Source organism: Anabrus simplex, chromosome 5 (assembly GCF_040414725.1).
Source record: "Anabrus simplex isolate iqAnaSimp1 chromosome 5, ASM4041472v1, whole genome shotgun sequence".
Lineage (NCBI taxonomy): Eukaryota > Metazoa > Arthropoda > Insecta > Orthoptera > Tettigoniidae > Anabrus > Anabrus simplex.
The window spans coordinates 375,542,687-375,614,775 of record NC_090269.1 but is presented as its reverse complement, the minus strand read 5'-3'; positions in this window follow the sequence as shown (position 1 = coordinate 375,614,775).

Below are 72,089 nucleotides of genomic sequence, written 5' to 3'. Positions count from 1 at the left end.
AACTCCAAGCAACATGAGCTGGCCAGCAGGCTTAAAATCATGCAGCAAATAAAGCACTGCACTAGATCGCCAAACCACACAAGACCTCAGTAGACAATGCCATGGCATTAGACAAGCTTAAAATTGCTCCAGTTGCTACGTACAGTATACAGCAAATATGGTACAAGTTAACTGTTACAAATCTAAAAAGAATTGAAAGAGTAAAGGCCACATACCTAAAGTGAATTCTCAGCTCTCAAAATATGCAGAGAACCGACTAGCGCACACTTTAGGGAATGACCAGATATTTAAAGTGAATTCTCAGCTCTCAAAATATGCAGAGAACCGACTAGCACACTTCTTAGGAAATAAATCTTCCTTCCTTATAGAAATAAAATTGGGCTTCCTGACACTGTCACATCGATAGTTGTCCTGGAAGGAAGATAGCAGAAAATCTAGCTGACCTATGAAGGCTTCTGTATAGTAGGAGTAATGAGAAGCAACGAATGGAGAGGACCAGACTATAAGTTAAGCCACGTTCTCAAAAGATTTAATGTCCAAAAATTCCATGGAAGGATATGTGTAAACTCCGGATTCCATGTCACCTCTGTGGCATGACCTACCGGTACTCGTTTAGCTTTACACTCTGCCATTGTCATCTGCTTCTCAGTATCTTTCATTTTAATCGTTACTTTCTTGAACAATTTCTTGTCTTTGTTGTAAATCTCTTTATCCATTAAAACCTGTCCATAACAAAAATCATGGAAACTACAATTTCCGAACAATTATGCCTCAAAGATTTTTACCGCATGGGCTATGTAAACAGAGATATCGACGAATGTATACTTTTGTTGGGAAGTCCACTAACCTCGAACATCGCTCACATGGAATATCGTTCAATCTTCTTGGAAACAAGTTAAATGGCTATGTTGGGGTTGTCATCGTGATTGTTATTTATAACTTACAAAATCACGTCATCATGAGCACATATTCAAGGGGAAGATAATTTAAAATGGCATGCAAATTAGAAGGAAAACGGGAATAAAAGCAATACTAGAGAAAGGAATCGTGAAGGAAGTTGGAAATGAAAGACACCCTTCACCTCGGATACCTAAATATCGCGGAGCCGGAAAAAGAGTCCATAAAGCTGATCAATAATAACATTACAGTGGCTGAGGCTCTCTCTCTCTCTCTCTCTCTCTCGTTTCTGATGAAACTTACTGTATCTCCGTTAGAACGCATCACCATTGCAATTTTATAAGAACTAAACCTTCGACTACGGGTTCAACAATAACAGTCTCCAATCCTTGTTCGTTGTGTATCTGCCCAATTTTACCGCCAGATGCCCTTCCTGACTGAAAATTTATGTCAAATTCTGTATTAAATACAATGCTTGTTTCTATGGAAGCTGGGAGTGTAATGTTGCATGTAAATGAAGAGTGTACAGTATATTAACATAAACGCTCAGTCCCCAAGAGCCGGGAATCGAACCTACGACACTCCAAACCACCACGCTGACAATTCAGCAGAGAAAACGGACAATAATAATAATAATAATAATAATAATAATAATAATAATAATAATAATAATAATAATAACAATAATAATAACTGACTCAGACCCCCTAATTAGAAGAATTCAAACAAATAATCAGAGAACTAAAATACTATAAAGCGCCAGGAGATGACGGAATAATCGCTGAAATGTCAAAAATAGGTTGTAACAAAGTATTAAAGAAACCTTACAGGACATCTTGTGTACTAAGAAACCCCCGGAGTTTGGATATGTGCATTAATTCACCCAGTTCACAAAAAAAAAACCGGGGGGGGGGGGAACATGAGATATTAATAAATACAGAGGATGTTCTCTACTCTCAATCATTTATAAAATCCTCTCTAAAGCTCTACGTAACAGATCAGAAAACAAAAAGACCACCTACCTGTAGATTATCAGGCAGGATTGCGAAGAGGAATATACTAAACGGCACAGAGTAAATTCTAAACATAAAAACCTGCTTCAGATTCGCAAATCCAAACAATCACCTTTGTTGACTTCAGGAAGGTGTATAACTCCACAGATAGACACTGTTATATACATTAGAAGAATTACAAGTCGACAGAAAATTAAGGGAATTAATCAAACAAACTCTAATGAACACAATTAAAACCAAACTCACTGGCGCAACAACCCTCGAAGAGATATTGGCAAGAAAATAAGAAACATTTTTCTGAACAAGTTTTAAAGCACTCTTTAGTTCGGAATAACGAATCTTCTTCTTCTTCTTCTTTTCCTACCGCTTTTCCCACACGTGTGGGGTCGCGGGTGCGATCTGTGTCGCACATGTGGATTTGGCCCTGTTTTACGGCCGGATGCCCTTCCTGACGCCAACCCTATATGGAGGGATGTAATCACTATTGCGTGTTTCTGTGGTGGTTGGTAGTGTAGTGTGTTGTGTGAATATGAAGAGGAGAGTGTTGGGACGGACACAAACACCCAGTCCCCGAGCCAGAAGAATTAATCAGAAGCGATTAAAATCCCCGACCCGGCCGGGAATCGAACCCGGGACCCTCTGAACAGAAGGTCAGTACGCTGACCATTCAGCCAACGAGTCGGACAGTTCGGAATAACGAATCAAAAATAATAATAACTGAGTCAATTTAACGTTCCTTCAGCTACTCAGTTACTACAGCCACAGCCCAGCAAATAGATTTATGAATAAACAAATATACAGTATATGATGTGACCGTTCACCGTTATACCATGGAGATGTTAGGAGGTCTGGCTAATTATATATGCCGTTTTCCGCAACATCCTGTGACATATAACGCAGTAGTTAGCATTCTGTATGCTTAACCGGGGTATGATCCGCGACGCGCCAGTCCGGAGGGAGCAGTTTCCCTACTCTGTGACGAGAAGAAGACAGCGCAGTATTGTTAACCTTGAAACCGCGCTCTCTTTCCGAGCGAGCGAGAAGAGATGATAACGCTACGCACGGAGATGGAGGTTTTTTGAGACAGGGCCGAATTAAGGTGTGTTAACCGTTGAAAAATAAATGCCTACTATAAATTCAACACCGCATTCATTAGTACCACTTCACCATAATTTACGAAAAAGAAGAAGAAGAAGAATACTTCTATATGAAATACTTTTTCTAAATTTATAAATCAGGTCCTATTCGAACCAGTGTATTTTATGCTGACTGTCAATGCATATAAACACAATACTTAAAATATGGATCAGTAATGACGCCTATCATACAGTAGTACGCAGATCAAAGGAGACTACTGAAATCTGACAACATGTGGAAAAAGGTGGGAGATATTGCATGATGAAACATGACGCATGATTTTCCAAAAGGACGCTTTGGAAATTATGAATAACCTACTGATCGCTTTGGTTTCACAGATGTTCAGTAGAAAGTAGAGGTCATGAGCTTTAATTCGATTGTTATCACGTCGTTCGAAAACTTCGATTACCGGAGTGTCATTTCCAACAGGGGCATAATTCACCTCCCCCTGACCATTTTTCCGGAGGTTATAAATATAGCCTGGACCGAGATACTGTATCTCATTCTCATCCGTGTAGCTGCAGTGGTAACACGTTATCTGGTTGTCGTCTGTGTAGTTGCAGCTCAACATATTAGAAGCGGACCTGGATATGAGTTACTTGGATATCAGTGTACCAAGTGTTGTGCCATTGAAGAAACACATCAATGTGATTTAATATTTTGACGGAATAAGTCGTGTGGTACGAGTTAATGTACATAATTGCCGAATAGAAGCCTTAATTTGGCATTTCAATATCACAATCGTCGAAGATAGTTAATTATGACTTATGGTGCAATCACCAACGGAGGGCAAACGCTTCAGGTTATTTAGCGTGGTGAGACAGTTAATTAATATATGCAGGGGCTAATTATCACCGCTCCTGAGCATTTAAAAACGAGTGACATGTACCAAAAATTAAATAACTGTTCTTGACAAAATTAATATTCGCATCCTCCAGGGACATTCGTTGTGGTAGTCTGTGTGACGGTCAGAGAATGAACAGTGATTTTTACAACTTATCACTACTTGCGTTAATCTGTTGAACTTAAGAGTGTATCTTGTTACAAGTAGGCCCCCCTTTGAAAGTGCATAAAACAGTATTTGATAACTCATTCTCCATTTTTCTGTATGTTCGTGAGTGGTCGTCGAACCCAAGACTCGGAGCCTGCAAGAGTCGCGCCTGAGTGCCTGCAATCAGCTTTACAAGGATCGTCCCGAAATTCAACTGAGAAAACAGCAGTTCGAGTCATGGATCGTCGTATGAAGAAGAACCAAGGACTACTAGGAACAAGAATATTCATCATGTTCGTGTAAAGATCTAAGATGTACCCTAGATGACAGCAAGCCTTACTCACCAAGTGTTAAGTACATACTTTAATATACCCTAAACACGAGAGATGCATGCCAGTAATAATAATATTTGTAAATATTATAATGTCATAATTAAATATTAAATATGTAGGGAACATTATGCGCGTATGATTGGGACAGATTTATTATTATTAGTTAGGATCATCAAGTGATTTTTAAGATAATCATTGATATTTAACAAAATTCATTTGCATGAATTATTATATAGACTTCAAAGTTCTTAGCTTATATGAACTATCTTTGGGAAGAACGGCAAGTTAGCTAGATTTATATTTCTTCGTCTGGTAAAGATCTTCAGAGTAGTTTGGATATAAATGATACGTTTGAGATTCGGGTATTTGTAATCCCGGATAATATTAGATAATCATTGGAGTTGATCCATACCGAGGTGTAATTAATTTATAATTATATATGAAATTGTGAGAATAAAATAACCTGAAATAATGGGGTTTTCTCTGTGAATTAAATGAACGGATTGAGATACGATGCCAAGACATGAGAGGGCGAAGCTGTAACATGTTTTGTTGTTGGAGTGATAAGGAAGAATAAATAATTATAGCTGTTGTGAGATATTGAATTGGGCTGAATATATAGCCAAATGATGAATAATAAGAAATAATGGCTTTCAAGTGAGTGCATACTTGACAATGAGCCGAGATGATATGTAAGAGAAATGAAAGGGAGAGTGACGGACGATTTATGGTATCCACAACCCAGGACTAGTCACAGCTGTTATTGTGATGGACAGGTATATGTTGGTCGACCGTAGGCCGAGCAAACTTTGCAGTCTCTAGCAAAGCGATGTTAACGGGCCAAGCTCTTTTCATTTACCAAATAATCTCAATCCCATTCTAATTATACGTTGCAAGTAACACGGATAATTTCCGGATTTTGTGAAGGATAGATCCCTTCTCGTGCTAAGCATTAATTTAGCCTCTGATTGGAGTCCAAAAATTTTTACCTTGGAAGCCGAAGCCTGGTGGTTCGAATGATGCTGGAGCGAAGATTTAACCAGATATTATGGCTTGGTTAAGCCATATTTTCAAGATGTGTTGTGTAAATATATTTGATATTTTATATATATATGTTTATGTGTGTTTTATTATTTCCCAAAGTGATATGGTGATGGGTTTGATTCCAGCTTTGACTGATTTTCTTTTAATATATAATTTGTTAGGTAAACCCAGTATACGCACATATATGTTCATCGTAAGTGTTCAATATAAATATACATTTGTCGTGGTCAAATGGATCACATGTTCGATACTCGGCAATGCAATCTCGTGTGTATATCAGATGTGCTTATATTGTGTTATAATTTCTTTTCTCCAAATCATGACCGGTAGACAAAGGACACTATTTAATATCCATTTATGACTAACACATGAAGGATATCTGGTTCTTACCCAGGAGGCTTGAGTTCGGTCCTCGGTACCGGAACCATATTTAATATCCATTTGTGACGAGAGTTTAACAAATAAATTCAATATCCATTTTTTTAAATATCATGTATCAGTGTATGTTGATCGAATGAATTGGTGTACATCAAGAATTAATTATGCCAAGACAATTTCAAGAAAAGAAGGCATATAACGTATATAATTGTATCAGTTTAATTGTTTCTTTTACTCATATGTTGAGATACAACATTATTTGTGTGGTTCATATCAGTATAATAAATATGTTTAGAATATATACTTGAACGGAGATTCTTCTCATTTAGCAATATTAGCATATCCCTCTCATATTATAGAATCCTACTTTCATTATTTTAGATAGTGCATATTTTATTTCTTTATCGGACATTCCATTACCCATATTGCTCTACGAATTCAGCCGGTGATCTTATGAAAGTAGGGAGGATGGGACTTCAAGCCTGGTAAGTGACTTCTGGCGGTTCTCATCCAAATGTTCCATCTGTACATCTGTTTGTGAAACCAAGTTAAATGATATTGCCCTAATTGTACCCAAGGTAAGCCTCATTTTGTTGCCCAAATATTCGGGCCAGTTTCATTTTGTCGCCCGATGTGCTCAGAGCTGGTTCATACTTAGTTTAGGTGCGACGATTAAAGCCCTAACGGTTGCAATATTAAAGCCAGGAAAGCCTGATAATTTTGTGTGGAATAGCGGTAGACCGTCCAAATGTAAAAGTTCACGAAGTTCTGCGTATGAAGAGTTATATGCCCCCCAATGGTTTTACTAAAGTATGGCTGGAAGATGCCATTATTTCTGGTACAGTGAGTGCAGAGAAATTAAATCATCCCCTTAATTTTCATTGGATCGTAATACCCGTGTTTTTTGATTTTTTGTGGATGTTCTTCCCTCCATTAGTCTGGAGAACTGGGAGTTAATTAGCCATTTCTACACATATTCAGCAAAATCCCCTATCAAGCAATACATAGCATCAATTAAATTTTCTCGATAAAATGTACGTGGTGTTCAATCGATGTCATCAACGATCAGCGTTTAAGGTTGCTGCCAAGGTGGCAGTTTCTATACCAGTTGTTCACTTTGCCTCTTATTTATAGTTTTAAAATAAATTGTTCAGAAATTTATCAAACGACTTCCCTTGATAAATTATTAAACATCCTTATTCCTCGTCCCATAAATTCATATTTGTCTCCACTTGTCATCTCGAATTCCAGCTTTACCTTCATAGGCCTATATGACATTTCATACGTTTAAAAGCTCCACTCGTTAAGCAGTTTGTCTCCTTACTTCCAAGTCTTTCCAGCCTAAAGTTTGCAAAATTTTCATATCAGTGCTCTTTTGTCAAAAATCAAGAATAAATCATTCTGCTTTTCTATGTAAATGTTACAGTTCTATAAATTAATCCTGGTATGCGTCCCATAATCTGGAACCATACTTTAATCGGGATCGTATCAGCCTTCTCCTTTACATAACTACTACATCTCCTAATACCCTTACACTCATGTGAAGAGATCAGTATCCTGTCTTTACAACCTCATTAATGCGATCACCCCAATAAATATCATTCCTTAGCTAAATATTATCACCCATATACTTACAGTTATATCCATGAGGTACTTTCACCCCATTAACACAGTAAGTAAAGCTAAGAGGAATTCTCCTTTTGATAACTCTTACAACCTGCCTTTTCATCCCCCTTACACTCGTACCACTTTTTTTCTACTGTCTCTCTCATAATTCTTTCCTCATATCGTGCTTATATCGTCGCCTAAGAAGCAATAGCTCGTACGTCACAATACTCTCCCTATCCACTATGGTCCTTAAGACAGTTTACGCCTCCCAGACACTTGTGGATGTGCAGACTATCAGATCATTTTCCTATAGTTACGTGTAAACAAAAATGAACCTTGCCGTACCGTAGTGTAGGGATGTATGTTTCATAACGTATTTACGCATTCCTAGTATCTCAAGGTTCATTTTCTTTTATACACAGGCATACCAAAATGAACACAATGGGAATTGTTCTGATGGACTGCTTATCCTTACGAGGCTGGGAGGCCTGATCACTGATCAGTCTAAGGAAAATTATGATCAGTAGTGGTGGGAACGGAGCGGTGCGGAGCGGAGCAGTTGTTGTGACGTCATCACCCGGTTGTACAGAGTGAACTTCTTCTTCTTCTTCTTCTTCTTCTTCTTAGTCTGTTTATCCTCCAGGGCTGGTTTTTCCCTCGGACTCAACGAGGGATCCAATCTCTACCACCTTAAGGACAGTGTCCTGGAGCGGGAGACATTGGGTCGCGGATACAACTGGCGAGGATGCCCAGTACCTCGTCAGGCGGCCTCACCTGCTATGTTGAACAGGGGCCTTGCGGGGGTATGGCAAGATTGGAACCACGGGAAACCAATTCGAGGATGACTGAGGAGGGAATCGAACCCCCTTTACTCAGTTGACCTCCCGAGGCTGAGTGGACCCCGTTCCAGCCCTCTTACGAGTTTTCAAATTTCGTGGCAGAGCCGGGAACCGAACTCGGGCCTCCAGGGGTGGCAGCTAATCACACTAACCACTCCAGCACAGAGGCGGACTACAAAAAAATATTATTTATAATTATCAACAAGTAAACGTCCAAATGCATAAAGTTTTCCTGAAAATGTACGCATGTATTGATTTGCGAAATCCCTCATACCTGACAGAGAAATCAGGTATGGTACCCGGAACTGCTTTGCACCTGGATGTTTTGACCTGTTATATATATGAATATGACCAGTGTTGAAAAACAAAAAAATTAGAAAACGATGAACGGGACTCGATCCAGTGATCACGGAGCTTCAACGCTAATCATTCGATCGTCGCCATCTCGCGCTATAGGCCCCAACGCACCGGTACATATTCGACGCGAAAATTCTCTTAAGATTGTCTCAAAAACGCGTAAGTAGTATGCCTTACTACTTGCAGGTCATGTTGTCCTAATGGACTACTAAAAGTGTACGAAGTTTGAAGATAATCCGGGATCCGAACGTCGTGATCTCCCCTTGTTAAACATGTGTCGTGTGCTACAATGTGCTCTGGTCCTATGCGAGTACTTGCACTTGTTAACGGAGGGGATAGGCGATTGGCTCTACCGCTACAGCCGAATTACTCATCGGTATTACCCGCTCCGTTCCCAGCTCTAATGGACAGGAAGAGTATTGTAAGATTCGACGTATTGATTCTTAGACGACGATACGATAACCTATACAAGAAAACATACAGATCCAAAGACATTACCCTGTATCACTCCCTATTAATCATTATAAATTGAGCTACCCATTAACAACAGTTATGCCCTCATTTTCATCACTGCACGTGGGAGAGCTTTAGTCTCGGAGATCACTGCTTGTTGAAAACAGAAGTGTCCTCCAGTTTCCCACCCACATGTAGACTTTCCCAGAATATCTGAACTACTTCCTTCGCTGTAAAGATATCTATCACGTCTCTTACAGGAAATATATGTAAAATTACCTTAGTCTCTGATGTTATAAAACCTCTCTCCGTGCTTCCATATTGTATGATACAGCAATAAAGCAATTACCGTGTTCACATGAACTCTTCCCAGCGCTTGACAAACACAAAACTGCTTTTCTAACAAGGCTCGCAGCTCGAAGAACATATTTCATTTTTGTTTCAACTAGATCAGAATTATGTTACAATGGGCATAATCTGATGGTTGTTAAAATCACGCCTGTGTTCTTTATATGAAGTTTGTCTCATAACCTACTATATGTTCCCCCTGCAAGTGGTGTGTCTCTAATTAACCCCTCAGGTCGGTATTTAAATGCCCCCGCGGCTCTTTCCCTTACCAGCAGTTAAATGTTGGTTTTATGTCCTCTATATAACACTGATGGAACTCTCTCTTCTTACTCCAAACGGAGAACTAAAGATAACTTAGTTGCCGTTTTCATAACGAGAGCTCCCAATATCACAAAACTCTCGCAGGACGTACGTTATGTGCATGTTTTCCTGGTTTCTGTACATGATTAAAGGTTTTGCCTTAGTTTTGCCTTGTCTTAGCAGGGTGATAGAACGAATTATTGGATAATAAACGTAATTCGTCGGTAAATCTATCACCACCTGGCTTGAGTACCTGAGCGAGGTCGTGTAGACTCTACCATCTGAATCAGTCAGCCCAGTACCATTTGTAAATGTAGCTTATCTTAATTTTAAATAATAATAATAATCATCATCATCATCATCATTATCATTGTTGACCATCTTGAATTGCCCGTTCCATCTGTCCATGAACCACTGTTCTCTCGTAATCGTCTCCCAATCTTGTCCTCTCTCCTCGACATCTTTCTTCAGCAGATCAGTCCACTTTCCTCTGGGTCTGCCCGTTGGTCTTTTTCCTTTTACTTATCCTTCATATTCTACTTTTTTCAGTCATGTTTGCACTAATCCTTCTTATATGGCCAAACCATTTCAGCTTTGCTTTCTGGATCCTCTGTAGTAGGGAGTCTCCTGTTCCCACCTCCTCTCAGACTATTTTATTCCTGAATTTGTCTTTCCTGGTTTCCTGTATCATGGTACGTAGGAACTTCATTTCTGCAGTTTGGAGTTTTGAGTTGTCTTGTCTCGTTAACATGGTAGTTTCGAAGCTATATGTGAGGATGGGTGCATAATATGATTTGTATAATGCCATCTTAGCTTTCCGTGTTACTTGTTTATCCCAGAGCAGTAGTCTTACTTGGTCGTAAAATTTAGTTGCCTTGCTAATTCGACTGTCCACCTCATGTTTTGCAAGGTTGTCTTTTGATACTATACTACCCAAGTACTTAAACGTTGGAACACTGTCCAGTTTGGTGTCATTTATCCCGACTTGTAGTTTGTCATCTCCCCTCTGTAAATTCATCAACACCGTCTTCACACGCGTTCATAATTATGTTGAAAGCTCGCTGTTAGGGATCTGTTCAAACATTTGAAATATGCGAGAGTTCAAATCTCATGTTCGTGTGTCTAAGTTTGCATTTCGGACAATTTTGTTCGTGCAAACTACTAATATGAGTGATTGAGCGGTCCCAAGTTCAGGACAACCATTTACGGAGGTCAGATTAGCATACCAGTGGTCTTTATTTCCAGTCTACGAGCTCTAATTACGATACCTGCCAATTGCTTTCCATTTTAAGATACTAACTCTAATAAGAAAACACATTCATGGAGAACAAACAATCAAATCTATGGCTTAGTTCTAATGCCACGTATTTGACTATGTTCTTCCTATCCACTATGTTCCTTCAGATAGGTCACGCCTCCCAGCCACATATGAATACGCAGTCCATTACAACAATTTTCGTTGTATTCATTTTCCTGTGCGAATGTGTAAAGGAAAATGAACCATAAATACATTATACTATAGACGTAAATAAATACGTCATCCAAAGGCACATTCCTACAGTAAATAAATACGTCATCCAAAGGCACATTCCTACAGTAAATAAATACGTCATCCAAAGGCACATTCCTACAGTAAATAAATACGTCATCCAAAGGCACATTCCTACAGTAAATAAATAAGTCATCCAAAGGCACATTCCTACAGTAAAAATACGTCATTCAAAGGCACATTCCTACAGTAAATAGATACGTCATTCAAAGGCACATTCCTACAGTAAATAAATACGTCATCCAAAGGCACATTCCTACAGTAAATAAATACTTCATCCAAAGGCACATTCCTACAATAAATAAATACGTCATCCAAAGGCACATTCCTACAGTAAATAAATACGTCATTCAAAGGCACATTCCTACAGTAAATAAATACGTCATCCAAAGGCACATTCCTTCAGGACAATGTTTTTATGGTTCATTTTCCTTTACACATTCGCATAGGAAAATGAATACAATGAAAACCGTTCTGATGGACAGCATATCCATATGTGGCTCGGAGGCGCGACTAGTCTTAAGGAAATGTATAGGAAGAGCATTGTGAGATATGACCTTTTGTCCGAACAGTGACTAAATATGTCTTCCGACTCAAATTGGTAACTATTAACTTATTTGCATCTAACGAAACATTCTCGAGAGACGTCTGTATGGAATGTGGAGTCGGCAAGTATAGAATTCAGTGCATCGAAACGGGGAAACTGATTAAGGGCCAATGAAGCTCACACGAATGTAATAATCACTTTTTAGAGTATGATGAGATGTGGTCTCGTTGACAAAAGAGCCTTCTGTATGTCTCTCAGTCATGGCCATACATCAATACTTCACATCACATCCCGCAGGATCACATCGACTATGTGTACTCCAGCGCTCCTCTTTGGAAATATGTATCTCGCCATGTCCATCCATCAGTACTTCACATCACAGCTTCCATGGTTGCTAGGTGACTTTGCATCACATAGTTCGTATCGCTAATTTCGTGACGCAGATTTACAGAAGAGGTGGTGGTGGTGGTTATTGTTTTAAGAGGAAGTGCAGGTAGGCAACCATCCTCTATATAACACTAATTAGAGAGAAAATATGGAAGGGACCTGACAATTCGAAACATGGAGGTATCGGCCAAAGAAAGACAAGAGCCACGAAGGACATGAAAATGAAAGACTTCGTAAGCTTGGAGTGCTTTAATACCGTCGGTTTCCGAAAAGAATAAGAGTTGACCAAGGGAGGTCGGATAGGATAGGTGCAAGTGAGGAGTCTGGCACAAGTAAGTGGAAGCAATGCCAGGACTCAGCTAAAGGCCCCGTTGTCGCCAAACCACGCTCCAAAGTTCAGAGCACCTGGGGCCAATTTTAGTCACCTCCTCCGACAGGCAGGGGATACCGTGAATGTCATTCTACCACCCCCCACCCACAGGGGTATTTACAGAAGATCCCCAGCCATAAGACATATTTATTTCAAAATATATATCTAAAATAACTTTCTTCAATTTGGAATTACAGAAAGTACCAAATTAATTACTTGTTTTGTACTCTAACAAAATTTGTAGTAATTTTAACTACCAAGATTAGTAATATGGACCGATATGCAGACTTGTATGATTGGAACAAATTTAAAAGGGAAATCGCCTTAACACTTTGTTGGGTTGTTTGTTGTTGTTGTTTGGGTTATCAGACTCTAGACTAGTCTGATGGATCTCTTGATGCTATCCTACCCTTTATAATCTTGTCATTTGTACTTAACTTCTACAACTTATATCTACTCTAACCTGTCATTTTCATGCCATTGTTCACCCCCTACCGCCCTCAGCCAATAAAACGGACAAGACTTGTAAAGCAATGAATGAAATCATAGTTGAAGTGTACAGTATTTCGTAGAACGATGTAGCTCTAGGTGAAGCCAAATTCTCATACGTCGTTTTCGGGCTGACTAAACTGTTCGAAATTGAAATCTGGGTGGAAACTGGATGCATCATTGAAGTAACAAACATGAGGGTAGGTAGAATTATTGCTGGTAGTACTGATTGGGAGCATTTACAATGATAAGGTACAGTCTAATTTAAGGATGACCTCTACCGATGAATCTATGCGTATAATCCAACTTCAGGCGGGACTAATGGAGAGGGGTAGATTTCCAAGGAGAACAATGAACTCGGATATGGAGGGTAAGGGAAGCAGAGGAGATCAAGGTGACGATGGTTAGGCTGAGATTTGAATGATTCAAAGGTAAAAAGTGTAGATCTTTTACAAGACGACAGCGCTAAGTGCAAATAGAGGTTTGAGGATGCAGATGCTTCACTCACAGTGGTTTCCAGTCGTAGCACATTAAAATGACATTTCGGACGGCCATTGATCAATAAAGCTACAAATACTGTACAAGCAAGAATAAGCCAGCTCTGTCCAGGTTGTTTGTCCAACCCTTGTCCCGTTTCCCTACGGGGTCGGGTATGAGGTGAGATGAATTTGTCGTGGCGGTTTTTTTATGACCGGATGCCCTTCCTGACGTCAACCTCATCAGAGGAGTTAATGAGAGATGAAATGAATGACGTGATATATGATAGTAGGGAGAGGGTGAAACCCGGTGCCGGCACATAGCCTACTCCTGTCGAATAGCACCAAGGGGTCTGCTCAAGGCTTAACGTCCCCATCCGACGGACGAATCACCATCAACAGTGTCATATGCCCTCACTCCATATGAGCACTGCGGAGAGGTTTGGAATTTAATCCAGGCTTTTGGCACGCAATCTAGTGATTAGAAATTGTATACCACCACCTCCCCTACCCTGCCGGCCAACATTCTGATGGTGAAAATTTTTTCGACCAACGGGACTCGAACCGGCTAACCTCGGTGTTAGACCGTTTTTAGACTTCAGCGCCTTAACGATCATGGCCACCAGGCGGGCAGCTCTGTCCAGGTACTATAATAATAATAATAATAATAATAATAATAATAATAATAATAATAATAATAATAATAATAATAATAATAATAATAATAATAATAATAATAATAATGGCGTGTGGCCTTCGAAGAGGCCTGGTGCAGGTCTTTCGAGTTCACGCCATATAGGCGACCTGCGTGTCTGTGAGGATGAGGCCCTACTTAAGATGTATTATAATAGTGAAGGCGGCATAAACCCACATAGCCTACCCCGAACCATAGGAATTAACTAATAAAAGTTAAAATCATCACCCCGTCGGGAATCAAATCCTGGACCTCTTAGATCAAAGTCCGGCATGCTAACCTTTTAGCCATGAAGCCTGACCGTACAGATAATGAAGTCCCTTGGAGGAGTGGAAGGTAAAGGCTTCCACTATCCGTAACCTCGACACTTGCTGGGTTAGAGTGTTTGCCCCCAGGAATGAACCTGGTACTGAGGGACATATGCCTCTCCAAAAGCGGAGGTCTTATGTCTGAATTTTCTGCTTCCTGACAGGGAACCGAAACCACGTCCTTAAGGATGAACCGAGAACGCCTTTACGGCCTATGCTAGGCAGTCTCTGGTACTCTTCTATAGTATCAGATATCCGCGTCGCTATCGACGTCCATACTTTTTATATTCGGAGAAAGCAGCTTTGAAAATTCTAATTCCTCTATCTTCTAAGAGTTTCTCACTACTTTCACATAAACTAATCATAAAACCTCACTAAAAAGTCCTTAAAAATGCATGATTTGTACTAAAATTTATTTCATCCAATAATTTATATCAGTCCAAAAATGTAATCTACCTAGAGAATTGGCCGTGCGGTTAGGATCGCGCATCTGTGAGCTTTTCAATCGGCATATAGTGGGTTTGTACCCCACTGGTGGTTGCCCTGAAGACGGTTTACCGTGGTTCCCTGTTTTCACGTCAGACAAATTCTGGGGCTGTACCATAATTAAGGCCACGGCCGCTACCTTCCCACGCCCAGCTCTTTCTTATCCTATCGTCCCCGTTATTCCTGTCTGTGCCGGTACGACATAAGGCAGATTTAAAGAAAAGAAAAAAAAACAATTTTCACGTGAAACATGAATGAATTTAATACCCATTCCTGAAATGAAGAACATGAATAATCTCACTAAAAAAATCTAAATAAAAAACCTGTATGTATGATCATTTTACTTTAATATTCCGTAACTTTACGTAATTTCCCTTTATATGCGCTAAACATTTCCCTTTCAAGTTAATTATGGATTTAATAATACGAGGTCCAGATACGAAATTACATCCACTTTGGGCTACCCTATTCATCAAATACTGATTAATCAACGTCTTCCGTTTTCTTCTTGTTATGATTGTTACCTCAGTGTTCATCAGGACAAGCTTTGATCTTATCATCAACGTTGTAGAGAAACTAATCTCACATTCTTTACAAAAATAAGAAACAGGATTGCTCAAGACGAGATTGAATTCTTAGCACAATGTTGAGGAATATTTATTACTAACTTACCTCGAAATACGGCTACGTAAATTTGTGAAGACATGCTATTTTGTTTAGGAGCACCTTCATTTCTGGATAGCCTAAACAAGCATAGACAGTAATTATTGGAATTTCACGTCATATGTTCAATTTAGGCTGCCTACAAGTTGTAATATATTGAGTACAAAGGGGGCTAAGATATGACTTTTACGAGATCTTGTTTTTCCCCTACGACTTCCGAAATAATAAACAATCGTATTAATTAATTTTAAAACACCATGGCGCTACAACCTTAAATATATACTTTAGGAGTGGATAAATACGCTATATAAACATACATTCCTACAGTACGGTACAGAAAAGTTCATTTTCTTTTACACACGCGCATAGGAAAATGAACTCAACAAAAATTATTCTGATGGGCAGCATATACACGCTGGGAGGTGTGACGAGTCTTAAGGGAAATAATGGATAGGAAGAGCATTGTCACATTCGCGGTTTGGGGACAGAAGTGACGATATAGACTCAGCATTAGTTTAATCAGATGTTGATGGACTCGCATTGCGAAGATTATAGTCCGGAGTGATGACCGTGTCATCGAGTCAAATACTTTAGCTTAGGTGTCAAATACGAGTCCCGCGGGCTGAATACGGTCCCTACGCTTACGAAATACAACCCCCGCCATACTTTTGAATTTAATAAATGATTCTACTTCTAATATGATCGTATAAAATATAAATATTTCAAATCGTCTGAAAATGATTTATCTTTATTTAGTAACACTCCTTTGATGTTCAGAGGGAAAATAGCACAGTTAAAATAGAAGTAATTCATATCCAACGTAACACTGTGTTGAAGAAGATCAATGAAGTTGAGGTCCCTAAGTTTCATTCTTATTTTTCTCCAGACAATTTCTATTCACACAATATGTACAATTTGTTATGGGTAGGCCCACATAGTGACATTTTAATAGTGATAATTATGTAACTGTAAAGCGAATTTACCTCTTGGTTTTCACTACCTCAAGAAGGACTCGGGACTACAACTCTACAAATAGTATACACCAGCAAACTTTTGGGTGCGAGATCATACCGGACTATCTTGTAACGATGAGAGAGAGGCTATTAAAGAGGTCTGCTAATAATGTTTCTGCGGTGTGCTCGGTGCCAGGCAGATCTCTGGACATCAACCTCTGTCGGCATTGCCACGAGAGAAAGAAACTCTTGGTTATGTCCTAGGAATCTGCAGACGCGAAGAGTTTAGATCCTTCGTCACCGAAGAACTGAGAAAGAAGGGATTCAATGTAAATGAGGAGGTACACGGACTGGCCATAAACGGCAGTTCGCAGAGAATTGACATCCCAGCCTTTAAATAAAACAATTCTCAGGGATTTATTTTAGATCCGACTATCTGGTTCGAGCACCATAGCGGGAAAATCTAGATAAAATAAAAAAAATACAAACCCATTATCCCTTACCACCTTCAGTAAATCGAAATAATAGGCCGAATGGTCGGTGATCATGGTTCCGTAGCTCGTCTCTTTGCCGCCACCTGGAAGCACATCCAACAACCAATGAGACTCATTCCCGAAATCGTGACTTTTATCCTCCAAGGCTCCATCAAGTTCCTGAGACACCGCCTCTACAACAATGAAATGCCAATTATACTATCAAGACATATCTTCGTTATAATTTTCAGTTTTCCTTAATTAGTATAACTTTATAGATAAAATGTAATATGTTTTACCTTGTTTCAATGGCAGCCTATAAATACAGGAGGTTGTTCCTTAATAAATGGAAATATATACAATTTCATAGGCTACTGTGTGCATTTTTTTGATGTTCTGATAATACATTTTATATTCAGAAACGACCTGTAAACCGACTACGGAGAAGCATAATACTTAGTCTTATCATTGTGCTGTGAGGCCTTTGGAGCTAAATTTATCAATCGAACTGGCCCTTTACTCAGGAGCTTGACGTACCTGCTTTGGCATAATCAGCGAAACATAGGAAGGGTGTCATATTAAATTCATGCACATTCTGACAGACATTCAGAATCTGCTCCCGGATATTCTTTCCCGAAGTGTATCCGCATTGTTTTTCTATGATTTGAGGAAAAGGGTAGTTCTTCGGACGTTCGGTAATCATACACAAGACGATCTTAGTGGCATTCATGTAATTAGAGCAGTCTTCGTGGAAGTCTCCCTCACAGATGTCCGGCTCCATGGCTAAATGGTAAGCGTCTGGCCTTTGGTCACAGGGGTCCTGGGTTGGATTCCCGGCAGGGTCGGGAATTTTAACCACAATTGGTTAATTCCGCTGGCACGGGAGCTGAGTGTATGTGCCGTCTTCATCATTTCATCCTCATCACGGCACGCAGGTCGCCTACGGGAGTCAATTCCCGGGACTAAAAGCCATAGGCTACGTCATTTTACCCTCATAGATGAGAACAAACATTGAGTAGGCTAGCTGCAGTGGTGTGGCCACCACCCCTCATAGTACAATACGTAATAGTTCACTTCGTTGACAGCTCATGTCAATACCTTTGAGCAACCTATTCTATCTGTCCACAGTTCACTGCGCCAACATTTTTCGATTCATATTTCTTTTGAGTTTTATTTGCTTCAGGAATTCACAACTTACTACCTCTCCCTTAGTTCAATAGTGAGCCTTTATTATTTCTCAATCACTCATTTTAAAATGTATCCCTCCTGACATTTTGTCATATTTCTTCTAGCTACGATTCTCAAGCATGCAATATAAAAACATAACGCGTCATAACGAGGTATATAATTTAAATGCAGTAGACTTCAATGGTAAAGTAAATAGGTATCCAAGAACTAGTAAAGAAAGCACCTATTACTTACACCAAGAAAATAATGACATTCTTCTAACGTAATCCGTCATAGACTTGTTTATATGTTATATGTTTTACATCTTTCATAGAATCGGTATTACTGACAGACTAATAGAATGGGAGAGGCTTATCAGCAACGATATGAAGTGTTAAAGGATCTTATTCAGTGGTCATTCTCTAGTACAGGTATCTCTTCTGATTTAACTGGTACAGTACTAGCCTTCTTGCTCGCACCACAGAGAGTTCGATCCCAGATGCGGAAGGAGGTATTTAGGAGTGTTGAAATGTGATATTTCAATCTCGTTGGCTTCCGATATATTTTTGAACTTCTGAGAGTAAAAATTCCGATATTCTAGTCCCGCAACATCTAAATCAATTGAAAGTACGTTAAATATAGCTTTTCATTAATTCGATTAGGACATTTTAGGACGACATGAAGGTGTTTTCTTATTATTTTTCCAAAACTTCATCCTTTCTCGGTGCTGTTGTTGTCTTTCTTCCGTTTTTTTACTTCCTGATTTCTTTTTGGCTTTCTCTGGAAATGTACGATCAAATATTGCTTTCCTACATTCTAAATTCTAAATTCTTTGTTCTTTTTTCAATTTTGAGTAGTTCAAAATCATCTTCGGCTTCTTTGAAAAATGCTGGTTTGATTCTGTACAGGTGGTCAAAAAATATTAATCTTCTTTTTTTGAAAGCATGATCTATTGTTTTTTGATCCTTCGTATTAATCTTGTTCTGGTCTCGATTTGTATATGCCATTCTCCAAAATAGGTCCCATAATTTCTCTTAGGATTCTGTTTTGCTTATTCTTCTATCTGAAAAAGTATTCAGACACACAACGAAAATTGTTCTGATGGACTACATATCCATGTGTGGCTGGGAGGCCTAACCAGTCTTAAGGGAAACAATGGCTAAGAACAGCATTGCCAGCTAGGTGGTATTAGAACTAGGCCGTCGATATACTGTATATGAGGTGTTGCGAATACAAAAGACGGATATGAAAATGCATATTTTTCAGGATAAGATAATTCATTCGGGCAAACACGTATTTTTTCAATTTAAAACTGTTATGAACTTTTGAAAAAAAATTTTATTCAGAAAACGTAGTGCTGAAACATTTTTTTCTTTTTCTGTAATTTACATTTGTATATACTTATTATAAAGATCTCATCCCGAGGAGGTGAGCTGCATGTACCATTTCAAGCACATACAAGCCCTCCTGTCATTCTTAAATTTCTGGCAGTACCGGGAATCGAACCCGTGCCCCCGAGGACAGCAGCTAATAACACTAACCTTTAAGCTACGGAGGCGGAGTATTAAGAACTGAATATCACCCACCCACCCTCGTCGGAAGGTCTGCTTTACAAGGGCTGTACCTGGCGAGAAATCTTTTAAGAAATGGCTAGGAGCCGCCTCTGTGGTGTAGTGGTTAGCGTGATTAGCTGCCACCCCCGGAGGTCCGGGTTCGATTCCCGGCTCTGCCACGAAATTTGAAAAGTGGTACGAGGGCTGGAACGGGGTCCACTCAGCCTCGGGAGGTCAACTGAGTAGAGGCGGGTTCGATTCCCACCTCAGCCATCCTCGAAGTGGTTTTCCGTGGTTTCCCACTTCACCTCCAGGCAAATGCCGGGATGGTACCTATCTTAAGGCTACGGCCGCTTCCTTTCCTCATCCTTGCCTATCCCTTCCAATCTTCCCATCCCCCTACTAGGCCCCTGTTCACTATAGCAGGTGAGGCCGCCTGGGCGAGGTACTGGTCATACTCCCCAGTTGTATCCCCCGACCAAGAGTCTGAAGCTCCAGGACACTGCCCTTGAGTCGGTAGAGGTGGGATCCCTCGCTCAGTCCGAGGGAAAAGCCGAACCTGGAGGGTAAACAGATGATGATGATGATGATGATGAAATGGCTAGGAAAACAACAGACAGGGAATCTGCCACCTATGGAAAGAAGGCGTGGCCACTGCAGAAATTCATCGGCGCTTCGTGGCAGTCTGTAGAGAACATGCGCCGTCACGAAAGAAACAGTTTACAACTGGGTGGAAGGCTGGAAAACAGGGCGTACCTTTGTGGACAAGGAAACCAGCTCTGGAAGGAATGTGACAGTGTCGACACCAGCCAACAATGCCCGGATCGAACAGGTCATCCAAGGAAACAAATGCATCACATTTACGGAAATGGAGGCAGCCACGGGAATTAGCTGAAATACCCTGCCCTAAATGCAAAATGAAATGAAATGCGTTTGGCTTCTAGTGCCGGGTTGTCCGAAGAGAAGTTCGGCTCGCCAGGTGCAAGTCTTTTGATTTAACACCCGTAGGCCACCCGCGCGTTATGATACGGATTAAATGATGATGAAGACGACACATACACCCAGCCCTCGTACCAGCGGAATTAACCAATTATGGTTAAAATTGTCCGCCTCTGTGGTGTAGTGGTTAGCGTGATTAGCTGCCACCCCCGGAGGTCCGGGTTCGATTCCCGGCTCTGCCACAAAATTTGAAAAGTGGTACGAGGGCTGGAACGGGATCCACTCAGCCTCGGGAGGTCAACTGAGTAGAGGTGGGTTCGATTCCCACCTCAGCCATCCTGGAAGTGGTTTTCCGTGGTTTCCCCACGTCTCCTCCAGGCAAATGCCGGGATGGTACCTAACTTAAGGCCACGGCCGCTTCCTTCCCTCTTCCTTGTCTATCCCTTCCAATCTTCCCCATCCCCCGCAAGGCCCCTGTTCAGCATAGCAGGTGAGGCCGCCTGGGCGAGGTACTGGTCATTCTCCCCAGTTGTATCCCCCGACCAAGAGTCTGAAGCTCCAGGACACTGCCCTTGAGGCGGTAGAGGTGGTATCCCTCGCTCAGTCCGAGGGAAAAACCGACCCATAGAGGGTAAACAGATGATGATGATGATGATGATGGTTAAAATTCCCGATCCTGCCGGAAATCGAACCCGGAACCCCTTTGACTAAATTCCACCACGCTATCCATTTAGCCATGGAGCAGGACGCCCTAAATGCAGATCAGTAGGGATTGAAATAGCCCGACGAAATTATGTAGGTCGAGTGAGAAGTCATGGCGAGTAATTTTTTTTTCTCGCGAACAGAAGATAACACGGAAAATCTAAGATAGCCTATGCATTTGGAAACGTACGATATGTATAGTATCAAGCCCTTCTAAGAAAAGAGATGGTTGAAGTGAATAGAACATTGGAGTCGTAACGAATTAATGTAGGATATTTGATAGTTTTTGCACCACAATGAAGATGAATAGTCCACATTAATATGTGGTATTGTTCGCAGTGCTGTTAGCACTTACAGATCAATAGTAGTGATGGTTCACTTTTTGTGGTGTTAGAGTGTACGGGCTACGTCACGTACGCCGCACCAATGGGCTGGTTCCCGCGATAAGTCGAAGGCTCAATGCTGACCGCCCTCTGGCTTATCTCCGGCACCTCCCCCTGCTTGTGGTCACGATATGCAGCACCACCGTGCTCGTGGTCTGCAAGAGAACGTCCCTATGCCTCCTTTCTCCCGCTCGTTCATACATTGAATACAGGGAGAATAATTTATTTGTGTTCTTAGTTTGGCTTCGGTGATAAATAGCGCTCGGAATTTAAGTTTATTCTACGTCATTGTATGCTAGAAAATGGAGGGTTTTATTTGTCCTTTTTTTGTCTTTTTTGGCAATTTTGGCTTATTGGTCCTTTTTATCCCCTTTTTAGGTCTTAACGGCTTTTTTTTGCAACTCCACCTTCTTTTGACTAGATTACATTTGTATTGTCCATTTGCAATTCGAATCCTCATGAGTTCATCCATTACCTCCTAAATATTTTCTCTCGAATATTTATATTTGTCGAAGGCTTTCTTTTAAAAGCTCTTCCCACCCATTATATTCCTTAATACTGGTCACGCCTCCCAGCGATATATTTAAATGCAGTTCATCAAAATAATTTTCGTTGTGTTGAAATGAAATGTCGTATGGCTTTTAGTGCCGGGATATCCCAGGACGGGTTCGGCTCGCCAGGTGCAGATCTTTCTATTTGACTCCCGCAGGCGACCTGCGCGTCGTGATGAGGATAAAACGATGATGAAGACAACACATACACCCAGCCCCCGTGCCGTTGGAATTAACCAATTAAAGTTAAAAATCCCCGACCCGGTCGGGAATCGAACCCGGGACCCTCTGAACCGAACGCCAGTACGCTGGCCGTTCAGCCAACGAGTCGGACATTATTCTGATGAGCTGCATATAAATATGGGGCTGAGAGGCGTGACCAGTCGTAAGCAATATAATGGGTAGGAAGAACATTGGGACATAGGAGGTTTTAAAAAAAGCCATCGATACGTATTTGAACCGCATCTGAAAGGAGAGCAGTTAAAATGAAAACGAAATTAGATTAAAAGAAAAGTAACTACAGTACCGGTCAAAAGTTTAGGACCACATTAAAAAATCATGAAGTTCCATCTACAACCTAAAATTTTGCTACTAGACCTCTGTATTTTTCTTCCTGAGCTCTCGCATCTAATATGACATACGTCGCCTGATTTCAGTGATTTACACCAAGTAGTGTATAAGTTATACATTTTTAACTGTTGGAAGGTCACGTCAGAAAGTCAACATTTTTGGAAATATTATGTACTATATACTCTAATCGGCTTCAAGTATCACCAACAAGATTATTTTATAGACTTAGCAATAGCTGGGGGTCAGTTTAGTATAAATAGAAAAATTCCGAAAAAATGCGGCACCGACTTTTGTGCTTTTATTTTTTGTTTCAAATCAGCTCTAAAATGGTCAATTTTTCCTTGTTCTTGTCATAGGTCTCAGTGTGAGCTATCGTCATCGGAGATGTGTTCTTGGTTGCCATCCACAACGTGCAAATGAAACTATCAGGGCAGATAAGTTTCATGCCGATAGCTCGACCTGAGACCTTGGGCCATACATGACAAAGGCAAAGAAAAATCAATCATTTTGGCCCTGGTTCGAAAAAAATTAAACACGCAAAAAAAAGGTGCCGCATATTTTCGGAATCTTTATATTTATACTAAAATGGCCCTTACCTATCTCTAAGTCTACAAAAAAATCTTGGCGGTGATACTTGCAACCAATTAGAGTGTACAGTACATTATATAACCAAAATTTTTGATCTTTTGTTGTGACCGTCCAAGAGTTAAAAATGCATAACTTCCGCATTATTTGGACTAACTCAATGAAATTAGGCGACATATATCCTATTAGGTCCGCCTCTGTGGTGTAGTGGTTAGCGTGATTAGCTGCCACCCCCGGAGGCCCGGGTTCGATTCCGGGCTCTGCCACGAAATTTGAAAAGTGGTACGAAGGCTGGAACGGGGTCCACTCAGCCTCGGGAGGTCAACTGAGTAGAGGTGGGTTCGATTCCCACCTCAGCCATCCTGGAAGTGGTTTTCCGTGGTTTCCCACTTCTCCTCCAGGCGAATGCCGGGATGGTACCTAATTTAAGGCCACAGCCGCTTCCTTCCCTCTTCCTTGCCTATCCCTTCCAATCTTCCCATCCCTCCACAAGGCCCCTGTTCAGCATAGCAGGTGAGGCCGCCTGGGCGAGGTACTGGTCATTCTCCCCAGTTGTATCCCCCGACCAAGAGTCTGAAGCTCCAGGACACTGCCCTTGAGGCGGTAGAAGTGGGATTCCTCGCTGAGTCCGAGGGAAAAACCGAACCTGGAGGGTAAACAGATGATGATGATGATGATATCCTATTAGATGTGAGAGCTCAGAAAGAAAATTACAGATATCTCGTGGCACAATTTTAGGTTCTAGGTGACATTTCGTGATTTCTTTACGTGGTCCTAAACTTCTGACCGGTACTGTAGTGCTTGAGAAAATAAGGGACATCAAATTATGTGCAAGATAAGTGAAGCGCATAAAATGTTGATGTGAGTGTTTTTGAAGAGGAAGTTCTCACTTGATTCAGGTATGAACACCTAACATCCGCTTATGAGGAGGGAATAGTCTCGATGTTTCGCTGTCTGAATACCGATGATCCTTTACTGCTAAGGACCTGGAGATCACTATTGTAATATATTGAAAAGCCAAGTGAGGTAATATTTCCGAATTTCAATTTCTGGAACCCTAGTATGGTTAAGCCAAATATATGATTCCAGTAATCATTTAAATTTATTTCTCCAGGATGTTCGTTGTTGATTCGATGAATTCATTCTAGGTCGAAAAAACACTACATTATAAATTCCGCGCACAAATAATGACAGAGTGTTATGAAAGGTGTTGCTCAAGGGGTCAGTCGTGCTGCAGTGGCACATTCTGGCCCAGTGAGGAAAGCAATGGCAAATTATCTCACCCCTCATCTTGCCTAGTACACCTCATTTGGGCTCTGCCATTGGTTTTTGCTGTTTCCCTATAACTGCGTAGCCTTTGGTTGTGCTATTTGAGGATCCAACCAGCCTCTGAACTGATGACCTAACAGACATAGTCTATACATTCCGAAAGTACTTTTTTAACAAACACGGAATTCCGTTTTTTAATTATATTAGCCTAATCTAAAAGTGCCGGCCCCATGGTGTAGGGGTAGCGTGCCTGCCTCTTAACCGGAGGCACCGGGTTCGATTCACGGCCAGATCAGGAATTTTTACCTGCATCTCAGGGTTGGTTCGAGGTCCACTTAGCCTACGTGATTAGAATTGAGGAGCTATCTGACGGTGAGAAAGCCAAGAAAAATTCGCCAAGAGGATCCGTCGTGCTGACCACACGACACCTCATTATATTCAGCCTTTCGGGCTGAGCAGCGTCTGCTTGGTAGGACATGGCCCTTCGGGGCTGTTGCGCCATAGGAGGGATCTAAAAGTATATACATTGAAAGATGAAGTATTTTACTCATATATTTTTGCATTGTATGTTGCATACCACCAGAATTTTTTTAAACGTTGTACTCCATCATTAAATATGTAATTAGAAATAAAATTATGAATGAATTTGGATCGCATTTTCACAGTCTTTTTGACAGTTTTAAGGTTTTTTTCTGGATAGTTTTAGTCAATTTATAGATCTTCAACTTCCAAACCCTAGAAAGCTTGAATTATTTTCAAGATATGAGAGTTTGCCAAATGGCGAACTCTTCACATGCCCACCTTCACCCCGGATTCTGTGTATCAAATCAAAGGAATGATTGTGTGTGTTGTTTGCTAGGTATTTTACCAGACGGCTGGTTTTATCCTCAGCATTTCTGCTAGTAACTGAGGAGTGTCTGTATAAAGGGCGCTATATCCACACTAAGAACATAGAGGAAAAACTCAAGGGAAACGTATAATAAAAGGCACAAGAAACAAACCCACGATCGAGTATAGTAGGCCTATTACTTTAAAGGAATTACGTCTTTCTGGTGTCGATTGCTCATGGAATTCGATAGTATTCAACTACTGCAATACATGTGGACAAAAAAGAAAATGGAAATAACACCTTTTGAACAGACACTCTTCAACTGTTTAGGTGGCCTAGGCGTCACTGAAGAAGCATACTAGGGAAACAAGGAGCGTGGTAGATTCCCGCCGAGCCAGCAGTTGCTATTAACTTACATACCAGTATTATATGCCAAGCCCACTGAAATGCATTCACCAACTCACCCTATGGGCGACATTTCTACATCAATCATAACAGAGACTATCTGTATATGGAGATGGTCTAATTAGAAAACCTCTATCTTCGAATGATCTTCCTATCCTTAAGACTGATTATGCCTCCTAGCCACATATGGATATGCAGTCCATTGGAACAATTTTCGTTGGGTTCATTTTCCTATTCGATAATATAAAGGAAAATGAAAAATACTGTTTACTGTAGTAGTGAGTAAATTCGTCGCGCCAACATTCATTCTTACAGTACGGTACGGTAAAGTTTATTTTCCTTTCAACGCACGCATAAGAAAATGGACCCAACGAACGTGTTCCTATAGACTACGTACAGTACACATATGTGGCTGGGAGGCGTGACAAGTCTTGAGGAAAATAATTGATAGGAATTGTCACAACAATGTTCGTTGTGTTCATTTTCCTACGCTTATGAATGTAATGAAAATGAACCAACATAATGAGGTAATTGCTGTTGAATGTCAAGAAAATGTTACGTAATATTGTTCAGTGCTCAAGACTTGCCTGTCAGGTAAAGCCGTACATGACCCTTGAAGCTCCTGATAACCTACGCGCCGTGTATCTCGGAAATATGCTGCCGATTGCGCTACACAGAAGTGGTCGAATGTAAAAAACCGTTTACACAGAGGATAAATTAGCCGTTACTTTACCAGCAGGTATAAGAACCCTGATAGTCTGTAACAGTAGAATACAGTGCCGTACGAGACATCCTTCATTCGTCGTCTTAACGGTGCATATAAATTATGTGAAGGGAGAAATTCAGTAGTACTGTAGGTAGCTATTCCTTTCACCAAGCACTTCAAATGGAACTCAGAACAGAGCTTGTACTTTGTCACAAGTTAACTGTAATGAATATCGATCGGTCGAAACGTATTTACTAGTCGAGTCTCATTACCAGTACTAACAACGGCTTCATAATTACTAACAAAACTGTTGTCATTAGCGGTACGTGCTGGTTATTGACTGCCAACAGCCGTGTCGCATGCTGAGCGGTGATTGTTCTGGCGTGAATGAATGCACAAAGAACGATACGTATGGCACATGCGCTGTTGCTAACCAGCAGGACTCCGCTAAACTGTGTTACTGTTCAACCAGACAGTTCTGAATACGCAGTTATGTTGACTGGAGTGAACAGCCGTATCCCTATAGTACTATACAACTTTTGCTCCAGCGAGAAAGTGGCTGAGTGGTTTCAGTCACGTAGCATCAACTTGCATAGTGGGTTCGAACCGCACTGCCAGCAGCCCTGAGGGTGGTGTCTAGTGCATTCCTATTTTACATCAGGTAAATGCTCAGACTGTACCTTAAATAAGTCAATGGTCGCTTCCTTCCACTCCTAGCCTTTCCTTATGCCATCGTCAACATAAGACCTTTGTTGGCGAGAAAAATCTATATATATATCAAAAAATCAATGATCCAGGATTCAGCTGACTCTACACGGTCAGTAGCATTGATCACTAATAAATGAATGAATATTATTTCAGCATTATCGTGACCCTGTAGAGTAGGTATTACTTACAGGGGTTGGGGGAGATTGGCTGGTATTGCCTTCTTCCTGGCACTAATCTCAGATCAAATTTTACATGATAAGGCCCAACTATAACCACTAGCATGCGTGAAAGCAATAATATACAAGTGAATCATTGCGTAGGTGGCATTTATTTTTTATAGAGTTCAGTGTACAGATACGAAAACAACGTAACACGTAAAGATATAAAATATTAAATACCCCCTTTGTTTTGTTCCTCGCACACAAAAGTATTTTATCACATTTGTTTCGTAAAATCCTTCAATAGACGTAAAATAAAGAGAAGTGTTTGAGATCTGAGCTACCGATCTAACTCCCAATAATTTACAGCCTAACAAAAATACCAAACCCCATGGTGCAACAGCCCTAAGGGCCATGGCCTACCAAGTGACTGCTGCTCAACCCGAAGGCCTGAGGATTAATAATTGTTCTTGTTATCGGCAGGATAAATTCTCTCGGCCGTTCTTGACTTTTTACACCGGGGCCACCATCTCACCGTCAGATGGATCCTCAATTTTAATCACGTAGGCTGAGTAGACCTCGAATCAGCCTTTAGATCTGAGAAGAAAACCCTGACGCGGCCGGAAATCGAACCCGGGGCCTCCGAGTAAGAGAGAGGCACACTATCTCTCCACCGCAGCGCCAATTTACAACTTATAAGTTACAAATTAAAACAATCACTCTCACCACCACATCGTTAACAATGCTGGGCAAATGTTCTAGGCACATCCGCCAGTTGAAGAGTGGACCTGGGGGAGGTGTAGGAGAACTACACTGGAGATCATTTACCACTCGGGATGTTTTCAAGAAAACCAAGATATTTTAGATACCTTGTGCCTTCTGACGGCCTAACACGCGCTTCCAACTCTAGATCTCCCATGGAAGGATGCCTTCAAAAGTACAAAGAAAAGGAAAAGAAACGAAGGGAGCTGTCCCTGGTCTCGGCTGAAAGTTTTGATAGTTGATGTCGAAATAAAGTATATAGTTAGTATGGTCTTATAATTTTATTGTTGACACTTTATTTCTTAACCCTTAACTGGTATCATGGAGTATGTGGGACTGTCAGTTATATTCCCCCCTCTCTCACCATTCGCCTGACATCAGCCTTCTGTTATGTAGGCCTACCTTCCAGCTGATTGGTCTCACAGACGTGTGATACTAGCTGTGTAACAGTAATCTCTTCGCCAGTTCCTTTTTTCTGTATAGTTGTAGCAGGGCCTCTCAGGGTGCATGCGCGTGGTGCATGCACTGTGCACGGTGCAAAAGACGACTTGGCTTGGTTGACCAGAGTGCAGACCCCCACTCCTCGATTTGGAGCAATAGCGCTTACTCTCTCTTTTCTCACGCCTCTCTCGCTCGCTCCGCCTGTCTCCCTCTGCCCCACTTGCGCCGTAGCGCTGCAAATCCGGGCTGAGTTGAGCCGAGTTTAGCCGAGTAGAGCCGAGCTTAGCCGAGTAGCCAAGAGACGAAGCATTGATACGAGCTATACCGAGCGGCACCGATGCACAGTGCACGGAGCTCTTGCGCCTCGCTCTGCACGCGTGAGATTTTGGGCGTTTGAGAGGCCCTGAGTTGTAGTGTCGTGAGGACGGCACCACGTCGTGATTTAACCGACTTTGAACGTGGGATGATTATTGGCGCACGGCGCATGGGTCATATTATTACGGAGATTACGCACGAATTCGGGTTTAATAATAATGTTATTTGCTTTACGTCCCAATCGAGGTTTCTGAGGTCAAGAGAATCGAGGGTGGATCTTCAATATCGCAGAGAGATTGTTACCACCCAGGTAAACCACCGCACTGGCAGACCACAGCTTTTAATGAACGGACGTCACGTCGCCTCCGCAGAACCATACTGGGCGCTCGACAGAATACTATCAGTCAGATCACCGCCCAGATTAATGCTGGGAGTCAGGAACCCATTTCTACCAGAAATGTAAGGAAGCAAATGCACAGCATAGGCTTCATCAGCCGACGATCAACTCGTGTCCCTTTGTTGACACCTCGACACAGAGCTCAACGACGCCCATGGCCAGCAAAAATCGGCAATGGACCATGGAACAGTGGCGGCCTGTGTTATGGTCCGATGAATCGCGGTTCCAGTTGTATGGATGCGTGAGAGTGTGGTATATGGCCCACGAAGCTATGGATCTTGCGTGTCAACAAGATTGTGTCAAGGCGGGAGGTGGCACAGTTCTAGTCTAAGCGGCGTTCTCGTGGTCACAATCAGGCCCCATTTTCCGGCTTCAGGGAGCTCTGACAGGTGCACATTATGTGGACACTCTTTCAGACCATCTGCATCCCTTTCTGGCCCTGGAGTACCCTGACGAGATGCTATGTTTCAACAGGACAATGTGCCATGTCGCTGCTTTGTGGTGGCACGCAGGTGGTTGGTGGAGCACTCCTGTGAAGTTACGATCATGGACTGATCCTCCACATCCCCCGATCTTAATCCAATCGGGAATTTATGGGATGCTGTCACTGCTGGTGTACGCTCCATGCAACACGCACCAACTACACAAGACGAATTGTGGGTAGCAGTGCAGGATGCGTGGCATTCCGACTCACTGGCTGAATAGTCAGCATTGAGGCTTTCGGTTCAGGGCGTCCCGGGTTCGATTCCCGGCTGGGTGAGGGATTTCAATCGTGTGTGATTAATTCTTATGGCTCGGGGACTGGGTGTTTGTGTTTGTCCCAACACTTCCACCTTCATATTAAGACAACGCACTACACTATCAACCAACACAGAAACATGCAATAGTAATTACATCCCTCCATATGGGGTTGACGTCAAGAAGGGCATGCGGCCATAAAACAGGGCCAAATCCGCATGTACGACACACTTCGAACCTGCGACCCCACAGATGGCGGAAAAGCGGTAGAAGAAGAATAAGAAGAAGAAGTGCAAGATGCGTGGGTCCAGATCCCTCCAGAACGATTCCAACGTCTTGTAGAGTCGATGCCTCGCAGTATTGCTGCTGTTTTGAGGGCTCGCTAAACAGCAACTCGTTATTAACATCACATTCAGGGTCTTCCCATAACATTTGGTCACTCAGTGTACAAGCTGGTCGGAAAAAACGTGAACTAGCAATATGAGCGTTAGAGGGTTGGTCATACTGATAAATAAATAATTTGGAAAACATAATTCAATATCTACAGCCTTCGGGCTCAGGCGGCCTCTCACCGCTGTGTTTCGTGGTTAAAGTTCAGGTCATCCATGTGAGATTTATACTGGACAAAGCGGAGGCGGGACAGTCTTTTCTCCGGGTACTCCGGTTTTCACTGTCATCTTTCATTCCAGAAACACTCTCCAATATAATTTCATTTCATCTGCCAGTCATTAACCACTGCCCCAGAGGAATGCGATAGGCTTCGGCAGCCGGCACAATTCTCACACTCACTGCCAGATGGCGGCTTCATTCGTTCCATTCCTGACCTGATCGAATGACTGGAGACAGGCTGAGAATTTTAATTTTCAATCCGATATCTCGTGCATTTGTCATTTTGTCAGCTGCTGAAGTTAGTCAATAAGATCGCTTCGCGGGCGAATTCAAATGGTCTTTGCAAGGTTGTGTTAATAAATCTGCACATGGCTTATGATCGGCTTGAAAACCATGCCTAGAAATCAGCATCAAACACAGATATACCAGTGTAACATACTTGTTGTGGCGCGATCTCCTCCGTGAGCAAATCCCTCCTACGAAAGTCTTTTCTTCGACTGATGTCCTCAAGCCAATATTAAGCCACGAACAGATATTTGAATTCGCCCACGAAGCGATCAGATTGGCTGATTTTAACAGCTCTTAAAATTATATCGAGACTGAATATCGAATTATTATTTTCAAATCATTTATCAGTATCAGGGTCGTCATACATGAGACACCAGGTTTCATCCTCAGTGACAATACAGTTCAAGAAATTTGGTGTCGCATCCGCCGTTTTGACAAAATTCTGTGAAGCCTCTAAACGTGCCTACACCTGATCGTCAGTCAAGTGATGTGGCACAAGAAGAGAACACGTTTTCCTTTTGCGTAACTTCTGGGTAACAATTTGTCGCACGCATTCACGGGTAATCTGCAGTTCACCTCTTATGTTCATATACCTGGTTCGCGTTGTTTCCTACCACCCTGTAGAGGTATGTTCCAAGAATCTTGCGATGTTGCAATTTAATGTAAATCTATACTTATGGTTAGTGGCAAAATATCTACAGAGGTCAACGCCACGAACGAATAACATTTATAAAAAATATACACCTTGTGACAATTAAGTTCGCCGCATGGTCCTGTACTATCAACATAGATGAACAATGCACAACAGTGACCTTACTGTCTTTCGAAATAGTCCCCTCCCATAACTATGCACTGCTGAGATCGGCGGTACATAACCTGGAAACTTTGCAAGAAGGCTTGCTATGGGATGGTGTTCAAAAGCCTCGTCCCGTTTCGTTGGATGTCAGGAAAATCGTCAAATCTCTTTCCATTCAAAGCGAGTTCGATGCGTGACTTTTCGGCTGTGGCCTTTTTCCGACGAGGTGATCCCCTAGATCGCCATTCAATGCTTTGCCGTTTCGTTTCAGGGTCGTCGTACCTGAGACACCAGGTTTTATCCCCAGTGACAATACAGTTCAAGAAATTTGGTGTCGCATCCGCCGTTTTGACAAAATTCTGTGAAGCCTCTAAACGTGCCTGCTCCTGATCGTCAGTCAAGTGATGTGGCACAAGAAGAGAACACGTTTTCCTTTTGCGTAACTTCTGGGTAACGATTTGTCGCACGGATTTACGGTTAATCTGCAGTTCATCCGCTATCATGCGCACAGTTAATCGCCGATCGTTCGTGATTAATGTCCACACCTTCTCAATGTTTTCGTCAATGACGGCGGTCGCCGGTCTTCCGCTACGGGGGTTTTCAGAAACACTTTACCGGCCTCCTCGAAAACAGACGAACTACTCGTACACACACTTCAAGGACAGTGCTTTATCTTCATAAACTCGTACCAGCATCGCATGCGTTCCTTTCGGTGTCTTGCCAAGCTTAAAACAAAACTGTACATTGATTTTTTGGTCGTTCATGTTCCTGTTCGCAGTTCAGAACCAACGCACTAAACACGCACTGTGTCAAACAGGTCTTACACGGCACACATACGATGTTCAACTGAACAACGTTGGGAGCAGGTGGTCAAAACCCACTGCTACGCAGGTGCAGCGTTGTGTGTCCCCAGTTTTGCCGGATCGACCATTCTGACTTCATTCACCGAACTTTATTGTCACAGGGTGTGTATAAATATTTATGGGTACCATTTTACTTTGTCTAAGTGTGTAAAATGTTTGAATAAGCAAGGTAACAGTTACTTCAAAATGAATCGGCTCTGTAAAATGCTTTAGTGTTCGAAAATAGTGGAATTTTCTTTTTTTATACTTTCATTTTATAATTCTAACAGGAAGCAAAGAAAACATGAATTTTTCCTAGATTGTTAGTTTTTATATTTTTGTTTGTTTTTACTTACTATGGGACATTCTTTGCAATGTTATATTTAACCATGATTTGATAAGTTTACACAGTGCAATACATTCCTAAAATTTAAAAAGAATGTTCTTGCAGTTACTCAAAGATACACCGGTCTAACAGACTCCATGATACCAGTTAGATTTGAAGAAAGAACAATATCAGCTAAGGGTTACTTTTAAGCAAATGTATACACCTTCAAGGTAAATTTGTACGACTAATACCTTTTCCATCGGTACTCTGTCTTATGCTTTCTCTAGATCTACGAAACATAAATATAATTCTCCATTCTCGTCATAGCATTTTCCATTTACCTGGCGCACACTAAAAGTCTGATCCTAACATCCCCTCTGTGGTCTGAAACCGTACTGGTTTTGATTCAACTTACTCCCAAACGCTGATTGCATCCTCCCTTCTTGATATACTAATCAATGAAATACCTCAATAGTTCTTGTAATCCTCCCTATTGCCTTGCTTAGTAATAGGTGCAGTTACTGCTTTCGACCAATCAGAAGGTATCTTACTGACATTCCCTTCTAATCTTATTACTCTACACAACCATTTTATCCGTACCTTCTCACTTTATATCTTTGTTTCAGGTCTAATTTCATTTAATTCCTTTAGTTATGTGATAATGGAGTTTATTGACCGTACCTTCTACTTTTTCAAACTTAGTTTCACTATCATTATTGTCCACCACCCTATGCGCTCGCTTGTTGGCGACGTCAACAGGAAGATTTCTTCCTGCGTTGAGAATATTTTCGAAATATTTCTTCCACCTGTCCAGAGACACCCTGTGATCTATTATGAGATCACCTGATTTTCACAAAACACTATTCATTTCCTTTTTCCTTCCTCCTCTAATATTCTTTTCTACTGTCCAGAAATGTTTCTCTGCCAATTGACCTAGGCGTTCCAGATTATTACCGAAATCTTCCCACGATTTCTTCTTACATTCAACCTGTGTCTTTCGTCTACGCACAACTCCCTGTCTGCATCCCTCTTTGTCTGGAGCCATTTCTGACACGCCTTCCCTTTACGTTTACAAAATACCCTCACTTCATCGTTCCAACGAGATGTTCGCTTATTTCCTTCTTTACACAGACTTTTTCCTAAGAATTCGGTTGCGTTTTATACTACAGCATCCCTGTAGGTCACCCATTCTCTTTCTATATCTCAACCTGCTTACTGTCCCTCTTCTGTAACTTTTCACTCATCCTGTCTGATATACTCGCCCTTATTATTCTATACCCTTCCCGTTACTGTTAGCTTCTATTTATTCCCCACATTTACCCGTCACCTTGTCATATCCTTCAGTTCTACTTCCAAGTCTCGTATTGAAATCGCCGATTATGATCCTTGCTATTGACCCCAACGATGATATCACTCAGTGCTTCATAAAACTTGTCAACTTGCTCCTCACCTTCATCCTCAATGGAAAACAGACTGAGACAGTTTTCGATGTAATTCCAACACTCTCCTATATCTACCCACATCATTCGCTCATATGCGTACATAACAAAAATTATGTTGCATGCAATAGTCATACTTATGAACAGTCCTACCCTACGCATTGCCCTTACCCCTTTTATTACCTATAAAGAACACTTTGCAATCTTCTGTCTCTTCCTCGTTATCTGCCTCTGCCCGAATATCATTAACTCCTAACATACCCAAACGCATCCTCTTTGTTGGCTCATCCAGTTCTAGTTTCTGTTTCCCATAAGCCCCATTAATATTGATAGCACCCTACCGAAATCCATTTCTTTCGCCGTTTATTTATTTATTTATATATTTATTCATTTATAAATAAATATACATATAATTTATTTATTTATTTATTTATTTATTTATTTATTTATTTATTTATTTATTTATTTATTTATTTATTTATTTATTTATTTATTTATTTATTTATTTATTTATTTATTTATTTATTTATTGTGCTTCAGTCAGGTACAAACCTAATGATGTGAAACGCATATAAGTTACATACACTATTACATTAGAAAAAACAAATATTAAATTAAAATTATAATATCTCTTATGAAAGTCCTCGTAAAATAAAGTCATAAATGAAATAAAACTACACTTTTCTTCAGTAACGTAATATTACAAATATTCGGTTGCGTATGCACATAGTATAGCAAGGTATTTAAAATATTACAATTAAAATGATTTTCGCACGGCTTTAAAGCTGCGTTAGTATTGTAATTATACATGATGGTAGTGATGTTATCGAATATAATGATGATGAGGTAGATGGTAAAACTAGAAACTTGAACGATAACCAAAGTTATGAGCTTAACAATAGGAGTCAGCAAAGTGGGATTTTAACTTAGAACAGAAAACATTACATTGTTTTAATATGGATGTGTATGTAGTTACAAATATATCTAGTCTGTGCTCATTGCTATATTTATTACATTTTTTTATTGAGTTTAACACTTTTGAATTACTATGTTGTAAGGTTCCTGATCTAGAGTAGTAGAAATTAACATGTTTTGGACGTGTATATGGATTAGGGACAGGCAAGTTGAACAGAGAGAGCAAGTTAGACCTACCAAGGAGTTTCCAAGGAGTCCCTCACCTGTGAAATGTAAATGGGACTCGCTTACCCCATAGTCCGAGGCTTGATTAAAACGTTCTTATACACTTATACACTACACAAAATGAATATTTTTGTTAAATATCGTCTGTGTCTGAGAAAATACACCGATAAATTGCAGTACACTAGCAGTACTGTTGGGAGATCACAAGAATGCACATGCCCGGTGAGGCAAGGGGCGGAGGGCTTTTCACCAGGAGAGCCAGTGACGCAATGGTTACCATAGCAATTCCGCTACTACCCCGCCGACTTTATTTTATCTTCTACTGGCAACTCTTCGCTATTGTCAGTTGTAATCCAGCAAAGTGCAAAGTGTGAGTCAATGTTTTCGTATAGGAGATACGAGCAGATAAGAGCCGATCTGTCTGGGCAGAACAGGAAGTTCTTGCTTGCAGGCCACATTCCTCATTCTTGCATTCTTCTTATCTCTACACAGTACTACCTCTCCCTAACGGGTTACTGAACAACTCACGAACATATGTTTAGCAGGAGAAGTTAATTAGATACTATTTATCTTGACGTGAAAGCCCAAGTGATATAAGTTGAATCAATCACGCAATCAATTAATCAGTCAATAAATAATATCCACTTATCTGCATTTAAGGGTCTTGCCCAGGTTGCAGACTCTTACCTAGTCTTTTCTTTGATGATTTCAAAGAAGTTGGAAATTTATCGCCAGACTGAGTGGTTCAGAGGGTTGAAGCACTAATCTTCTGACCCCAATTGGCAGGTTCGATCCTGGCTAAGTCCGGTGGTATTCTTAGGTGCTCAAATACGACATCCTCGTGTCGGTTGATTTATTGGCACGTAAAAGAACTACCGCGGGACTAAATTCCGGCAACTTGGTGTTCCCGAAAACTGTAAAAAAGTACTTAGTGGGACGTAAAGTCAATAACATCATTATTATTAAATTTGTCGAACATTTCCCTTGGTAAATTATTACAGACTGTATGTTTGATGATTGTGATGGAGTGTTGCCTTACTGCAATATAGTGCAGTTTCTGTTCATTAACGAGTTCAGAAAGCTAAGCAGAACCGCTGGGGAAGGCGTTGCTGTTAGCACGTGGCACTCCAGCATCTGTAGTTCATCTGGTAGCTTCCTTTGTAGATCGGTGATAGAATGTTGTCCTCTGGATCTCAAGAGAACGGGTTCAAACCCGGCAGAGATAGTCAGATTTTTGAAGAACGGAAACATTTTCATTCGACAGTCCATGTCGTGCGATGTCGGCATGTCAAAGATCTCTGGTGACACATTTCGTGTTTACTCGAAAAAATGAATTAAAATCTCATCCATAGACTCCCAAGAGGGATTCTGTTTACTCTGCCTTGTAGTAGGCCTAGAGAATTGAAGAGCAAGCAGCCAGCAAATTGAAATACTTGTACATTGTAGTTGAGGTTATACGATGATTTCTTTTATTTGAATTGAGCTTCTATGGACTGCGTGTTAACAACGAATCTCATTTTCAATGTCTGTGTCTTGTTCGTCTGGCGGCTTTGACATCCTGCTAGTATTTCTTGAGCCCGTCGATCAGCGCTGGTAAAGGTCCTCTCCGTCTTTTGGGTTGTGTCTCCACCATAAAACCCTGCCATTGATTTTATCCCCCGTAATGCCCACCTCTCTGAGATCTCCCTCACACTCTTGGAACCAAACTCAGGTTAGATTCCTTTGGTTTTAGAAAATTCAAGATTTTCTTTGTGAGCCCGTCATTATTCATTCGGAAGATTTGCCCATAAAACACCAGTCTTCTCTTTCTAATTGTTGTTATCTGTTCCATCTTGCTCTATGCTTCTTTATTGGATTTCCGTCGAACCTGCCGTCAACCTATCTGCTGCCTATTATTATCACAATTTTAGGACCACAGAAAAATGCTGATGGGGACTGGAGGAATAGAAAAAAATGATGATCTGTACAATTAAACCGAAAAAATCACTGTCACCATGCGAAAGCGAAGGCTAAAATTCTATGGGCATCTAGAAAGAATGGATGAGAAACGGCTAGCTAAGAAAATATTCAAGTACATCACTAGACTGAAAGCTTCGACGAAGTGGGTAGAAGAGGTAAAAACAGATGCAATAGAAAGAGGACTTACAATGGATATGATTCATAACAGAAAAGAATTTAGAAGCCGAGTGGACATCAAAACATTCCAGGAGAAACCACCAAAATGTAGACCGAAATTGGTCATATCTGAGAAAGAAAGGAAGATCAGAAGTGAAAGGATGAAGAGATTCTGGGAGGAGAAGAAGAAGAAGAAGAAGAAGAATAGAAAGCCTTAAGTTCAATGCGGTCCATAGGCGGCCAAATTCGGAAGCAAGAATAAGAAATTATTACCATCCTGTCTCAGAAATGTGTGCTAGCAAAAATAGAGAAAGATCCAGACAAGAATAATCTACTCTAAGATAGAATAGATCACGGACACAATGTACAAACGCTGGGCTCGATTCTACAATCACCTACGACGGATAAACGACTCTCGATGGGAAAAACGCAATTTTAATAATTTTGACTCAAAACCAGAAACAACAGTTCCCTGGCACGTTAACGTCAAGAAAGACCTGGAAGAAATTGGCCTACAACCAGATGACGCACACAAACGAGACCTTTTCAGAACAAGCATTGTGACTTTTGGGACTTTCCGCCGATACAAAATGGATAACTGGTGCACAGGGATCGGATGAACGTCGTGCTCGACACAGTCACCTGGATTAATCGAAAACTAAGTAAACGCCAGAATGTAAGTTACAATGACACTTGTCGTGGTCCCTAGTTGGCAGACCAGCGAATAATATATAAATAATAATAATAATTATTATTATCTGGTTGGGCAGCAGTTGTTCTTGACATGCCAAGTCTCTAATATTGAGTTACATGGTTGATTGTTTGTTTGTTTGTTTGTTTGTTTGTTTTCTAATTCGTTTGTATGTTTCAACCTGCTAGAGTCGTCTTAAACTATTGTGAACTCGATTCAGTCTGATTGGTTAATAGAGCTTGATGTGCAACTTTCGGAAAATGAATGTTGTCTTCCTTTACGAGGTTCGACGCTTTTATTCTTACCCTTTTCAGCAACCACTCAATGACTAGTTTCCCTTTGCAGACAAATTAGCAGTAACAAGCCTCAATTTTCAATGTAGCACCTCTATAAAATCGATAGTGAATCGATGCCCATGGTATTGTAAGTGCACTATAACGCTCTCCCGGCGATTAGATATTAAACAATGATAACTGCTGCCAGATAATGAATAAATTGCTTTCAAAACTTTCCTGTTCTACAGTCTTGCTTGAAAGTAATATTTGCTTTCCCATTATAGACGTAGTCGGTTCAAAACTTCGTATACTCGATCATTATATCCACTAGTAATTTCAAAACATTTCTTCTCAGTGCCTAGCATTTCTGTTCGAAGTAAAGTGATATTGATATTAAAAATAATTCTATACTCATTACATCTACGACCCAGATACATTGGGTGATTACCACCTTTCTTCTAGACTCTTAAGAACTTATATTATGCAGTTAATATCACATGTATTTGTTGTGTTTTCCCACTATTAATCAGTGCATATTAACTTGTTTCTAGCTTATGCAGATGAACACCATAAGACAGTTTTTTAAACATTGTTAATAATGTTTACGTCGTGTTTTGTATTAAAAAAGTTGTATCTTTTCGAATAATTTAAAATATAGACCATAACAGAAATGAGAATGAAAAACTACAACCGGTTTTCCAGTCAATGACCAGGTCAAGGATGGAGTGAATGAAGCCCCCACCTTGCGGCGAGGATAGACATTGTGCCGGCTGCCGAAACCTGTCGCACTTCTCCGGGGCAATGATTAATGACTGAGGGATGAAATGAAATGATAGTGCAGAGTGTTGCGAATGAAAAATGACAGGAAAAACCGGAGTACCCGGAGAAAAAAACCTGTCCCGCCATCGCTATATCCAGCACAAATCTCACATGGAATGACTGGGATTTGAACCACGGAACCCAGCGGTGAGAGGTCGACGCACTGCCGTCTGAGGGGCGGAGGCTAGTATAAAAATGTATCAAAACAAAAATATTAACGAAAATCCACAAAGAATGAATTCCAAGTTCTGTAAAATAACAATTACAAGGTATCGATATGAATTCACGTAACATTTCATAATGTAGGGTAACGGCTGTCAATGTTTTATTTAATGACATTCCAGGTAATACCGCCCTTGTTCTGGAATAAGGTCATATCTCAAAATTCTCTTCCTATCCATTATTTTCCTTAAGACTGGTTTCGCCTCCAAGCCCCATATGGATATGCAGTCCATCAGAAAAATATTCGTTGTGTTCATTTTCCTATGCTTCCGTGTGAAGGAAAATGAACCTTACCGTACAGCACTCTAGTAATGTTTGTTTGCATGACTTATATACTCACTCTTAAAGTATAATTTACTTAAGGTTCATTTTCCTTCACACGTTGGCATACGAAAATTAGCACAATGAAAATTGTTGTGATGGACTGCATATCCATAAGGGGCTGGAAGGCGTGACCAGTCTTCAAGAAAATAATGGATAGGAAGAGCGTTTTGAGATACGACCTTTTTCCAGAACAGCGACGATATGTGTAACGTACGGTAAACGAATTAATTCAGTCCTAACCACTTCAGCTGTAGGTACTTCGTCGTTACCGGGACAAAACCTCCTATGTGATAATATTTTGGAGATATACTGACCCGCAGCACATACATTATGAAGAGTGAGAATGCCTTGACAATATTCACACAATATTGCACCTTAGATGACAGAATCTTACCGGCCAAAGTTCAAAGCTAAAAGCTAAAATACTTCACATAGGACGTTTTGGTCCCGGCAGCGACGATTTACAGAATACAATTCTGTAATTAGGAACAGAAAACAACTACGAACATTATGGTAAGATTCTGAAATATAATATTCAGCTTATATTTCTTTGGAAAAGTGCTGTATACCATTAACACCTTAAACATACACATCAGTCAATAGTAAGATATCTAGAAATGGAAAGGAAGAAGAGTGAAGAGTTCGTTTGAGGATATCATTTACAAATCTGGGTATCATGTTGAACGGTAACAATTTCCGGTTAAGGGAATTTGTGCTGGGATGAAAGGAGAATAAGAAAGGAAAGTATAGATAAAGGCTTATGAAGATATACATAGAAGTATACTATAAATGTTTCTATTGTTTTGAGAATTTAGAACCTTTCAACAATATGTTACAGAAATCAACCATGACTTCATTATTTATATCGTGAAGGAGAGATCCTAATATTATTGCTCGAGGTATGTTACTTGGGTATGCACCGTGTTCTTAAGATAGATATCATTTGATATCTTGTACGTTCTTCGTTGATGTATTGACGTATAGGAAATGTTGGCTGCGTGAAGACATCCGTGCTCCTTTCCATTGTAGTAGAATGAATTCTGAAAGAAAAAGAATGAGCATCAATAATTGCAATACTTACAAGCCTACATAGGCTCAAAGAAACAAAATTACAATTACTATTCGCGGATTGTCAAGGGTAGCCAGTCGTGTGCTGTTGTTCTTTAAATCTGAAAATAAATTCTATTCCCGTCGTTGAATTTCATCACAGTTTATATTGCGGTTTCGATTTTCGACGAGGTAGGCCGAGTCCAATTATTTAAGGGAGGGCATTAACCTTCGTGATTTGTATGTAAATTATTGACATATTCATGAATTCTACAGTGTCTTCCCTTGTTCACATCACATATGGTACCATGCTTCTGAAATTCTTCTGAAGGTTTAATATTGTGCTAATATCGTCAGAGAATTCTCGCTCTTCATACGAGGGCCGATCAACAAAGACTGAGAATGAGTTTATCTCACAGATGTTTATTACTCCATTTCAATGTTGACATAATCTTTTTCAAAGTAGTCACCTCCTACTTCAATGCAATTTTATAGCGTCTCTGCCAGTCCTTGAACAGATGCTGCAGACCATTCTCTGTCAGGTCATTGAGAATCGCCTCACTTTTCTTGAGCATTGCTTGAGAGTTCTCAAATCGATTGCCCCTAAGCTTTGCCTTTAGTGATGGAAATAAAAAAAATCGCAGGGTGCAAGATCAGGGCTATAATGTGGATGCGGTACACAGGTGATGTTGAATCGAGCCAGAAACTGCATGACTTGATTTGCGACGTGAGGCCATGATGAAGTCGCCACTCAGTCCGAGAAAGCTCTGGTCGCTTCCTTGTAATGTGCTTCCTCAGTGTAGCCAATACTGACGTGTAGTAACAGAAGTGTGAGGACGAACTGCATGCTGGTCACCTCCATTGTCTGGTATGCGAAATGCACGAAACGTCTGCACAATAGAGCATTGCTACCAACCTACCGATACGAGAGTGCTGCCGTCTACGGACGTTAAACATAAAATCCCGCTCTTTTCAAATATTTATGTTACAGCTGGCAAGCTATCACAGAAGCTACAGGAAAAAATATGTCTCATTCTTTGTTGATCAGCCTACGTAATGTATGTACTACGGGCTAGTATTTCTCCAAAAATATTAACTCACAGCAGCAACGACGATATTTTATTCTAAATTGATATTCCTTGTCTTTCCTGGCAGCGTCACTCGTTTGGGGAAGAAACAATGTGATGATATCGTCGTTGAAGAAACAAAACCTCGTATGTCAAAATCCTCTTCCCCTCGATTATTATCCTTAAGACTTGTCACGCCTCTCAGCCAAATATTAGAACAACGTTGCTATTCAGAGGTGGAAAGGAAAATGAACCATAAATACGTAGGTTGTTTGAAAAGTTCTCGGAATGTACTAGCATTAAGTATCTTACCCCGGTGGAACTGCTTTCATTTTTCAACATGGTCTCCCTGTAGACTAATGCATTTGGTCCAGCGATGTTCCAATGCCTTGATCCCATCTAAAAAATGAGATTCCTCCAGGCCTGCAAAATACCTCTCCAATTTGGCTGTCAGTTCTTCCTTTGTAGAAAATCTCCGTCCACCGAAGAAAATTTTCAGCTTGAGGAATAGATAGAAGTCTGATAGTGCAAAATCAGGTGAATAAGGTGGATGTGGCAACAATTCTTACCCCAGTTCATGAAGTTTTGCCATGGCAATAACACTTGTGTGCGGCGGAGCGTTGTCCTGATGAAGGATGGCCGTTTTCCTTGCCAAATCAGGCCTTGTTTCGCATATCGTTTCCTGTATTTGGTCTAGGAGGTTTGCATAGTATTGCTCCGTAATTGTTTGGCCAGTAGGAAGATAATCTATCAGCAGAATGCCTTTTGCATCCCAGAAAACTGAGGCCATGACCTTTCCGGCCGAACGCACTGCCTTTGCTTTCTTTGGTGGTGGTGAACCCCAGCATGTTTCCACTGCTTTGACTGCTGTTTTGTCTCTGGGGTATAGTAGTGTACCCAAGTTTCATCTGTAGTCACAAAAAATCTTGTTGGTTGCAATGAAAACGGGCCAGACTTTGTTCGGACATTTCCAATCTGGTGTGTTTATTGTCCAATGTCAAGAGCCGCGGCACCCATCTTGCGGATATTTTTTTCATACCCAATTCTTCGGTTAAAATATAATATACCCATTCAGTAGACATCCCTACAGCTTAAGCAATCTCCCGCACTTTCAGTCGACAATCCTCCATGACCATTTTATGCAATTTTGCGATGAATTCTGGGGCCGTAACACTTTTTGGCCGTCCACTACGCGGATCATCATCCAAGCTCTCCCGACCAAATTTAAACTCGCTGATCCACTTGGCAATGGTTGAAAATGAAGGAGTAGAGTCCCCCAGTGTGTTCTGAAAGTCGGCATGAATTTCCTTTGCTTTCAAACCTTTCTTTACAAAGTATTTAATCACTGCTCGAATCTCAGTTTTTTCCATTGTCACAAATCACTACGCGGGAACAACAACAAAGAGTCGTCACTACCACACTCCTGCAGCTAGAGCACTGACGCGCCACGTGTTCACTCACAAGGGATGTGTGATTATTGCGCGGGAACCTAGTTGCTCTAGCACTGACATCTAGCGGTGATTCCGAGAACTTTTCAAACCAGGCCTACTCTGTAAGAGTGCCTAAATACGTCAACCAAACTTACATTCCTTGAGTACGCTAAAGTAAAGTTCAATTTCCTTTACGCAGCAGCACAGGAACACACAATGGAAATTGTTCTGATGGACTGCATATCCATATGTGGCTGGGAGACGTGACCAGTCTTAAAGAAAATAATAGATAGGAAGAGCATTTTGACACACGACGATATTGAATGATACGTCTTTCTAAACTTTTGGTTGAACAAGATTGTCTCTACACTGCTACAATGATTCACAAGACGCGCGAACGCACATAATTGGCTACCTAATCATAATACCGTTTCTTTATAACAAGAAAAGTGTTCGAGTTTGAAATCTCGTGCCGCATCTTTGAGTTACGTGGTCTGTACTTATCATCCCCACTTTCACTTGCCAATACAACTACAAATCGTGACGCTACTTATTAGATTTTCTTCGCAAGTTGGTAATTAATGCTTGTGAAGAGGATAATGCAACGGTGAGTTACTTTCTAAAGAAGCGCTAACCAGCTGGTTAAGATAAATAATAATTGAAGAGGTATTACATAAAGATTGAGACACGCATCGTACACTCGCCTGACCTTGGAACTATTAAGAACTAGTTGGGAAACACGGATGCGATGTGCATGGCGCACGAAAGATGCAGTGGCAACGCTTCCACAGTTCCACGAACTCACGGGATGAAGGTTAGCACAGTGACATTTACCACAGAATGCCGCAGGCTTCTCACATCCGGGAACCCTGGGAACAATATGGCACTTGCAAAATTTAGTCATGCATGTACCTACAGTTTTCAGCTGTCCAAAATAGGCCATGTTAACGTGCATATTACCAATTATAACATATTAATATCAGAGTTTTACTATTATGATTATTATCTATAATTCAGTATTTAATAATAATAATAATAATAATAATAATAATAATAATAATAATAATAATAATAATAATAATAATAATAATAAATCATACGACTCCATCGACCGGCAATCCCTCTTCCAAACACTGAGTGAATACGGACTGGACAAGAAGACTCAAAAAATCATCAGACTAACTCTCACCAACACAACCTCCCAAGTAAAATTCATGGGAAATATATCTGAAAAATTTCAGGTAAAAACCGGTATCGGACAGGAGATGGACTTTCCCCAATACTCTTTAACATAGCCCTGGACAAAATCATTAGAGAATGGGAACCAGCTCTAAAAGATCAAGAAAATTAGCAACCATTAAGTATGACAAGAAAACATGTAAAAAATATCCTGTCTCGCTTTCGCAGATGATCTCGCGATCATCGCGACAAACGAACAACAGCCAAATCGAAACCCTCAAGAAATGCTCAGAAAAATTCGGTCTTCTCAAAAGCCAAGGTCATGTGCAACCATTGCAGCCTCCTGAATTTGAAAATGGAATTTGACACAATCAAAAAAGTAACTGAGTTCCGATATATCGGAGAAATTGTGGTACCAAGAGGAAAAGAACAGAAGGCCTTCGAGGTCCGCATCCAGAAAATGATTTTACAACAAAAAATACCTTTCAGTCTTCACCAAAATTCGACATTACAATACTGTGATCAAACCTGAAATACTATCCGCGAGTGAAACACTAAATCTCCACAGAAAAACAGTACTCGAAGACATCCTGAAAGAGGAACGTAAAATCATCAGAAAAATTCTCGGCCCAAAACTGACTGAAGGAGGATACCGACTACAATCTCGTACAAAAACCGAGGAGCTCTCAAACCTCGCGGCCGACATCATAAAAGGACGCCTGAAATTTTACGGACACGTCAAGTGCCTTCCAGAAAACAGACTGATAAGAATCTTACTTGAGGCAACAGAAAACATCAAAACAAAAAAGGTGGACAACGGAAATCCGCCAAGACCTGGAAAAATGAGAAATCAAAGTGGCCGACATCGCTGACCGAACCTGCTGCAGAACGAAAATCAGCAAGTGGGAAGTAGAGTCACAGAGAAACCACAAGAAGAAGAAAGGAGCTAAGTGGACAGAAGAACGAAGAACCAGGATGACAGAAAAATTGAAGACTGCCTGGCAAAGAAGGAAATGCACAACTTCCAAGTGATCTTTGCGTGATCAGTCTTCTGGTCTTTTTCGCATCTAATAATAATAATAATAATAATAATAATAATAATAATAATAATAATAATAATAATAATAATAATAATAATAATAATAATAATAATAATAATAATAAAGTTTAGGTACGACAACATGGTTGTAAAACCAGAAGGATTATATCGTCGTTGAAGAACCCAAACTTCCTATGTCACAGTGCACTTCCTATGCATTATTTCCTTAAGACTGGTCACGCCTCCCAATCACATATTTATATGCAGTCCATCAGAATAATTTTCGTTGTGGTCATTTTCCTGTGCTCATGCGTAACGGAAAATGAACTTGAAATACATCATAGTGTAGGAGTGTGTATATTCGCTATGCAAACAACATCCCTACAATACGGTACGGTAAGGTCCATTTTCCTTTACACATAAGCATAGGAAAATGAACACAGCGAAATTTATTTGGATGGACTGCATATAAATATACGATCGGGAGGCGTGACCATTCTTTAAGGAATACAATGGGTAGGAGGAACATTTGGACATACGAGGTTTTAAAAGAAAGCCATCGATATGAATATGCAGTCCATTAGAACAATTTCTTGTTATCTTCATTTACCTATTGCACGTGTGTAAATGAAATTGAACCTTACCGTACTGTAACAATGGATGTTTGCACAACGTATTTATGCACTCCTACGGTATACTGTATTTAAGGTTAATTTTCCTTTACACCTTTGCAAAAGAAAATGAACACAACCAAAATGGTTCTGATGGACTTCATATCAATATGTGGTTGCGAGGCGTGACTAGTCTTCAGGAAAATAATGAATAGGAAAAGTGTGTTTTCATACGAGTTATTGTTTCTTCACCGACGATATGCTTTGGAAACTTTAACTATATGTAGAGTCATCCAGCTAACAAATATGAAAAACTTAATTTTTACTACTAATAAAATGTTTTCATTTCTCCCGTGAAGGGGGAGGCGGGCCTCTTAGATGGCAATGCCGTCGCATACCGGAAGATATGTTACGGCGAAATAGATGCTCGGAGAAGGTGAAGGGGTTGGCAGCCACAGCCTCTACTGGGAACTGTCCGGGCACTCGGCTTAGTGCTCGAGAATGGAAAACCACGGAAAAACATTATGAGGACAGCCGACGGTGTGGACCAGCCCTTTCCTGTCTCCCGAAACAGAGGCGTAGAGCCACGGTAGAGCCGTGGCCACCCCTTCTCTGCTCGGTTGGCCGGTCGGAGTGCAGAGCTGTCGGACCACTTGTGGGCCGAGACCAGCTCTAAATCCGCCGACGACCCCTTCACGTTTTGTAGTTTCTAAACAAAGCAAAACAAACCCCATGGCGCAACAGCCCGAAAGGGACCGCTGCTCAACCCGAAGGTCTGCAGATTACGAGGTGTCGTGTGGTCAGCACGACGAATCATCTCGGCCGTTATTCTTGCCTTTCGAGACCAAGGCCGCCATCTCAACTGCAGATAGCTCCTCAATTGTAATCACGTAGGCTGAGTGGACCTCGAACGAGCCCTGAGGTACAGTTAAAAATCACTGACCTGGCCGGGAATCGAACCGAGGACCTCCGGGGAAGGGGCAGACACGCTTCCGCTACACTGCGGGGACGGTTTGTTGTTTCTAAACCTAGTGCAAATCACGGGATGTCAAGTGAATGAATACAATGAAGCGTAAGCTCCTAAGGAGAGATGTCCAACAATTTATAATACTTACTGTTAAAATTTGGCACCCTCAACTGTAAATATTCGTGAAATAAACCTTTTAAAATTCAGAATCATAAATTGACATTGTTGGTCGAACGCGTTGGTACCTGATCCAAGACGGCATTCCAACACCTTCCTGTAGATGGCTCTATAGGAAGCTAATCGACTTTATAGGCCTGAATATGTGTCTCCTATGTGGTAATCATAATATCGCAATTGATTAACACGCGCTTAACAAATGAACCTGAGGTTGGTTTCGAATCATGAAAACGAGTAAATTTTCAGCATGTCCTACTATGTCTGATAGCCGATCTAAACGGATACTCGATAGCAGAGTCTTGTATATAAACCGATATATTGTAAATCCCCAAAGGGGTCTGAAAATGAAAATTTTAAACGGATGCATCCTCAATAGGAGATTCTAAGAATATGAAGATTTATGACAATGTTCACCAAAAAAATCCTAATCTCAATCATATGAGAGAAAACTTTATTTAAAATATTCACAATTATATTCGTATGGTGTATAACCATTTTCAGATTGTTTTGTTCTGCTTCCAGATTGGACACCAAGTGCCTGACAGTCGGGGTTCGAGAGGAGGACGTCATCTTCAACGTTTGGAGATTCCTGCAAGAGCACCGCATGAAACAAATGGAGTGACCATCCAAAATTCCCGAATTGAATCCGATCGAACAAGTACAATTAGCTTTACGTCGCTCCGACATAGATAGCTCTTATGGCGACGATAGGATAGGAAAGGTCAAGGAATGGGACTAAAGAGGCCGTGGCAGTAATTAACGTTTATCCCAAGCATTTGCCTAGTGTGAAAATGGGAAAGTACGGAAAACCATCTTCAGGCTGCCGATAGTGGGGTTCGAACTCACTATCCCCAGAATGAAAAATCACAGCTGAACGACCCTAACCTCACAGCGAACTATCTCGGTGATCGAACAGGTCTGGGACTAACTGCAGCAAAGCATCCAAGTAAGAAATCCACCATCCCAAACACCACCAGCCCTTGAATACGCCAGTCTCAACTGAACTTGCGGTGAATTGTCAGAAGCATGAGAAGACGTTGTGAAGCTGTTTATCCACGCGAGGGGAGGCAAAATTCATTATTAAGACGCTTAATTACCACATAGTCATTTTGGTGTAGAAATGTATTTGTGGATATGATTCAGGATTTTGGGCTTAAACAAGGTGGAACTCTTTACGTTTGTTCAGCACAAAGTGGTGAACTAATTGATCGGCTATCCTGGAAATATAAAAACAATTGCGGCGGAGATCGCCGGTACTTTTCTATATTTCCGCAAATATTCATGGTTTCCCTGTCCGAGCGAACTTGTTCTTGAGGGGGTACTTTAGCTGAACGTGACATCGTTTCCACTTCCTTCTGTCAGGCTCCTTACGTTTACCTATTCTTGTATCCGACTTACCTCAACGAACACTTCTTCTCTTCTGATCCCAACGGTAGCGGTATAAGGATCGCGAGGCATAGAAAGTCTTTCAAATTCACGCCCTTTATGGCCTCTAGTTTTCATAGCTAAACTCTTCGAAGTGTCGGCCTCTTATTTTCTCTTCTGATTAATAATACGAGGGTATGATTGTCTAATTTACCTTCTCATTGAAACAATAACCACCAACACCATCCCTTGTCTGTCATAAGAGGTGACACTAAGGGATAACCCTGCTTTGCGAGGGTTAGGGATTCTTTCATTTTCACGCCTTTCATGCCCTTCCAATCCTTTTCGTTTACCGCTACTCTAATTTCTGGTCCCGTGAGGAAGAGGTTGCATGCCTGTCACTTATCCGGAGGCCCCTGGTTCGATCTCCTGCCAGGTCAGCGATTTTTACCTGGATCTGAGGGCTGGCTCGAAGTTCACTCAGCCTGCGTGATTATACAATTAAGGAGCCATCTGACGATGAGATCTTGGATCCAGTCCATAAAACCGAGAATAACGGCCGAGACGATTCGATCTCGTAACATGCAAGCCTTCGGACTGAGAAGTGGTCGCTTGGTAGGCCAAGGCCCTTCGGCGCTGATGAGCCACGGGGTTTGGTTTTGTTCTGATACTTTACTTTTTCGAAGGATCGGAAGTCTCTCAAATTTTTCTTCAGATTTGTGTTAAGAGAGAATAATTTTCTCGTTTTATTTCTCCTAAAGACATTGATTATCACCATTTAATTTAAAAATCAGAACGAGGTCAGAGGCTTTTGACAATAAAGCTATTGGCTAGGGAATTGGAAGGGCAAGGCGGCAAATCAAATACTCCTTTGTCCTTCGATTTTATTTATTTATTTATTTATTTATTTATTTATTTATTTATTTATTTATTTATTTATTTTTGCAAGTTGCTTTACGTCGCGCCGACACACGTAGCTCTTATGGTCACGATGGGATAGGAAAGGGCTAGAAGTTGGAAGGAAGCGGCCGTGGCCTTATTTCAGGTACAGCCCCAGCATTTGCTTCGTGTGAAAATGGGGAAACCACGGAAAACCATCTTCAGGGCTGGCGACAGTGTGGCTCGAACCCACTATCTTCCGAATACTGGATACTGACCGCACTTAAACGACCGCAGCAATGGAGCTCGGTCTTCCAAATCTAAGAGGATGATTACCTAGTTGTAACTTACATCCTCTGAAAACCGCTACCAGCACATTCCAAATCTAATTTCAGCTTGGTCGGATTAGAAAAATAATTGACCAAGGAAAATCAGATAAGACACGATAAAGTGAGTTATTTCGAGCGAGTTGACTTCAAGCTTGGGCCCTGTACCTTGCATACAGGAGATGGTGGGTTGGAATTCCGGAAATGGCAGCCCTGAGAATAGTTTTCCTGTTTGCTTGAGTTACGGAGGTGAGAATTATAAATATCATAAGTAGATAACAATCTTAATAGTTAAAACGAAGATAATTAAAAAATCGTTTCTGTAAAGAAACTGGTCAGTAGAAGAAATACCAAACTGAACAATCCGCCGAGACGTAGCCACGTAACACTGAGAACCTGCGGGGCCCTGGGAAAATCTGTTTCGTTGACGAAACAATGGAAGCAGTAAATTGGAAATCCTCGTTGTTGACATCCTTCAAGGGGTGAGGGAGAGTTTAAGAAGAAATCGTGTCATAACTCGTGACTTTAAAAAGGTTTCAAACCCACGATCTCCTATCCCGAAGAACCAACATTGAGTAAGGCGAAAGAGTGATAGATCACGTCTGTTTGTTGAACAACAAGGCCGCCATCTACCTTCTGTTGTGAGACACGCTGCTTGGCTAATTGGGCACGACACACTGCACGAGATTTGCATTTCACAAAATATGAAGGCCACTTCACGCTTTCATTATGGGACTCATAACGGGAATATTAACTATGCCACTCACATTTCTTTTAGAAAAATAAATCTTACAGCCATTTCACATCAAGCACTTCGTGTAAAAAAAAAAAAAAAAAAAAAAAAAAAACTCCTCTGTTACGGCAAAGAACGCTGCTTCCAGATGTCAAGCGCAACTCAGTAACTGGCCATAGAATTAACGGCGACAGTGAAAATCGATCGGAAATATTAGAACCGTTATGTTAAGATTCTATAATAAAGTCCGGCTCCATGGCTAAATGGTTAGCGTGCTGGCCTTTGGGCACAGCAGTTCCGGGTTCGATTCCCGGCGGGGTCGGGAATTTTAACCATAATTGGTTAATTTCGCTGACACGGGGGCTGGGTGTATGTGTCGTATTCATCGTCATTTCATCCCCATCACGACGCGCAGGTCACCTACGGGTGTCAAATCAAAAGACCTGCATCTGGCGAGCCGAACTTGTCCTCGGACACTCCCGGCACTATAAGCCATACGCCATTTCATTTTTGTATAATAAAATCGAAAACTTTCCACCTTTCAATACATGTAATTTATTATGTTGTCATGGATGACACTTGATCATAAGGACATGTTTCGTTTCTTATTACGACACATCTTCAGCTCAGAAACGTATAAATTGACAAGATACACATTGAATTAAAACCACATGTAACAAATTTATAACGTTTGTAAAAATACGTAGTATTCGCGATGGATGCCTTTTTATTATTTTTATTCTTCTTCTTATGTAGCGCTATTCTACTAGTAGGCGAATAATAGCTTTTAAACCTTAAGCAATGAACTATGTTTACTTTTCTTGTTGAAAAGTAAAATAAAATAAATAGTAGGGGAAACTCCTCGATCGAAAACCACGGCTCAATACGAATATCCTGAATTATATCGCCGCTGCTCTACCAAAATCGCTCTTCCTATCCATTATTTCCCTCAAGACAAGTCACGCCTTCCAGCCACATACTGATACGCACTCCATCAGAATAATTTTCATCGAGCTCGATAGCTGCAGTCGCTTAAGTGCGGCCAGTATCCAGTAAGCGGGAGATCGTGGGTTCGAGTCCCACTATCGGCAGCCCTGGAGATGGGTTTCCGTGGTTTCCCATTTTCACACCAGGCAAATGCCGGGGCTGTACCTTAATTAAGACCACAGCCGCATCCTTCCACTTACTAGGCATTTCCCATTCCATCGTCGCCATAAGACCTATCTGTGTCGGTGCGACGTAAAGCAAATAGCAAAATAATAATAATAATAATAATAATAATTTTCGTAGAGATCATTTTCTTATGTGCATCTCTAAAGGAAAATTAACCTAAAATACATCATACTCTAGGAGTAGGAAAATACGTCATGCAAACATACATTCCTACAGTACGGTACAGGAAGGTTCATTTTCCTTTATACTCGCACATAGGAAAATGAATTCAAAGGAAATTGTTCTGACAGATTGCATATCAGTATGTGGCTGGGATGCGTGACCAGTCTTAAGGGGAATAATGGATAGGAAGGGCATTGTCACATTCATGGTTTTGGCACGGCAGTGACTATATATATCGCGTGATATTAGACGTTATGGGAGTCTAAAGGAGAAAGAAAAAGAAAGTAAGAGACGGAATAGTGTATTTAGTAAAACTGAAAAAAATTTATCAAGTAAATAAATTCTCACAAAATATCAATTTATGGGGTACTAGCCTTTCGTAAGTTGCACGGGCGGTGGTGTGGATGATAGGCTGACATGGTTTTCTAATAATAGCTGTGTTGATACTGCTACACTGCTGAAAACAACGGGAAACTCCAGCCGTAACTAACTCCCGAGGACACTCAGCTCTCTTTGCATGAATGATGCTTAATGATGGCTTCCTCTTGAGTAAAATTTTCCGGAGGTAAAATAGTCCCTCATTCGGATCTCTGGGTAGGGACTAAACGAGAGGGGGCACTCATCAGGTAGATGGATACTGACATTCTGCGAGTCGGAGCGTGTAATGTTAGAACTTTGAATCGTTGGGGTAGGTTAGTGAATCTGGAAAAGGAGATGGAGAGACTAAAGTAAGATGAAGTTGGTATTAGTGAAGTACGTAGGCAGGAAGAGCAGAATTTCTGGTCAAGCGACTGCAGAATTATCAACAAAAAATCAAATAGGGGAAATGCAGAAGTTGGTTTAATAATGAATAAGAAAATAGGACAACGGCTAAGCTACTACGAACAGCATAGTGAAAGGATTATTGTTGCAGAGATGAGATATCTATTAGGTTCAACCTATTCAATACTAATTACGTGTTGATATTACTAATAATTTTTATTCAACTTGGGACCGGTTTCGACATTTAAAATGTCATCATCAGCGATTTATCTTAACACATGGTGTGAATGGACGGTTAAAGATTTTAATGAACATATTTCAATGTGTATCCACAATAATTTTGATTATTATGTCGTTGCTTATATATTTGTGATTCATTTTATGGATGATGATGGCATTTTAAATGTCTAAACCGGTCCCAAGTTGAATAAAAGTTATTAGTAACATCGACACGTAATTAGTATTGAATAGGTTGAACCTAATTGATATCTCATCTCTGTGATCTCAGTTCAATACGGAAACATCAATGAAGCTCATATCTTTGAAGGATTATTGTTGTCAAGACAGACACCAAACCAATGCCCACCACAATAGCGTAGGTATATATGCCTAAGCCTACTAGTTCAGCAGAAGATGAAGAGGTAGAAGATTTAATACAATATGTAAAAGGTGACGAGAATCTAATTGTGATGGGAGACTGGAATGTAGTGGTAAGTCAAGAAAGAGAAGGTAATACAGTAGGAGAATCGGGATTGGGACAAAGGAATGTAAGAGGAAGTCAGCTGGTTGAACTATGCACCGATCATAATCTAGTCCTGGATAATACTTGGTACAAACACCACAAACGACGGCTGTATACTTGGACGAGACCTGGCGACACTGGAAGGTATCAAATGGACTTCATTATGATTAGGCAGAAATTCAAAAACCAGGTGTTGGATTGCAAAACTCTCCCAAGAGCAGACGTGGACACTGACCACAACTTATTGTTCATGAAATGTCATCTGAAGTTGAAGAAATTGAATAAAGTAAGGAATGCAAGCAGATAGGCTGTAGACAAGTCGAAAGAAAAGAGTGTGAAGGATAGTTTCAAAAGGACTAAAGGAAAAGGCTGAAGGAAACACAATAGAGAAATAAAGAACAGTCGTGAAGAACGAGGTCTGTAGGGCTGTTGAAGAAGTGTTAGGAAGAACGGAAAGATCAAGTAATAATCAATGGATAACTTAGAAGGTACTAGACCTGATTGATGAACGACGAAATTACAAGAATGCAAAAGAAATGAAGAGGACAGTAATGAATAAAGGAATACAGGAAAAGAATAATGAATTAAGTGGATAGGAAGTGTAGGACAGCTAAGGAAGAATGACTGAAGGAGAAGTGCAAAGATGTTTAAGGTTGGATGGTCCTAGGAAAGGTAGGTGTATGAATACTAAGATTGTTGATACGTTAGATAGTGCTGCATCTCTCTCCAGCTCGATTGTGACTAGCACTAGGAAAAGGGGTCTGTTTTTATAATGAAAACTCTCCATCCCTACTGTGAATGGCAGTAGCCAAGTGAGCCTGCAGTTATAGTAAAAACTCCCGAGCTCCATTGTATTTGGCAGTAGGAAATGTGGCCTCCCATTAACAGCAAAACTTCCCCAAGGCCTACCTTACATCGGGAACATCGTCCAGCTCCATGGCTAAATGGTTAGCGTGCTGGCCTTTGGTCACAGGGGTACCGGGTTCGATTCCCGGCAGGGTCGGGAATTTAAACCATCATTGCTTAATTTCTATGGCACGGGGGCTGGACGTATGTGTCGTCTTCATCATCATTTCATCTTCATCACGACGCGCAGGTCGCCTACGGGAGTCAAATTGAAAGACCTGCACCTGGCGAGCCGAACGTGTGCTCGGACACTCCCGGCACTAAAAGCCATTACGCCACTTCATTTCATCGGAAACAACGTTTGATGTCCTCCCTGTTTTGCTTCTCGGATACCCCTAAGAGACATGCAATTTAAATAATATTGCACACTGCCTTTACTGTAATTTACGAAAAAATCTGCACACTATGTAGAATACTCTAGTGAAGCACAGGTAAATTTGCTAGTTATAAATATTGGTAGATCTCTCCAAAACAAAATTCACCTTACTTGTCTAGCATTTGCTGAGGACATTGCTATCCTATACAACAACAGACAGGAAGCAATCCAGTATGTTGAAAATCTCCTTGAAATAGCAGCCAAAACAGGACTTCAAAATATTTCTTATGAAAAGTTAAAGTAGGGACTAGATCAGGTTTCAACAGTCCACCATTAATCACCAAATATGGAAAAAAAATTGCTCAAATAAACAAGTTTAAGTATCTAGGTGAAATTCTTGAACCAGCAGGGTGTGAAAGCTATCAAAGAAATAAAGACAGAAAGAAAGACAGAAGGATATTGTAACAGATAAAATACAAGAACTATATCAAAAAGGCAAACTTACGATATTTAGAACACAGTAGTGAAAACAGAAACATTTTATGCATTTGAAACTATCATAATTGGCGGGAAATCTAGATTGAAGATGATCGAAAAACTAGAAAAATTGTCCTCGGAAAATCTTAGGACCAATATGCAAAAATGGAATTTGGATGAAAAAGAAATCAGACACAATCAGCAAACGGCGATTACGATTTTATAGTCATTTATATAGAATGGATAATAACACACACACAAATAAAATTTTAAACTTAGCCTTATTCGTGAAAAATTACAATAATTGGTTAAAATAAGTGAAAATCTAAGTGAAACTGACATTAATGAAGAAACTATTGAGGATAGACTAAAATACAGAACCTTAGTTCACCAACACAAATTTTCTGTAAAGCCCATCCGACTAAATATAGGATGTACTGAACAACGTTAAAAGGAACACAGCAAAAGGATGAAAAGATATTGGGAAGAGATGGAAGAGAAGAAGAAAGAACAACAAGGATGTGGTAATAAGTTCAAACGCTTTCCTTACTTGAGCATTACGAATCAAGAAGAATATAACAGGTAAAAACATTTAACAGAAAATGCTACTTGGGACCGAGGAAAATTAAAACGAATTGTCAGATACGTCGTCCCCACATGAACGGGAAAAGACGAAGCAGAAGAAGAATATAACAGGTACGATCCTCCAGGGTAGAGATGAAGGTCCAGTGCAGGGTACTGCTCCTTTGTTGTTAGTGTAGGAGAGGGCAGATAGGAGCTTCTTTACGTACTACCAACTGAAGGGGTTAGATTTTGTTTACGGCTTTTCTTTATTTTTGTCTACTAGATCAATGTCTGCGGAGTGCTCAACTCTTAAGATGCATAGGTTCAAATTCTACCATTATTATCTGCTTAAATGTTGTTCATATTTCTGAATTATTACTCCAGATATATTCTGAGATAGGGGCCTGCAAGGTGATGAGGGCGTTATCGGTCATCCGTAAGGATGTGGGTTCGATTTCCTGCCAAGAAGATGAAAAAACGTAAACGTGACTTCCACTTTTGGAGTTCACTTAGCCTACACCGGAAATTTGTAGCTCGGGTGTCTGGGAATAGTGCTTACCACTTTATCCTACATGGTACTTAGGTTGTGGGTAGCGGAAAACTTTAGTTTTCTTTACTTTGAAGATCGTGGATAGGCCTGCACGATGTCTCAAATGAAACTTTGCTACGCGGAATGTATAAAGGAATGGAGGCTATAGAAACAGCGGAGAGGAAAGAAATACTGAGGTATTGCCATTGATGCTTTCACGGCCCGCACATTCCTCTGCGAAACGTAAAGAATTTCGCCTTATTTTCTTGACACGGCATAAGCCCAAAAGACTACACAGTATCATGTATATAAATACTGAGGTATTTTGGACACGCAATGTGGAACGAGAAGTTATCACCTCCTTAAGCTTTTCATAAAAAATAAACGCCAAGATACAGGAATAGGCAGCGAAAAGTTATTGCATTATTCGGCGAACGGCGGGGAATCGGATTGCCCGCAATCCACTGTAAGCCTTAGCAGTCCGGATAGACGTACAGTTTCGTTACGGCACACCTACATTATTAGTTGCGAGTTATAAATGAACTAAGATAGAAACTAATGTGGATCTTATCTTTCATCAAAGTAGCTGTTGGAAATGATATCCATCGTCATTGATGAAAATGCTGTATTGGCGTAAAATATTCCGAAACACTCGTTGTATTTCCACCTTTTAAATTAGGAAACAATACCACGAATCTGACAAAGCTCTTCTTAGCCATCCTTTCCCTTAAGCCTCCCAGCCACATATGGATATGCAGTCCATGAGAACAATTTTCTTTGTGTTCATTTTCCTGTACCTCTGTGTGAAGGAAAATGTACTTTTACCGTACAGTGCTCTACGAATATATGTTTGCATTAACGTACTCTTACAGTATACTGTATTAACGGTCCATTTTCCTATACACTTAGGCATAGAGAAATGAACACGGCGAAATTTGTTCTGATGAACTGCATATCCATAAGTTACTGAGAGACGTGACCATTCTTAAGGAAAATGGTGGATAAGAAAGCATTTTAGATGCACGGAACCTATTCCTAATCCGCTATATGACAGTCGTCTAACTTCATTCAGCAAGTCTTCAAGATTACTTAGATTGTTCATGTACCCTTCATGTTTCAAAGTTCCCAGCAAATAAAAACCACGAGAGGGCCTAAGTCCCTGATTAATTATTCGCTCGTGGAACAATTGTTCTAATGCAAATGTCTCAACTAAAAATTAAGGGTCAGGAAAAATGGTTGTGATTATTATTTTTAGAGGAAGTACAACTGGACAACCATGCTCTATTAACGTTAATCAGGGGGAAATAATAGAAGGTGTCCACCACTTCAAAAAACTGAAGGTGTCGGCCAAAGAAGAACAAGGGCCACGAAGGGCTTCCTGACCTAATATCTCCTGGGTCTGAAATGAGCAAGAGTTGACGAAGGAAGGTCGGATAGAATAAATGAAAGTGAGGAGCCTGGCACAAGTAAGCGGCGGCAATGCCCGGACTTAGCTAAGACCTCGTGGTCGGGTAAGTCAACCTTTTGTCGCAATCGAGTTAGCGGTGATAAGCTGGGCATCGGCCAAGCTTAATTCAGTTTAATATATTTCGAACTTCAGTCATTCAAAGTATATTATTTTGTAAAGTTTGATTTGTTATCTAGTAACGTTTTCAGAAACAAATTCTAAGTTCTGAAAGAAGTTGACGTAACTGCCTTTGTCCTGACGATTCAAATACTATACGTGTAAGCAACATGCTTTCAACAAGATCTCCACCCTTACGCTCACCGCTAACCATGCTCACAGCGCTGCCTGCCCGCACTCTCTATCCCCGCCATTCGAGAAGAAAGCGAACACTTCCCCTGTCCATCTGCGTGCCTAAACTGCCGGTAACTTTTCATTACAGAAACAACCCTGGAAGAGGAAGACTTCACGGCTCAATAATCTTCGACAGTGTTTGCACATTGATTTTCTCAACTATTCCCTGCTAGTACGAACGAAGTGTTGTGGAACAAGATAAGCACCAACATCCACTGAAGACAAGACATATTAAGTAGTAGTAGTAGTAGTAGTAGTAGTAGTAGTAGTAGTAGTAGCGTAACCTGGAGATGCTTTGACCTCCAGGTGTTACTTTGACCAGAAACACTGAAAAATATTCTGTTTACTCTTTCTGAACTCACTTGGTTCTATTGAGCAATACAGGTTTCAGTTAGTTTCATTGATCCCTCCAGACAGCGCTCGTATCTCAATCTTTTTTTATGGTGTTGGTCGTCCTGGACTGTTCTTGAGTATTCATGTCAGGTTCACTTTAAAAAGTGCACTTGGAAAAATGAACAATTCTAGTTCATCTCGTAGAAATATTTGGCAATTTTGCACGTATAAGCATGTACATCTGTGGTTTACTTTTTAAAATATATCTTTAAAGTACGGTAAGAACTTAGTAATGGATTACGTCAAATACTGATAAATAATTTAAACAGGCTTTATAACCTAAGAAATTGGGATGCCGGGCAGTCAAAGTTATCCAACGTGGTAAATGTAACCCAGTTATACAAAAAAAAAAAAGCAAAGTCATCTCCGTATAGGCCATGAAGGCCGTTGGAGGGGTGGAAGGTAAAGGCTTCCACTATCCGCATCCTCGGCACTTGATGGGGTAGAGTGGTTAGCTCTACGCCCTGCCGCCTTTGCCCCCAGGAATTGACCTGGTACTCATTTTTGTTTTAGGCTGAGTGAACCTCAGAGCCATGTGCACCTCTGGAAGTGGAAATCTCGTTTCTTAAATTTTTCGGCTTCCTGACGGGGATTCGAATCCACGTCCTTCCGGGTGAGCCGAGCACGCCTTTACCGCCTCGGCCAGGCAGCCCCTAACCAAGTCATACATAAAGTGTAATAACACTTAGTTTATAGATTATTTGTAGGCTGCCAGATTCCACAGCACATAGCATGGTGGCAGTATCGCCTGTAGTGAGAGACTGGTCAAAGAAATGCATATGGAAATGAGGCATGGGGGAGAAAGACAACTCAAAGCGTAGAAGAGAGATAGTCAATGTTCCTACTGGAATAGGAATTACTGTAGAAGATTAAGAGTCTCAGTGACTGAACGACTTGGCAGAAACTACTAAAACATCTAGGAAAAGGAATAGGAGGATCTTCCTACATCCAGCAACGAAAGCGGTGAAACGAGTCTTCATGTTTCGTACTCGAATATTTCTAATAATAACGGGATTAAAGATAATGTAGACAGCAATTCCCAACCAGGCACTGGAATGACAGTATTTAAAGGGATGGAGCCAAAGTTTTTTTTTTTGCGTTTGCTGGTGTTCCTACAATTAAAGAGAACATCTTCGGTCAATATGTAGCTGCGATTCTAAATATTGACTCTGAGAAAAAGTGCTGTGTCAGATATTGGAGATGCGGACTATAAAGGTACTGTAGACCACACTCAGATTGTTCTTATTCTCTCAAATCCAGACCAGAAGAAGAAAGAAGAAAAGGTATTTATTACCTCCACGAAGATGATTTGCTTTAAATTAAGAGATATAACTTGTTTAATCTCGTACAAAGAATTAATAACATGACATTTACAAATGCGTTAAAACATACTGGTACATGTTTACGTTTGTCGTCGAGAATAGAACTGGGAATGTGCTGCTGGAATTAAAAGAATTCTAAATTTCCATTTCACTACAGGAAATGTTGGAAACCTGTGATGTAAATCTCACTTAAATACATAAGTTGTGTGTGAAATTGTATATATTGATGCTGGATTTAGAATGTTAAACTAGTAGAATTTCTTGTGATATTTTCTTTCCATGGAATTGAGGCAGTGAGTGAGAGAGTGGGCTATGCCAGAGTTGGATGAAACTGAGATATTTAGAGTTTTGTGTTTGCTCTAATAATGAGAAAAACATTCCTATTAACATATAATTTATTGTTTACCATTTCAAAGCATACATTTCAAACTCTTTAGGAAAATTATTTACAGAATGTAATTCCATCATTTAACCAGCTCCTTAGGCCCTTTCCACTTGCAAACAACCAAACAAAATAACCTTGCATTACTACCTATAGGTTCGTTAACAGTACCTACCCAAGAATTGCCTTCATTACCCGGTTACTGTAAAATTTTAGTCCTTTATAACAAATACTAGCAGTTACCCGTGGCTTCGCTCGTGTAGATTTCTTTCTTTTTTTTTTTTGCTATTTGTTTTACGTCGCACCGACACAGATAGGTCTTATGGCGACGATAGGACAGGAAAGGGCTAGGACTGGGAAGGAAGCGGCCGTGGCCTTAATTAAGGTACAGCCCCGGCATTTGCCTGGTGTGAAAATGGGAAACCACGGAAAACCATCTTCAGGGCTGCCGACAGTGGGGTTCGAACCCACTATCTCCCGAATACTGGATACTGGCCGCACTTAAGCGACTGCAGCTATCGAGTTCGGTCGTGCGTGTAGATTTCATAATTTGGTAAAAGTAATCGTTACTACGACATTATCTGAAAATCCCTAAAGTACCGTATAAAAACTCACCGAAAATTGAGTATCATTCAGCACAGAAACCCTTTATAAACCACATTTGTTTTATTGCCTTTCCGGGCTAAGATGACCATTCGATATAGAACTGTACATGTAAAAAATAGTCTTTCTCAAGTCGAAAATAAAACATGTTTATTTTTAAATGAGATTCCACGTCTAACATCTTCAGTTTTTGAGTTATGAGTATTTCCATAAAACAGAAATCAACCCCACCTCACACAAAATAATTAATTTCTTCTTTCACTTCTTTTCACCGCCATTAAGTGCCTTTTCCGAAAACAAAAATAAACATGTTCTTCTATTTGTGAAGGATTTTCCATATACCAAGTGTCATGTCTCTAACATGTTAAATTTTTGACATGTACCGTACATATACCGGTATTCATTTTCAAAATTTACCCGCTCTTTCCATTCTTTTGAGTCCCTTTAGTGGATTTTCCAAAAACAAAAATAATATGTCTTTATTATTTTTAAAGGATATGCAAAATACCAACTTTTACGGCTAAAATATCTTCAGTTTTTTGCTAGGGGCTTTAAGTCGCGCCGACACAGATAGGTCTTATGGCGACGATGGGATAGGAAAGGCCTAGGAGTTGGAAGGAAGCGGCCGTGGCCTTAATTTAGGTACAGCCCCAGCATTTGCCTGGTGTGAAAATGGGAAACCACATAAACCATTTTCAGGGCTGCCGATAGTGGGATTCGAACCTACTATCTCCCGGATGCAAGCTCACAGCCGCGCGCCTCTGCGCGCACGGCCAACTCGTCCGGTCTCTTCAGTTTTTGAGGGATAAATATCCTCATAAAAGTAATTCAACTCCTCTTTAATCCCCCTCCCCCTTTTAAACTGATTTCCCAGGAACAAATGCGTGCTTCTTTACTTTTAAATGGGATTTCATATACCAATTTTCACGTCTGTAACCTTCGATTTTTGAGATAGAAGTATACCCATAAAAATAATTCAATTTTTTTTTCACTTCCATTCAACCTCCCACTTACGCGTATTTTCCTAAAGCAAACGATACGTGTTTAATTATTTATAAAGGTGCTTCCAAATACCAATTATCACGACTGTAACACCTTCAGTTTTTGAGATGTATTGTCCCCTTCTCCGGGGTCGCTCAGTCGGCGGAGCGAGAGTCCCAAAAGGGTGGACCGTTCGCAGGGCCGATTATGCTATTAAGGGACAACTTCATAGAATTTATATTTTCAGGACCCTTGGTGACTGGATAGGTGACACAATATAAATGAAAATCAGGGCAAAATAACAACAACGTTTATTAAAAACATAATGGAAACTCAGTCTGGACAAATGCATGAATGAAAAAAAAAAATTATTAAATACAATGTGATTTTTGCAATAAAAGGAATATCTCAATCTTTAATGGCTTGTGAATAAATGAATACGACTGTAAGTCCTCGCATGCTTCTGGAGTTAGGTTCCATTGCTTCTCCAATGAAACTCCACCTAAGATTTTACTCTGTAACATCGAATGAATCACTAAATTAGCAAAGCTGTCATTTCCCGTTATAACTCATGTTTAGTCATTTACAGGTAAAATAATTTCATACATTTTGAAGAACAATTACTATTAACTCAGCATTTACTTGTTCAAGAAAATTCCTTGAACATTCATTTCACTCTACCTGTGAAAAATCCTCTAACTCATTTTGTCATCATAAAATTCCTTTACAATTTCATTTTAGCGTTTGGAAATATTTTTACAATTTCTTTGGCATAACTCCCTCTCTCTCGTAGACTACGCTTGACTGTATTCTTTCCTTACTCTATTTAACCTTTCTAAATTACCTAGCATTTCATGGATGGATAGAGCATCATGTGATCCTACACGGAATCAACAACAACAACAACAATGCATCACAGTCACAAAAAAAATATACAAGATAAGTTTCCTTGGAATGATAAAAGTAAATGACACCAAATAACCCAATTCTACCAACTGGTTATAAGTACATTTTTATCACACAATGAATCTGTAATATTTATTATTATTATTATTATCCAGTCATTTATCTCGTCTTCCTCTTGGGTTTTATTGAAGATCCTTATAATCATCTGACCAGAATAAAACTCGCTCATGACTATAGTTATGATGATACAGAAAGCCAAATTTCTCTCTCGAAGAATAACCATCACCATCATCAGTGATAAGAGCTCAAGAGCCTCGAAAACATCTAATAACGATTAAGTCGTGTATTATTCATATCAGTGGTTGAGCCAGAAATAGACCTATTATAGTCCCTAAATCCGTACATCCTCATAAATCATTATCGCCATAATCATTCATTACAATCACTGTGACTCATAATACCGTTTAGGCCCGACATGCACCCTAGTAGTCCCATGTCGTCCATTAATGGCGAACTCCATTATCACAATGACCATACAAGTTGAATCTCAACAACTTTTACATTATCCGACCTTTACTATTTCGATCATTATTATTATTACTATTATCCTATAATGGCTCCTAGATCGTTCTCTCGAAGAATATTTCTAACATTCGTCGTTCACTTTCCCTTCTACCATCAATCACTACACATGACTAACAGGGTTTTAAAACTACGATTTAATTATAGTTTACTCCTACATTTAATCATATCTTCATTTACTATTTTTATGAGTTTAATTTACTCTTATTATTATTATTATTATTATTATTATGATTGTTAGTAGACCTTACTCCCTTAAATCACTTTCGAAGATCATAATCATTCACTCTTGTCAACTCGAGAACAACTGGGATTATTCATCATCACGTCCAAAAATAAAATTATCATTATTCCAAGAAAATGCAAAGATAGAACAATATTGAAATTACAAATCAACGAAGTAAGGAATGCTCTCCCATCACCATTACATACAAAATTACTAAGGAAACTACTTTACTCTACGCAAGAATACAATCTAGTCATCTACTAAAAGAGAAGAAATTTTACAAGGGTACTCATATTTCCGGTGAAAATCCTTGGCGTCGGGATGCTGCTTCAGGCGACAACGTCTCTTGCCTCATCTATGGTGGTTTACGGATGTACAAAGTCATCGCGTTGGCGTGCACTCTGGAATTTAGTTCCTCATGACTGTAGCTATATTCAGCGTCTTCTTTTTACTCCAGCAAAGTCCCAGAAAATCTCTCGATTTCCCTCTTGATCGCCGCATGTCGACAACTTGGTTTCCTCGGAGATAGCTGAAACTAAAATATTCTATTAGCACAGGGATCCACACTAGCTATAACTCACTAAGTTATGTACAACACTTAACTTGGCGCAACGATGTACTTTAGGTCCATTATTACTATAAGCTTCGTCTTCTGAACACATTCATTAAGTTACGATACGCCTTAGGCTGACAAATAATAGGGCTGACTATTATGATGATTAAATAAAGGTTAGATTTCCTCTCGCCTATCCACTTGAGATCGTGATTTCCTTTCATAATGTCCAATGGAACATTCCTAAAGCTTCTATGGCAAGAATCGGCTTTAATGAGCACGCTGACTGTCTGCGGTTTAACATTTTCCACCCGGGAGAATGTACAACTGTAATAAGCTCGCTGGATACTGCGTTGAGCTAACAATGAATTACACTGGCATTCAAGTAATGTAATGATCGTGCCCTACAAGGATTACACTAGTATTCACGTCGTCTGAACATATTCTTCTTTCCCGTAGAGAATACACGGTTCGACTTCTCGTAAGAAACAACTGTCCGACGTGCTCTTGAAAAACTGTTCTGGCCGTCGTCTCGTAAAATTTCTCTTGAACTGTTCTGACGTTCTTACCCAAGAACTTCCTTCGACTTAGTTCCAGAACAATCCTAATATTTCCAGCACTTTCCTCAATTTCTATTGGCTGGTAATCGACCTGCGCCATAGCTCGTCCTTGACCGCTACGAGTGGATTTTATGAGAACATTTCTCCTCCCCTTTGTCGTCTGCCGGTGTCATGACGTAACTGCGCTCTGGTCGCCCTCGATCAGCTGTTGACCTAGTTTCGGCCGGCTCGCTCTCGCACAACTGTGTCACAGCTGGTACACGCGCACTCGTAAGCAATGCTCCGTAATAAATATTCCCAGCTTTCTCAAATTAACTGAGGTACCATTTAGACGGGTACATAATCCCCCTTGGTTGATTTAGGATTTAATTAGCAGATTAAATCATAACAGCTCAGTTTACTTTCTAAATGTACACGGAAAATGTGCACCATTACAGCTCCTTTTCAAGATTAATTTCTAGGATTTCTCCGGAACTGGTGATAGACGCGTAAATTCCCAGCATTATAAATAGCTCTAAAGTGTCCATCAAAGCTCTCTACCTGGTATGCATTGTTCCCCAAATCTTTAATTACTCTGTAAGGTCCAACATATAAAGGTGCGAACTTCGCGTAGAATTTTTCAACAGGACTTGAAATAGCGGGTTTACGGAGTAATACGTACTCTCCAACATTTAAGGGACGATGAAATCGTTTCTTACGTACTCTCCTCCGTCTTCTGTTGGCGTGATCTACAAGGTTTTCTCTCGCTTGGAGAATTACTTCCGCATGAGTAGGACGTCTTTGATCCAGGTGTGGAATTACGTTGTCCCAAGTTCGGACGGGATATTGATTGAAATGAATGACTGAGGGAATTAATTTCGTCGCCTCATGCACTGTGTTATTTACCACGTCCATCATTATTGGTAACACTGCGATCCACCTTTCGTGTCTGTTTTTACAATAAATTCTGCAAAATTTTGAAATCTCTTGCATCACCCGCTCAGCGGGATTACTGGCTGGATTCCGGATCGAACTCATGGTGTGCTTGATCCCCATTTCAGATAAGCCTCGTCTGAACTCTTCAGCCGTGAATTGCGATCCGTGGTCAGTCAGCAAGACCTTGGGTTTCCCCATCACAGGAATTATGCTTTTCTTTAATCTCCATAGGATCGATTTTGTGTTCGCCTTCTGAATTGGAAAAAGGGTTAGAAATTTCGAAAACACATCTATGGTCACAATTACGAATTTATGCTTAAATCTACTGGCTGGAATCGGGCCAAATATGTCCATTGCGAATAAGCTTAGTGGTCTCTCTGGAATAATAGGAATAGGTTTTTGCTTAGCAAAGTGTGAGCTGGCTTTCGTTCTCTGACACGTATCACAGGTGCGTATAATTTCACGTACATTCTGGCGGAGTTTATCCCAAGTGAAGGTTTCTTTGATAGTTGCTACAGTTTTATCGAGTCCTGCATGACCCGTAATTCTGTGCACATGCCATACTAAGTCTTCTCGAATTTTCATGGGCACCACGGCCTTTAAATTGACCCTCATGGGGTCCACGAATTGACATAACATGCCCCCTTGGTTGAGATATCGTTTAGCCTTTCTCCTCAGCATTTTGTACCTGGGATCACCTGGTTCGATCTTTCCAGACAAATAATCAATCAAAGGCCTTAAAGTAGCATCTCTTTTCTGCATCTGTGGAAAATATCGTAATTTTCGTAGGAGCTCCAGGTCATCCGGAATTAGCTCGATCCGATAAACCTCGACATCTTCCTCCGGATTACGGCTTAAATAGTCTGCTAACACATTCTGTTTTCCCGGGCAATGCTCGACTTGGATATCAAACTGCTGGACAAAGAGTGTCCATCTCATTACCCTTTCGCTACTCATTGTGGCGCGCGTCATAAACGTCAAGGCATGGTGATCTGTTCGGATCAGTATGGGGAACCCATAAATTATTTTTTTCCATTGCGTCAAAGCGTAAACAATTGCTAACATTTCTAATTCCGTTATAGTGTATCCTTTCTCATTAGGTCGTAATTTCCTGCTTGCAAACGAAATAAAGTCTTTCACGTCCGGTTTCTCTGGATTTTCTTGAAATAGGACTGCTCCCACTCCAACCTTTGAGGCGTCCGTCTGAATAATGAACGGTCGTTCGAAGTCGGGGTAGCTAAGATTAACATTATTCCTTAGCATTTCCTTGGTCTGGATGAAAGCTTGTTCTTCAACTTCCGACCATTTCCACTTCTGGTTCTTTTTCAATAATTCCTGCAATGGCGAGATCGTTCTCGTATAACCCGGGCAAAAATTCGCGTAAAACTGACACATGCCTAGGAATTGACGTACGTGTTTTATCCTTCGTGGACGTGGAAAATCACAAATAGCGGTCACCTTGACGGGGTTGGGCTTAATGTTTCCTCCGTCTATCACATGGCCTACAAACTGGATTTCTTTCTGAAGAAACTTGGATTTCCCTAAATTAATTCTCAACCCTGCTTCTTCTAGATTTGTGAGTAGCTTTTCTAGCTTCATCACGTGCTCTTCAAACGTTTTATAAGCGATGACGATATCGTCTACAAAACGAGTGGTGAACTCCTTTACCTCCGGCGTCAGGCATCGATCTAAGGCCCTCAATAAAGCTGCCCCTGCATTTTTGATTCCGAAGGGGAGTCGAACGAACACATAGGTGTGTTGTCCATACAGGAAACCTGTAAACAGCCTAGACTTTTCTTCCAGCACGATGTGATAATATGAAGACGTTACGTCCATGATTGACAACAAATTCATGCCGGAAAATCTTCGGAGTATATCCTTCACATTAGGCATCCTATCATTCTCCGGAATTAGCCTTTCGTTGACAGCCCGTGCGTCCAAACACAATCTGAGGGAACCGTCAGGCTTAGGAACGATAACAATAGCATTTAAATACGGAGTTCGGGCTTTCTCAATAATACCATCTTTCTCCATCCTCTCAATCACCTTTCCCACTCTATCATAATATTTATCTGGGATAGGGTATACTTTCCTCTTATATGGAGACCAATCGTTGATTAACAGTGTGTATTTAAAGTCTGGAATTACCCCAGGTTTGTCCGAAAATACTACCTTATGTTTTAACAGTACTGATGTAACTATCAATTTTTGTTCAGCCGTCCCTTCAATCTCTTGAGCTTTCATCTCTATCTCTTTTAGGGAAACTTCTTCTTCAGGATCCACTATGTTGTGCTGAATTCGGCCAGGATTTTCATTCTGTTCTTGATTCCAAAGATGGTCCCGCGACGACAATTGGTTGGTGACCAATTCTTGATATGAGATTTTTCCCCCATCTTCCAGGGATACGATCTCTGAAAAATCGTTTTTCCTTAATAAAACTTGATTAGTTTTGAATTTAATTTGAGCTTGATAGTACTCTAAGAAGTCGACTCCCAAAATCATATTGTATTGGATCCGCGACATTACTACAAAAATGTGAGGAAATTCTGAATTTCCTATCTGAAGTATGAGGAAAACCTGCACTTTGCATTCTACGGATTTATCCGGTATGATACCCTTAATCTTCATATTGGATACCGGAATTGATGGTATATCTCCTTTTCCCTGCAGTTCCTGTAAAAAACTGTTGGATATAACGCTAATGGTAGCTCCAGTGTCAACTAAACAGGATACCTTCCTGTCGAACACTCGTGCTGTAATGACAGGTAATTTACCTTTATTCGGGTTGTTGCCCTGGCGTCTTTCTTCCAATAAATCATGCGGTCGTGTGAGCCATGAATCCACCTGAATTATCTCAAAGCAGTCCCCTTGACCATTCGCCAATATTTCGGGTATTTCTTCATTAAAAAATTGACGTTTTTTTTTCACCCCTTGACTCCTTCCGGGTTGGCAGACGGTCTCCTCCTCTCCTTTCCGTCTTTTTTTCTCTTCCTGAAATGCGAGGGATTCTGCGCCTGTTACGTCGGGATCTGTATTTTGATTCAAAATAGCTCTTCTCCATATTTCACCTCCGTCTGTTTTCTCCTTGAGTTCCCGGACATGTTCTTTGTTTTCATCAACTGTCCCCCTTGGTTGATAAAACCGATGATAATTTCTTCTTTTCTCGGCGGCATATTTTACTCCTCGAGAAGTTCGGCCAAAATATCGATCTCTTCCTCTTGATCCCATCGAATACGGTCGAAATCCATGGAAGCCCCTCTGTAATCTCTGCTCATCCCTTGTTTCACTCCGTTCGGACCTCTCTTTAGTTTGTACCTCTTTATTTTTCTGTGGAACCACCGTCCTTTCTTTCTCAACATAAGTCGAATTGATTTCCTGACTCAAGGCTCGAGTATTACGGGTATGATCCCTAGACGTCATATCTAGCTGTCTTAATACTCTTTCCAGCTCCATAGCTGTTCGGATGTTCGATGCTATTAATATTCTTTGTACGTCCGGCGGTAACTGTCGAATGATGACTCGGCATAATTCTTCCTCTGGAAGTGGGTCGTCCAATTCTCGAATTTTCCGGATCTGATTTGCGGCGAACTCGGAAAATTTCGTAGGCAGCGTCGAAGCATATCGACGAGCATACCATTCCGTCCTTAAATTGTGCTGAATATCTGTGTTCCAAAATTTGTCGAAAAATGCGACTTTAAATCCTTCGAAATCATCGAAACTGTACCGGAATGCCATAAACCACGTGTGAGCTGACGAATCTAGGTATTTTTCCGTCACTCGTAATTGTCGTTCAGGAGGAATGTCATTATCTTTAAAATATTCTTGTAGGTCCTTAATAAAGGTTTTAGGTGTAGGTCCGTTTTGATTGTTGAACTTTCGGGGTTGATTGTCCTGTAGACGTATAATATTCACAATCTGCGGCCTGTTCCCTTTATCGTCCATTTGATTTAAAGATGCGGTATTATTCTTAGCTCGACCGGAAGTTTTTATCTCCTGTGCTGCATTAGGAGTCGAACAAATGAATCCTGCTTTAAACTGTTGCTCCATTTGTGATTGCCTTTCAATTACGGACGCAGTCACAACTCGTGTGCTGTCACTATGCAATCGCAACGTTTGTCGTTCCGTTGTCATATTTGATATTTCGTCTGACATCCCCTTTATTTTATCCTCCATTTGTCCTACTAACCCACGGGACGCAAGAAGTTCGTGTTCCACCTTGGATACAACTTCTCCGATAGCTTTCTTATTGTCATTTACAGCTGTTTTCAGACCTTCTACTTCATCAGTAATGAGTTCTTTGCTCATCCGAACTTCCTGTCTGACCCCCTTGTCGACCTGAATTATACTATCACATACTTCCTTAAATCGTTTAGTCCACCTCAATTGCGCATCGGTCGTATTTTCTTTATGCGATTGTACTTGGTTGCTAAGTTCAGAAATTTTCCTTTCCACCTCAGTCTTATGTGTGATCATATTATCCATAATTGATTTCTTGAGCGTGCCTAGCCTCTCAGTAAACTCCTGCGCTACGCTAGCTATCGAGTTTGTAACTGTTCGTTCAATCTCTTGTTTCAACTTCGCCTGACTATCTTTAAAATCACGCGACATCACTTTAATTTCTTGGGTTAACCTAGTCTGGTTGTCTTTGAACTCACGTGACATCTGTGCTTGACTCTCCTTAAACTCAGTCCTAATAGAATCAACACTAGCCTTAGTTTCCGCTCTCATTTCTGATTGATTACGTTCAAGTCTTTCAATACTAGCTTTAGTTTCGGCTTTCATAGAATCAGCACTAGCCCTACACTCGGCCGACATTTGAGATTGCGCAAGTTCAAGTCTTTCAATACTAGCCTTATTCTCAGCTCCCAATTTCTCAGCGCTGGCTCTCATCTCCGCTATCATCCGAGCTAAAGTATCCAAATCCATTACAATTCATAAGCATTGTGCTCGCCAACAACGATGAACCTGTACATCTTTGCCCCATTTGCCTAAATTTCACCGGAAATTGCCAAAGAATTTGTAAAATACAAAGTATGAACTCCACAAGCATGCTCTCCGTACTGTAACAAATAGACCTATACCAAAGCAATGTCCAGCTGTATTATGTCATTACCAACCTTGGTATCTCTACTCATTTAATTGTCACCATTTAACTGAATAAAAATTACCATCTCCTTGCTTTTGCGCCACAATAGTGTTCGCCGAAACAACAAGATCGTAAATATAACAACAACAAAAATATGCCCTGGAAATAACTCACCAAAACGATCAATGCCTAAGCAATGAGGGTTTGGGTTGGCCCTGAAAGTTGGGCGCCACAGAAATATGTCCCCTTCTCCGGGGTCGCTCAGTCGGCGGAGCGAGAGTCCCAAAAGGGTGGACCGTTCGCAGGGCCGATTATGCTATTAAGGGACAACTTCATAGAATTTATATTTTCAGGACCCTTGGTGACTGGATAGGTGACACAATATAAATGAAAATCAGGGCAAAATAACAACAACGTTTATTAAAAACATAATGGAAACTCAGTCTGGACAAATGCATGAAAGAAAAAAAAAATTATTAAATACAATGTGATTTTTGCAATAAAAGGAATATCTCAATCTTTAATGGCTTGTGAATAAATGAATACGACTGTAAGTCCTCGCATGCTTCTGGAGTTAGGTTCCATTGCTTCTCCAATGAAACTCCACCTAAGATTTTACTCTGTAACATCGAATGAATCACTAAATTAGCAAAGCTGTCATTTCCCGTTATAACTCATGTTTAGTCATTTACAGGTAAAATAATTTCATACATTTTGAAGAACAATTACTATTAACTCAGCATTTACTTGTTCAAGAAAATTCCTTGAACATTCATTTCACTCTACCTGTGAAAAATCCTCTAACTCATTTTGTCATCATAAAATTCCTTTACAATTTCATTTTAGCGTTTGGAAATATTTTTACAATTTCTTTGGCATAACTCCCTCTCTCTCGTAGACTACGCTTGACTGTATTCTTTCCTTACTCTATTTAACCTTTCTAAATTACCTAGCATTTCATGGATGGATAGAGCATCATGTGATCCTACACGGAATCAACAACAACAACAACAATGCATCACAGTCACAAAAAAAATATACAAGATAAGTTTCCTTGGAATGATAAAAGTAAATGACACCAAATAACCCAATTCTACCAACTGGTTATAAGTACATTTTTATCACACAATGAATCTGTAATATTTATTATTATTATTATTATCCAGTCATTTA